The sequence below is a fragment of the Artemia franciscana genome, unplaced genomic scaffold (genome assembly GCF_032884065.1).
Source record: "Artemia franciscana unplaced genomic scaffold, ASM3288406v1 PGA_scaffold_74, whole genome shotgun sequence".
In the NCBI taxonomy this organism is placed as follows: domain Eukaryota; kingdom Metazoa; phylum Arthropoda; class Branchiopoda; order Anostraca; family Artemiidae; genus Artemia; species Artemia franciscana.
In genome coordinates, this window is record NW_027062709.1 from 459,147 (window position 1) to 531,235 (window position 72,089).

Below are 72,089 nucleotides of genomic sequence, written 5' to 3' on the forward strand. Positions count from 1 at the left end.
AAACTTCGAAAAAAATTTAAATAACAAAAAGTATCCACAATTGTAGCAAAGATACTTTTGTCTGAGCCATTACAGTTTGAAGATTGTGGCATTTTATTATTTCGCTCGCAACACTATCGATACTGCAATGCTGAAATAATCTCGAAACATAGAAATTTTAAAACTTCTGCATAGTGGGTTGTAAATACAATGGATATAGAATGAGTTGAAATACTTGCATGTAATTTTGAAACATACAAAATCTCCTCAAACTTCTAAATAATGTTACCAGGCAAGGTAAGACTAGTAGAACTCCAATACTGACTAAGGAAGTCCAATGCCTTAGACGACAAGTCCAATACTGACTTTGATGACAAGTTAGCTTCATTAAAAGTAAGCGCTGATTGGTCAAAAAGAGTCATAATTGATTTAGATTTAAAATAGCTGGACAAATTTTTCACAAAATAAATTTAGCCCATCACAGACCCTTGAAGGCTATTTTGAACCAAATTCATATGGGCAAATGTACTTTTTAGACCCCAATGGAGACGCTAAATAACACCTTTCGCATATTTCATATTAGCATGTTATATTAGCATTATTATATATTACCAAATTTTAGCATGGTATTTTACACCGAGGTAGTTCTACATTTATGGGTTACTATTTGAATCCAGAACCTAAGGAATAGGAAATCATCAACACTTAATAGGCATTTCATTAAGAAATAAGAGCCTTTGGAGCGATATTGGATTGGATTTTCAATCAAATGCTGCAAATACAATCTAAAACAGCTAAATTATTCCTGGAGTGGACCCCCTCTACCAACAAATGCCGTAAAAACGGCAATTGGAATAATTGGGTCCCGAATTTGAAAGAACGCCGTGCTGCCATGAAAATGAACAATTGGTTTTAAAATTTTGAAATGATATTAGAAATAACAAATATTGAAATGTTTGCTTCTGGAAAGAGATCATTTTTCAGGCTATGACCAAAAACAACAACTATGTCGTATCAGCAATAAGTCCGCAGAGAATAAATAGTTTAGCAATCTTGTTGAGAGAAAGTGAAAACACAAGAAAAATAAATTTGAAAACTGTTTTAGAAGCATTTGCGGAAAAAAATTTTTAAACTATCTACATTCATGTGCCCATATCCTCTGATGTAATTTTCAAAGGGCATTTTCAGCAATTTCATAATATTTAGGGACACAAACGTAAATTGACGTTAGAACAAAATAAGTACAGAAGAGAACAAAGAGGACAAAACCGTAAGCTCGAAATGAACAAACTGGACCATTATATGAGACAAAATCTAGAAAAGGACCTAAAATACTGAAATGTACAACGGGTGATAAAGAACAACCTAGACAATCAAAAGTGACCAGATCAATCCAAGCAACTAAAGCAAGAGGCACTGAAAAAATGTCTGAAGTAATGATAAACGAAAATAAAGATCAGAGAGGTATGTAGTTAAAATGTTAGCGAAACCGACAATTAGATTAAGTCAAAATAGAATTGAAGAACATAGAAATATGCAGTTAAAAGATAAGTGGCAGTGAAAATCACAACCACTCAAAAACGAAAGTGAAGAAAAAAACAATATGCGGTTATAAGACATGCGACACTGACAATCAAAACGAACCAAAATGATGAAGAACAGAGAAATGTGGGGTTAGAAGATAATCAGCAGTAGCAGTGAAGAATGAAGAACTGTGCTGTTAAAATAATTCATGCCATAAAAGGAGAAAAAATGAGGATAGCGCTAAGAGTGGAAAAAAAGAGAGGGAGAAAGAGAGAGAGAGAGAGAGAGAGAGAGAGAGAGAGAGAGAGAGAGAGAAAGAGAGAGAGAGAGAGAGTTATAGCACGGGGTATATATTGAGATTATTATAGATTGAACGAGCTTTAACATAAATGTGCTATTTTGCGTCTTACTAACATTAATTAGTTTAAATAATACAAAACATCAATTACTTTAACATAATTAATGAATCTATTGTAATTACTGAGGTATATTTAGCACATAAACACCATTAAAGAGCTAAATAAGTTAGCTTGATTGCAAGTCTTGGGGCATAACTACCAAAATAAATAACAACATGTTACAAGCTCTATGTAACTGTGCTGATGCGCGCACGCATGAGTCTTTTATTCGAGAGGTTCGATCTCAATGAATTGGGGGGAAGGGTATCGAATTAACTCATAAAAGTCAAGCTATATCATTGGTTTTTTAAGATTCAACATGTACATAATTTCTTTTTTGACCAGAATTTACTGTCCAAACATCAAAATTCCCTGATAACTAGATGTGTTAACCCGGTCCAAACTACTGATAGATAGATAGATAGATAGATAAGTGTATTTCAAAAACCCGTGGGCCATATACACACAAAATATAAATAAATAACAGACAAGCAAGGAAATTAACAACAGTACGAACACGCACAAAAAAAAAACAGAATTCAACGCAAAAAGTACCTAATCTAACTACAAAAGAAATTAATCATATAAAACTTTTTCTTCTTATTAAAGATTTTTCTATATATACTCCCACTCGAAATATTGTGGTTGGGTTACTATTTTGTAGAATACCCGGAAGCATCAAATTAATCCCATGCAAATAAATTTCCCGTAAATCCAAGAGCACCGGGCATTTCCGGAGAAAATGATCCAAGTCTTCATCATCATCTTTACAAAGAGGACAAAGATACCGCCTATCAGGACCAACTATCATTTTATTTTTGTCGAACGTTTTTTGCCTGTTCTGGATTGGAAGACAATTTGCCCTAAGCTGAATCCAACGACGTAGAATCATAGCCGGTAAATTAAGTTTAAAATAAACTTCCTCCCCAAAACTAGGTTTTGCCTGATAATAATGTTGTAGGGTTGTAGAATCAAGAACCAGCCCTTGCCAATGCTGAATTTCCTGACTCTCTAATATAAATCGTACCTGGCTTTCTAAATTTGCTGGTACATCGCGAGAGCAAAGACCATTATTCCATAAATAAGGCATTCCTACTTTTTCTAGTAATGATTAAATTTGGGATGGCCACGAGGTTTTTAAACCACATTTCAACATCTCTTCATATGCCACTCTTACTAGTCTATCTTCATTACTCTTAGTTAACTTCAACCAGAATCTAAGCATTAAAATATACCTACGTAGCTTTAAAGAAAACAGGCCCATATCACCTTTCAGAATCTGTGAATGAGTTGTCTGATGTAAACCAAACACTCTTTTATAATACTGGAGCTGAAGGGACTCCAGTTGCTGCACCGTTTCTCCACCCCATATCTCTGCTCCATATTCTATTACGGGTAAAATTTTTGTGTTAAATATTCTTTTATGCATTTTTAGGTTTTTGATCCCCATTATCGTCGGGTTTCTAAATATAGCTGACATGGCCACCCTACCTCTCTTAATTATTTCATCAACATGACTCCTTAGGCTTCCATTTTCCGATAAGATAAAGCCTAAATATTTTATTCTTTTACTTATAAATAGTTCCTTATTATTAAATTTAAACGTATATTTTTCATCGTCCCCAACCTTCCTTTTTTTAAAAATAACAACTTCGCTCTTTTCAGTATTCAGCCTTAACTTTTTTATATGCAAATATTCTTCTATGAGATTCAAAAGAGTCTGTAGATCTTGCGGTTTATTAGCCACCAAAGCAATATCATCTGCAAATAATAAGAGAGATAGTTTTTGAGTCCCTAGGCTAACTTTCGGAGCCCATCTATTCTCTAGAAAATTAACAACATCATTAATAAAAATATTAAACAACTTAGGTGAAAGGGTGCTGCCCTGTTTTACTCCCCGCTTAATATCAAAAAGCTTCGAAAACCTATTACCAACTTGAACGATTCCACTCACACAAGTATACATGCTCACTATCAATCTAACAAATGAATGGGGAAGGCCAATATTTAGCATGGCATCCTTCAATAACTCTCTGTCGACACTATCAAAAGCCTTATGGAGATCCAGAAATCCCACATAAAGACAAGTTTTACCCTTTCCATATTTATCTATTAATGCCTTTAAAATAAACACACTATCTGTTGTCCCATACCCTGTCCTGAAACCTCCTTGTTCCTCATGTATTAAATTATTTGTATTTAACCAATTGGAAAGCCTGGTATCTAATATTTTCTCCAAAACCTTACTTAAAGCAGGGACAAGTGCTATTAAACGATAATTTTCATGAGCCTTCGGGTTTCCTCTCTTAAAAAGTGGTATAAACAATGATGTCTTCCAAGCGCTTGGCCATTGCCCTGACCTTAACACCTTATTACAAAGAAGAACAATTATCGGTATCAAAATGGAAAGAAAATTCTTAAATAACAATATTGGTATACCATCAACACCCGCAGCAGTACCACCTTTTAACTTCTTAAATATTGACTTAATCTCTTGGCCATTCACATCACCCACTAAATCGTAATCATGTTCTCTCATGGGATAAATAACCATCTCTGGGGTTTTAAATGTTTCATTTCAGCATATCATATCTGTATGATATGCTGAAATGATTTAGAAACATAAAAAATGTTAAAACTTTTATATAATGGGTTGTATATACAATAGGTATAGAATGCGTTGAAATACTTGCATGCAATTCTGAAACATACAAAATATGCTCAAACTTCTAAGTAATGTAGCAGGCAAGGCAAGACCTAATGGAAGTCGAATACTGACTGAGGTGACAAGTTAGGAAAACAAATTCGCTCAGTATGATGATAGTGGGGTGGTCTCGAGGCAAAGACTGCCAATCCTTCTAAGAAACAGAATTTTGACAGGAGCGGCCGATCAGTTACTGAATTAGCGACAATAACTGTATAATAGCTACTAAACAATGAAACCAAATCTCGATTTCAAGTCTTGTCCAATTCGGCGAAAACCGGAGTCAAGTCATGACCCTAGACGCTCTAAACGCTCTCTCGCCGTCTCCAGTTTTTGTTTCACAAATCTATTATATCTCTATCAATTATAGTATAAAAGATTGGATATCTGTATTTTTAAATTAGTAACATGACCCAAGACGCTCTAAAGCAATGGCTCCCAGCTATTTCTTAGATTAACACTTCTTTGGATCTTATAACAAAATGTTGACTCTATTTCCCCTTAGGAATAGAATGTAAGATTTTCACTAAATATTCCTTTGCTCAAGAACTTATCATAAGACGCAACCATATGTAAATCGTTTCAAAATCATCAAAAATACTTTCAAACATAATCCTAATTATGAACGTCACAATCTAGAGCGCAGCCTTGAGTTCGAAGCTCGATTCAACCCGAACTCTTGACCAAGTTTGAGCCAAGTTTTATTTTTAAACCTTTAATACAATTTTAAGCATTATTAATTAGACAGATTTAAAATCAAGCTGTTTTTTTCAAATAATTACCAATAATACTACTCGTTTAGAGAACCCGGACAATAGAATTGCCAAGTTTTTAATGGTAATATAATTAAGCGTGCGATCTTAGCTGCTTATTAAATAAATTTCATTTATTTATTTCATCTATAAATGACTTATTAAATAAACTTAATAAGAAGTTACTCAAAAAATAAATTTTAAATGTATTTACTTTAATAACTTCAATAAGTCAAATATAATTAACATTTAAAGGAATACATATCAGCATGTGTATATTAAACTGACAACGCACATTCATTTCTTGTTGTTATTTTCCACTAAAGTGCAAATTTTGCTCTAGCCCTGGGAAAGTATAAAAGTTTCTAGCCCTACTTATGCTAATTTCTGGACAGAGGAGGTGACATGTCATATAATGCAGAGCTTTAATTAGATGAATTTTCGGGTGGGCGAAGGTGAATATTGTATACTCTCTGTTTTTTTTTCAGCCAGATTCAGCCAGATGTGGTAAAAATAAGCAGTAGTCTTAGACACGTGATTGGCAAAATTGGAACGGGTCTGTTCTGTTTGGGGAGTTTTTTAATTCTGAAAAATTAGAAAAAATGAGGTATCTTTAACTTACGAACGGGTGATCGGATGACACTGAAATTTGATATTTAGATGGATATCATGTCTCAAAGCTCTTATTTTATATCCCGACCAGATCTGGTGACATTGGGGGGAGTTTGGGGGATACCTAATATCTTGGAAAACGCTTGGAGTGGAGACATCGGAATGAAACTTGGTGGGAAAAATAAAACAGAAGTCCTAGATACGTGATTGACATAATTGGAACGGATCCACTGTATTTGGGGGAGTTGGGGGGGAGGGTCAATTCTGAAAAATTAGAAATAGTGGCGCATTTTTAACTTACGATGGAGTGATCGGATCTTCATGAAACTTCATATTTAGAAGGACCTCGTATCTCAGATCTCTTATTTTAGATCCCGACCAGATCCAGCGTCATTGGAGAGGGGAGGCAGTTGGGGGAGACTGGAAATCTTGGAAAATACTTAATGTGGAGAGATCAGGTTGAAACTGAGTAAGTGACTAAATAACCAGGTACGTGACTAAAATAACCGGACCGGATCTGCTCTCTTTGGTGGAGTTGGGGGGGGATAATTCGGAAAAACTAGAAATAAAATTTAAATTTAAATTTTAAATTCTGAACAGATCCTGAGACTTTGGAATTGAAATTTAAATGTTAAATTCTGACCAGATCCTGAGACTTTGGAATTGGAACTATCTTCCCCTGCCCCCAGATAACTTTCCTTTCCATAAAAATTTTCCATGTGGAAAACCCACCAGCAGAAAATTCATCGTACCCCCCCCCCCCCCAAAAAAAAAAAAAATGTACGCACTTTTCATTAACAAATACTATGCATAAACAATGAGTGAATCCTATAACTGAAAGACCTTTGCCCAAGGGCTTTGGGGGTCATGTAATTTTCTATGGCATAGTTATTGGCCTTTCAACTAATTTGAACAAAATGTAAAACTTTGAGTGAAAAAGGTGAGGGGGGGGGGCTAATTGCCCTCCAATTTTTTCGGTACTATAACCTTTAATTTTCCTTCAAATGCGTTCAAATTTTGTTCAACTTTCCTTTCCCAATATTGGATTGCATTTTCAATCAAATGTTGCAAATACAAATTAAAACAGCTAAATTATTCCTGGAGTGGACCCCCTCTCCATATGAAAAAGCTTTAGTCATATGAATAAAGCTAATATCCATATGAAATAGTATATGAAAGGGGCTTTTCCTCCTCAACGCCCCGCTCTTTACGCTAAAGTTTGCCTCTTTCTCTTAACTCTATTTTTAAAACAGTAAGAAACTTTAGCTTAAAGAGCGGGGCGTTGAGGAAGAAAAGCCCCTTTTATACACGAAGTAATTTCTGTTCTTTTTAAATTTTATTGTTGCTCCTTACTTTCATTGAAAACAACTTGTTTTTTTTTAAATTTAATTTCTGGACGTTTTTGAATTAATGCTTGTTTTGATCTTTGCTCTCCGCACATAAATAATTAAAACGAAATTTGCATATTAATTAATTGCAATTTTGAAAATTTTGAGAAAAAAGGAGCGAGGGAGGAGGCCTAGTTGCCCTCCAATTTCTTAATTACTTAAAAAAGCAACTAGAACTTTTAATTTTTTACAAACGTTTTCATTGGTAAAAAATATACGTAACTTACGAACTAACTTACGTAGTAGTTTACGTAAGTTTTTAATGGTAATATAATTAAGCGTGCGATCTTAGCTGCTTATTAAATAAATTTCATTTATTTATTTCATCTATAAATGACTTATTAAATAAATTTAATAAGAAGTTACTCAAAAAATAAATTTTAAATGTATTTACTTTAATAACTTCAATAAGTCAAATATAATTAACATTTAAAGGAATACATATCAGCATGTGTATATTAAACTGACAACGCACATTCATTTCTTGTTGTTATTTTCCACTAAAGTGCAAATTTTGCTCTAGCCCTGGGAAAGTATAAAAGTTTCTAGCCCTACTTATGCTAATTTCTGGACAGAGGAGGTGACATGTCATATAATGCAGAGCTTTAATTAGATGAATTTTTTTAGATTTAATTAGATGTCATTTTGAGTTTGACTCGGTTATTTATTGTAATTTCTGTTCGTTTAGGGTTTCATTTATTTATCAAAGCTGATTTGGGGTAGTTTTTCGCTTGGTATATCATTTTTTTTTCACATTTTTGGTCTAATGGAGTTCTTTACATTTCTTTGAAAAACTTGTTTTGCGGAAAAGTTTCTTTTAATTAATCATGTAATGGGGTTATCAGGGAGAGAGATTAGTGATGAGTACCAAGGGGGGAGGGGCATCAAATCAAGCTAATCAGAAAAAGAAGCGACTAAAATCAATTCGAATGATGTACTTTCGGTGCCTAAATACCTACTTTATTTGTCTTTATCTTAACATAACCATGATATCAAACAGTTCGTTTTAAGAAACTGTAAGTAAGGAGCGACACGGCTCAATAGTAACCGAAACTCTAAAAATAGAATTTTGATATGAATAGATATATCAAAGAAGCGACTTATTATGGTTATTACAAATATTTAAGATTCATTAAGCTTAATGTTACCCATCAAAACTACGCGCCTGAGAATATTTTTCTGATTCTCAAAAAGGAGGAAACACCTTTTAAGAGCCAAGGAATCTTAATAAAAATAACATTATGAGTTTCAGCGTATGGGAAAACCCTCTTGTAGAGGTTTTAAGCTCCCAACAAAGCTGATGGGAGGGGTTGTTGCCAGCCCATCAGTTTTGACTTTTAAAATTGCATAAAAACTTTTAATTAGCCATCGAATGAGCCAGGGAGTCCCTTCCAAAGATTATACGACCATATCTTCCATATGAAGTACCTCTGGGAAGAAATAGATAAAAAATATTATTACATTTGCTCTTTACTATAGGCAATTCTATAGGATGATAGGATTATTTCAATAGGTGAGTAAAACATTCATTTTTCCTTCTAATGCACATTAGGTATTATCCAAGGAGAGTATGTAGGTAGTAATTATCCGACAGGAATGTTCCGCAGGAAAGGGGACATTTTCCATGGGATATTTGGTACTTGCTCGTAAGATAGAAAACACCCAAGATGTGAAGTTAAGTTAATCCTAATGGCATAAATATTTTGATAATCATAATCGCCAAAATATTATGATAATATAGTACTTTAGAAACAAAAATATGGAAACTACAACAAAGAAAAATGGAAAGCTGGCACTTATTATATTAAATACCTAACATAATTTAACCTAGCCCCTAACCATCCCTAAACATTAAATATTTAATTAAAATATGTTTACATCGTTGTTTTTCACTCTCAAAATAAGCAAATCATAACCAATTCCAGAGAGTCAAACCGGTTTTTGTCAGATCTTAGTGTAATTCTTGAATATGTTCTGTTTAACAGAAAAGAACCAAATATTTTCCACAGGGGTGCTTTCCAAGGGCGTAGGGGGCAGAGGTAAACGTCGGTTCTCAGAAAACTCCTTACTGAAGGACTTCAGTCAATACAAGCTTACGATAATAATAAAGGTTTATTGGACTTTTTCTAATTGGCTTACCTTTAATTAATTATTCGCTAAAACTTGTTTATTTTGGTAAGAACTTGATGATAAACTTATTATCTTGATTTTAAAATACACTGCTGTCAATAAATTTTTATATCAAATGACATCAGCTGTTGTAATTGATTACACGCATCACTATTTCAATAAATTCTGTATCTGTGTACCTCGGGATATTATAGTGGTTACGTCTCTGCCGCTAGGATAATAGTAGAGGAAAAATACGGAAAAAAATGGTCGAACCAGGAAAAAATTGGTACAGAAATTATTTTTGCACCACTGTGTTCAGAAAAGAGAGCTCTACAACATATCAAAAATCTAAATCTCCATCCCGTTGCAAAATTCCCTTTTTTTCACGTTTTTTGCGCCTATTTTTTAGATATTTCCAGAATCCGAGAATGAGGAACCGTGAAAAGAAAAGTAGTTTATTGATGGTTTCCCTTTTAAGAAACGATTATTTTTGTGCTCTTTTATTAGACAGAAACATCACGTTTAATCATTTAATTCTTTTTTATGTTTTGTTTTTGTTTTTGTATGAAGTAAAAAAAAAAAAAAAAAAAAAAAAAATCAAGCGACACACGATCACGGGGTATTTTTCGAAGAGGAGCACGAATTTTTCGGTTCAGAATGAGGGTTTTCGTTGTAACATTCACCGACAGCTCACTTATTCCCAGTTCTCTTTTTTAGATGGCTGAGACCACAGGTTTATGTCCCCTTTGTGAACGTTCAACAGACACCTCAGAATCGTCGGTACTGGCAGAAAAAAGAGCTACGGCGATCAATGAAGCTAGCAAAACGAGAGGTACCAGTATATCTGTCGAGGCAGGGAACCAAGTCCATGTTGCTTGCAGAAAGACTTTCACAAACAAAATATACCTGTCGAAAATTGAGAATGAGAGACGACGAACCTTGCAAGAAAAGACGGAAGCAGAAAAAGTGGTACTCCGATCACGGACTCCAAGTTTCAACTTCCAAGAGTGTTGCTTTTTCTGCACTACAAGGATAAATCTCCATTCTACCCACAGAAAAGGACACGAGTGGTACAAGGTTTGGACTAAAGACTTTGAAGAGAGTATAAAGGCAGTGTGCAAAAGCCGTGATGATGATTGGTCAAATAATGTTTTCCACCGAATATGTGCAGTGTCAGACCTGCACGCAGTTGACGCCATTTATCACGCAGCCTGTTCTTCTATGTTTCGATTAAATAAGAGCCTTCCAGCCAGATTTGCGACGCAAAAACTTTTTGGAATACTCGAAGATACTGAGCCAGATAAAAAACGTCCAAAAAGGGGGAGGCCAGGTCACGATGAAAGATATCAGGCGTTTTTGAAGCTGGCTACTTTTTTCGAAGAAAATGACGAAGAACAGTATACAGTCAGTGAACTTGTTGTTAAAATGGGAGAGCTTTTGAATGGGACAGACCTTGAACCGTACTGTAACAAGTACTTGAAGAGCAAGCTTCTGGAATATTTCAGTGACCAGCTAGTATTTGCAACTATTGACGGTAAGGCTGACGTGGTGACATTAAAAGAAAAAGCAAAAGCGATACTCCAGAATTTTTATTACTTGGACAAAACCGATAACGAAGAGAGTGAGAAAATCAAGCTTATTAGAGCAGCAGCAAAGAATATCAAAAGTGATATCAAAGGACTGCCAGCACAGAAGGAATCGTATATGACTGCAAAGCAGATTTCTTCTGGAGAACAGCTGGAAGGCTCTCTACCTGATAGCCTAATGGTGTTCTTAGATGAAATATTTGTTGGAACCGATATTTCCTTCAAAGTGCTTGCCATTGGCAATTCCATCGTTCAAGCAGCTCGCCCGCGTGCCCTCATTTGTCCACTGCAACTAGGCTTAGCAGTGCAACTGGATCACCATTTCAAGTCCAGATTTCTTATTGACACTTTACACAGCCATGGATTCTGCTCCTCCTATGCTGAAGTCCAGAAATTTAAACGCTGCGCATCAGTCCATGATGAATCTAGCCTTGCAGGAGTTACCTCCGCACATGCTGTGCAGCATGTAGCTGATAATGCAGATCACGATGTTTGCACGATGGACGGAAGAAACACTTTCCATGGGATGGCTCTGCTAGCAACAGTCACGCCTCCTCTCATTAACAGCCGATCGCCCATTCCGAGAGTTGAAGTTTCATTAGATGAAGTAGCCCAAAAAGGAAAAATTCCCATCTACCCTTACCGCTTAAGTGAGACAGTGCTTTCAAAGGTGCAATATGAGAAGATCCCTGGCAAAAATGTCAACGACCCGTATGCCTCACTCGATCAGCTCTGGTTAGCTACCGGGTTCCTGAATGTCCCAAGGCCGAGCTGGAATGGATTCATGCAGTCAGTTTTCTCTAACCAAATACATCATGAAACGGGAAACCTTCGCAGCAAGGCAAGCGTCTTGTTTTTGCCCATGATTGACCTCCCGTCTAGCAACGAATCCTGCCTTTACTCAACCTTGCGCTTTGTAGCTTCGCAAGGCAGAACCTACGGATTCACACCCGTTCTCACATTTGACCAGCCGCTCTGGTGGAAGTCTATGAAGATCCTCAAGTCCGACACGACGAATGAGCTGAGTAGTATTGTTCTCAAGTTAGGTGGTTTTCATTTGATGATGAGTTTCGTCGGATGCATAGGACACCTCATGGAAGGTTCTGGTCTGAAAGAGGTTCTGGAATTGGTATACGCGACTGGTGCAGTGCCGCACATTCTTTCTGGAAAAGCGATTTCTAGAGCTGTTCGAGCTCACATTCTCGTGAGCTCGGCCATATATGCTCATCTCCTCGAAGAAGAGCAAGCGACGTTGACGTCTCTAGACATGTCTACTGTCTTCGCTAACGTACTGGATGGATACCTCCCACCCGAAGATCTCAGTCATGATCCCCAGCTCAAGCAACTTGAAAACTTTCTCAAGCAGAGACGCCAAGACCTGCTGACTCAGAGAACTGCGAAGCTCTGGTTTCAGTATCTTGACATGGTTGGGATACTGCTTAAGTTCATACTTGCCGAGAGACTAGGCCTGTGGGATTTGCACCTACAATCTGCAGTAGAGATGCTTCCGTTTCTAGCAGCATCTGGACATAACCTCTATGTCAAGTCGGTCTGGATATACCAGCAAGAGATGGCTAAGCTTCAAACTAGTCACCCACCAATCTTCGAAGCATTTGAACTGGGAGGTCACACCATTAGAAGATCAGAGCGACGCTGGGCTGGGCTCTCGGCAGATCTTGTCATCGAGCAGGAGTATATGAGAAGTCTGAAAACATCGGGCGGTCTTACAACTGGAGGTGGGATGACAGAACAGCATAGAGCCATTTGGGTTCTGTCAAGACCAGCATGCCTGGAGATCAACCTTTTGATGCAAAATTTGACAAAAAATTGGTTACTCGACAAGTGAGCAGCACCGCGACATGAGTTCCAGTAGAAAGGAGCGTGACTTCGACGATACCCAGAAGCTCGTCGGATACTTCAGAGAATCTTCTCCGTTCAGAGGTGACAATCAGCTTAGAAACATTGCCAACGGCATAACTTCTTCCCAAGATGTTAATGTTGACGAGACCGATGTGGCTGGAAAGTTGATTCTAAGTAAGATGACGGGAAAAACCTTGAAGGAGCAAGTCTTCAAGAAAAAAGACCAAGTGACCCTAATGAATGCCAAAAAGGCGGGGTCCTCTGTGGTAGCGCACATAGATCCGGCGCTCCTTTTCCAGCGGTTTATAATAGTAGCCCAACGAACTGACCTCCGAGAAGAATACTTCAAGTACGAACTTTGTACGATTCCTCCTTCTCTTTTCGAAAGCGATGGCCTTATGAGAAAAGCAAATAAGCCAGAGCTTGCAAAAGCGATCTTTCTGGCTTGCGGGATTGAGACTCAGTCACCCTCAAGACCTGCTTCTGCGTGTAACATCGTCTTGGATGGTGGTTCTCTTCTACATCGAGTTCCATGGAAGGTAGGGTCAACCTTCAAGGTCATCTTTGCTTCATACGTCCATTACGTACAAGCAAGGTACCCTAGTGCGATCGTTGTGTTTGACGGATATGAAGGTGGTCCAGCAATCAAAGATGCTACCCATTTACGTCGAGCAAGGATGGTTGGCCGCCAAGTCTTTTTCACCGAAGAGATGACCCTATTCATGAAGAAAGAAGAGTTTCTTTCATGTAAGACAAACAAAGGACGTTTCCTGAAGCTGCTCGGCAACCATTTGGAAGCCGTTGGTTTCCGAATTTTCCACTCGGAAGGAGACGCCGACGTTCTGATTGTAGAAAAAGCCGTAGAAGCTGCTAGTCTTACAGACACAATCGTGGTTGCTGATGATACTGACATCTTGGTTCTTCTGATCAGTCGATCAGATTCGCGTTCCGGGCGTTTATATTTCTCACCTGAAGCTAAGTTTGGCGGTACTAGTTCAGCTTGGGATATTAGTGAGATGAAGCAGAAGCTAGGAACAGATGTCAGCAATCTGATACCGTTCTGTCATGCCGTTCTGGGTTGTGACACAACCTCTCACCTTTACGGAATAGGAAAGGGCAAAGCCGTTCAGCTGCTACTTTCCAACAAGAGTTTCAGGGACAGCGCTGCTATATTTGGCGACAAGCTCGCATTGCTTGACGATATTGTGGCAGCAGGAGAGCGAGCATTGTTGATACTGTACGGTTGCCCTGATGTTTCGAACCTGGACACTGCCAGAAAGCTAATCTTTCACAGAAAAGTGAGCACTGCCACCACTTTCATGCCTCCACAAGAACTGCCACCGACTCAGGCAGCAGCGAAGTACCACTCGCTACGTGTCTACTGCCAAGTTCAAATCTGGCTCGGGAACCCAGTAGACCCTTTACGCCTGGGATGGAAACTGCAGGATAACGAAGTTTTTGCGCCAAAAAAAACAGATCTCCCTGCCGCTCCGTCTCAGCTGCTGAAAATTATCATGCTCGTGTCGTATTGACGGCTGTGATAGTGAAAAGTGTACCTGTAAGAAAAACGGACTTGAGTGTACTATAGCCTGTCGTACCTGTAAGGGAAGCTCGTGCAACAATTCGAAGTTTCAAGAAGAAGAACTTAGTGAAGAAGAATAACAGTTAACTGTGATGATGAAAAATCTAGTTCCTATATTTTGATGATGTGCAATTTTTATATATTTGAAAAATAAGATAAAAGCTTTTCTCTGAACACATTAAGTTAGAACCTACCTCGTCTTATGGTGTTTGGCGCTGAGGTGTTTCGTCATTCCTGTTTATTGTTGTTTAGTCTTTTTTTTTCTAAGCCTTTCGTTTACATAGCCAAATAGACTACAACGCTGGTAAGAGTTTTTTTCCCCAAAGACACAGTTTTTTTCCCAATTTTTTTTTTTTTTTTGCTGATAAATATTTTTCTTTTGGTCAGGTAACGAAATGAGTATCAGAAATGAATTCAGAGCCAAAAGCTGATCTAAAAAGATGTGTAAAACATTATAGTTTACGTTTTTTAATTTTTTTTCCCGGTTTTTGAGAAAATAAATAAAAAAACATTAAAAAAAAACAATTTCGCATCGAGCTAGAGATTTAGATTTTTGATATGTTGTTAAGCATTTTTTTCCGGTCCGGATGGTGAAGAAACCATTTCTGTACCAATTTTTTCCTGGTCAAAACTTATTTTTCTCCTACTATAACAGTATTCAGGTTAGTGCCCTGCTATCGCGAGGAATTTGTTATTATGATTCAATGGTAATTTTTTGTTTTATTTTTGCAACAAACTTTCTTAAACTTGAAAGAGCAATTTTAAGTAACAATCATACGATATTGTTAGGAAGTACTCTTGCAAGAATTGAGTGATTTCTTCTTTGAAAATTTGTAAAATTGCAGCCATACATTTTTTGGCTGCAAACTGAGCCTTAATAACAATGAACGTATCAAAGAATCAAATATTTATGATTATGTAAAATATATATATATATATACTAGCTGGGTCCCAGCATGGCACATATATATGTATTCCTTGCCAACATGCCAACTTGGCAGCATATATATATATATATATATATATATATATATATATATATATATATATATATATATATATATATATATATATATATATATATATATATATACTAGCTGGGTCCCGGTGGCTTCGCTGCCTGGCCCTATATATGGATTCTCATTATTCCTTGTGTTTTAACTGAAGAGAGTGCTGGGTCCTGGCGGCTTCGCCGTCGGTCCCCAGCATGGCACGCGGCAGGCTTCTATACATTGATTCTCATTGTCCCTTGTGTTCTAACCGCAGACGGTGCTGGGCCCCGGCGGCCTCACAGCCAAGCCCCAGCATAGCACTTGGCAGGCTTCTATATATGGATTCTCATAGTCCCTTGTGTTCCGGGTCCTGGCAACGCTATGTCAGTTTTGGATCGAATTGATGACGTAAATTGGACATTCCTAATCCGGCCCTTTCTCTTTGAGCCGCAAGCCTGGTTTTGCGTTGCTCTGCTGTTTCCTCCTGGTGTTCCCTTTTTGGTGACATTGTAGGATAATTATACACGCATCGCTTTTTGTAATACATGGACACACCTTTTTTAATATCTCTATTAGCCGCAAGCCTGGTTTCGCGTTGCGAAAATGACGTCATTTATAGATTTTTATCTTTTGTTACAGTTTTTTCCTTTTTTAGTTCTTTTTAATTTTTATTTTCATTTTAATTAATTTTAGTTCTTTTTAATTTTTTTTCGAAGTTCCAGTTTGGTTTTTTAAAAGAAAGATCGACAGAAGATGCCGTCACCGCAACACATATTTTCATTAATGATGTTTTAGATGGTGATTGTTTAGCAGCTACATTGTTTTTTGATATTAAGAAAGCTTCCGACACTTTAAATCACGAAATTATATTTAAAAACTTGAAAATACGGGAATAAGAGGAGTACCTTTAAAATTAATCAAATCATATTTGCACAATCGAAGGTTTGTGGTAGATATTGATGGTGAATATTCGTCTGGGACATCGAATAATAATATCGGTGTACTGCAAGGTTCAATTTTAGGACCACTATTATTTTTAATGTATATAAATGATCTTCCTAAATCTACTCCTGAAAATGCATTAACAATTATGTTTGCGGATGATACTACAGCAAGTTTAAAAGCACCAACATTAGATGCACTGAATGAAAAACTGATTGAAGTTGCAAAATCCATCACAAATTGGTTCCAAATTAACAAACTTGTCCCTATTTTTGTTAAAAAAGAATTTATTATTTATGGAAGATCAAATCAAAAGTTGAAAAATATTTCTCTGAATAAAATTACCATTGATACTATTCATGATATCAAAAGAGTATACACAACAAAATATTTAGGTATCGTTTTTAACCCTACCATAAATTTTAAAACACATATTTCGTTGTTGAGACTAAAATTATCAAGAAATATAGGTTTGCTCCACCGACTAAAATTTTTATTCTCATATAAGGTTCTAAGTATCCTATATTTTTACCTAATTGATTCACACATCCAGTATTGCTCAGCTATATTTTTGCTGACTTTTAAATCACATATTAAACCACTACAAACCCTGCAAAGCAAAGCTATTCGAATTCTAGATAAGTTTTTACAACACCCGAGGAGTACAGACATCCACTCTGAAACACGTACCTCTTATCTGTTTCTAGACATAATGACTCTTGCACAGAAATCTCATCTGCTATTATCTAGTTGTTTTTTTTAAGATTCAACATGTACATAAATTCTTTTTTGACCAGAATTTACTGTCCAAACATCAAAATTCCCTGATAACTAGATGTGTTAACCCGTCCAAACTACATCTGGTGAAAAATGAAAGATCCCGTTTCAACCTCCGGTATATGATCCCATCAATAGCCAACAAATACTCATTAAATAAATTTGTTGAGTTACCAAAAGGATCATTCAAGAGACGATTAAAAAGTTATATAATGGAATCTGCTTGCAGGAACGGTTGGTAAAAAATTTTTATTTTACATTTTATTTTGGCCTCACTCCAGTTACTCCACCTGAAATACTCTCATTGAAGATACTGTTTTTTTTATTTTATTGATGAAATAATGTTTCATTTTTTGTTTTCTGTATCAATGAGGATTGTTAAATTTTGTTTATATGTCTTGCCCAGTAGTCGAGCTTATCTCTCCATTTGGGCAAGTTGAAGATTTTGAGGAACATTAATTTTTGAATAAATGAATCTGAATCTATATAACACTTACGGAAATTTTGTGAGTAAATAACAAAATTTTGAGTCGAGGGATTCTGAAAGACGCACGGACGTACGTATGCACGCATGTACATACATTGGTGACGTACGCTTATTTATGTCAAGAAAAAGACATTAAGAAATGAGATTTTTTCTGGAAACAAAACATAAGAGGATGAGTTTGGTTTTAGATATTCTAAATAAATTATCAAGACTTATTAAAGATCTTCATTTTGCTGTTGTTCATTTACTGTTGATAATCCCACTCTAACGCGATTTTTCACTTTTCATTTTTTAATCCCCTTTCTGGTGGCCGGTTTAACAATGATTCACCTTTTATTCCTTCATCAAAGAGGTTCTAATAATCCTCTTGGAATTAACGCCAACTTAGATAAATTACCATTCCACCCTTATTTTACTTTTAAGGATACCGTGGGATTTATAGTCCTTATCTTTTTTCTTGTAACTCTCTCCCTAACTAGACCTTATCTTCTAGGAGATCTGGACAATTTCATTCCTGCTAACCCATTAGTTACCCCAGCTCATATCCAACCGGAATGATATTTTCTATTTGCATATGCTATTTTACGATCTATTCCTAATAAGCTAGGAGGGGTAGTCGCTCTTGTTTCTTCTATCCTTATTCTTGTGTCCCTTCCCTTCACATTTAAGCCTAAGTTTCGAGGTCTTGAGTTCTTTTCTATTGCTCAACCTTTGTTTAGGTCCTGAGTGTCGGTGTTCTTACTTCTTACATGGATTAGGGCACGACCTGTAGAAGACCCCTATATTTTTCTGGGACAGATTCTTACATGTGCGTACTTCTCATATTTTATATTTACTCCAATTATTATTAATATAAATGACAAAATTGTCTAGTAAGACCCCTTGGCCAATTAAAGCATCTGTTTTGAAAGCAGAATAAAGTTAGCTTAAAGGAATATCTAATCGGAAGAGCACATCTGATCCCTTTACTAACTTTAATTCTCTTCTACTAGTAGTAGTTTTTAGTACTAGTACTAGTAGTTTTTGCCTTTTTTTTATTTTTTTCAGTTTTTTTTTAGTTATTAGATTTTTACCTTTTTTTAGTTTTTTTTAGTTTTTTAGCTTTTTTAGTTTTTTTTCTTTTTAGTTTTTTTTTGTAGTTTTTACCTTTTTTAGTTTTTTTCTTCTTTTGTATTACTGTGAAATAATTCAGACGTCATATGCGGACAAACATGACGTCACCTGATCCATCCACAGATCCACACACAGACAACTTATTTTTATATATATAGATTAGGATTCATCTCATCTATGGTTCTGTTAATCATATCTTCAGACGGATTAAGACTAATGCTAGGTTGAGACGGGTTAGGGATTACTTCATACTTATTAATCATATTTTATAAAAAATATACTTCTTCTTCTAGAGGAATAATTACTATCTTAAGAAACCGAGTAGGGGATGTATTAATTTTATGATCACTGGGGTTAATATTTTACTCTAGGAATTGAGACTACATATTAAGTGGTGACGTTAGAAAGTTGGCCTACGGCAAAAAAAAATCAACTCTTGAACTAAGACTGATATAATTTTTTTTTTTCGACGGCAATCAATAGTTCTTGATGATCTGATCAAAGTATATCTTATTCATTTTTTGGTACAAGAATTCCTTCATGAGATATACTAGTTTGAAAGTTTCAAGGGGTTGACAACAGTATCAATGGGAATTTTATTCAGAGAAATATTTTTCAACTTTTGATTTGATCTTCCATAAATAATAAATTCTTTTTTAACAAAATTAGGGACAAGTTTGTTAATTTGGAAGCAATTTGTGATGGATTTTGCAACTTCAATCAGTTTTTCATTCAGTGCATCTAATGTTGGTGCTTTTAAACTTGCTGCAGTATCATCCGCAAACATAATTGTTAATGCATTTTCAGGAGTAGATTTAGGAAGATCATTTATATATATTAAAATAATAGTGGTCCTAAAATTGAAACTTGCGGTACACCGATATTATAATTCGATGTCCCAGACGAATATTCACTATCAATATCTACCACAAACCTTCGATTGTGCAAATATGATTTGATTAATTTTAAAGGTACTCCTCTTATTCCCGTATTTTCAAGCTTTTAAATAGAATTTCGTGATTTAAAGTGTCGAAAGCTTTCTTAATATCAAAAACAATGTAGCTGCTAAACAATCATCATCTAAAGCATCATTAATGAAAATATGTGTTGGGGCGACGGCATCTTCTGTCGATCTATCTTTTAAAAAACCAAACTGGAACTTCGAAAAAAAATTTATCTTTTCCAGAAATGATGTAAGTCTATACTTCATTATTTTTTCAAAAACTTTAGCCAGTGGGGAAAGGAGTGCAATAGGACGTTAATTATTGGGATCTTGAGCCTCATCTTTTTTAAATATAGGGATTATTTTAGCCTTTTTCAGAAGATCAGGGAAGACACCATTTCTTATGCTCGTATTTATAACATGTGCAAGAGGCTCATATATTACTTCTGATATTTTCTTTAAAAGATTTGTCGATACATCACCTACTGAAGCCGAATTTCCTTTCTTTAAATCACTAATAGCTTTTTGGTATTCATCAAATGATACTGGTAGCATATACAATGATTTATCTTCGTTTTGGGGCAAAAATCGTGTATAATCTGATGACTCATCCAGAAGATCTCTAACCAATTCTTCACCAATTTTACTGAAATGCTTAGCAAATAATTCTGCGATATCCTTTTTTTCGTTGATTCATTAGCGTCATTTCCATTATTAAGAAAAGTCGGTATTGCTCTTGGTTTATTTTTATTTAATTTATCACGCAAGATTTCCCACATTTTCTGCTGGGACGCAGCTGAAGATATTTCCTTCTCATAATAATTTCTTTTTCTTTCTCTCAAAGTTCTAGTCAGAGTATTTTTGTACAATTTGAATTTCTGGTTTGCTTTCATCAGACGGATAGTTGCATTTAATTTTGTATAGTCTATTTTTTTCATTAATACATTTTAACAGTCTCGGGGATATCCATGGTTTTTGTGGCATTGACTTGGGTGTTTCCCTTTTAACTTTCGGACATATATCATTATAAACATGATTAAAAGATTTATAAAACATTTCCAATGCCTCGTTTGCATCCTTAGTACTGACTACTTCCTTCCAATCTATATCTCTTAGCTTAATAATTAAAAGCGCAATTGATTCATCATTTATTATACGACCTGTTTTTTCATTACGTTTATTTTTTTTTTAGATCTGGCCAAATTAAATTCTGAAATTATCACACCGTGATCTGAAATATCGTTTAACCTGACAAAAAGTGAAAAACAAATACTATTAGAAAAAATATTATCAATTAATGTTGCTCCATTATCATCTATTCGAGTTAGAATCAGACATGATGGGAGCAGTCCTTGACAAAGCATTAGTTCTAAAAATTCTCTTACCTTCGAATCATTTAGCTTTGCTTGAATTTGCATTAGGTCTAGGTTGAAATCACCAAAAATAAATATTTGCTTATTCATTTGTGATATTTTATTTAATAGAATTTCAAATTGCATCAAAAATTGATCTATGCTTCCGGAAGGTGGGCGATATAAAGATATCATAATTGTTGATTTCTTATTAACTTCACATTTCAGAATACACGTTTCAAAAATCATTTCTACATTCCAAATCATTAGGTCTCGTCTTATTTTCGATTTTAACTCTTTTCTTATGATAAATCCTAATCCACCATGCTGATGGTGTTTTCTACTCTCATGAACAAAATCATAATCAAAAAACTTTACATCATTAATATTCCTATCATTTAAGAAAGTTTCGTTTACCGCTAAAGCTTCAATTTTATTTTTTTTTAATCATGTCATTTATGAATTCAATGCTATTAAGTAAACCTCTGCAGTTAAAACTAGAAAAACGTACATTACTGCATGTGGGGATAGAATCATCCATAAATGAATATTTGTTTTTCGGGCTATCTTCCAAAATTACTGCTTCATCATCCTTCACATCCCTCATGCATTCCAGTATATCAAAAGGATTTTCCTCTAACAGTTTAGTTCTGCTTGCAAGATCAGGTAAATTATGTAAACTTAATATCATAAATCAACAAAAAAGCCTCACTCCAGTTAATCAACAATTTAACAAAAGACCACTCAAAAAAGAAAACTAAGCTAAGCACATATAACAACCGCATACGTAGGAAAAGTCCATTGCGTTTCAGTGGAATTATGTTGATTCTTTCTCATTCAATAGAGAGCACGCACATTTTGGCAATAATGTGCTCACACCAACACATATTTGCGCAATTATATAATGACTATTATGAACAAATCCTAATAAATCACTAATAATGACAAAAAAAAATAAAAAAATAACACAATTTATTCGACTGGTGGGACGTTATACCACTTCTTTTTTGTTTCACTCCGTCTTGGTCTATGTAGCATAATGTGGGTGGTACCGTGGGTGGGATCCATGGAACAAAACCTTTATCCTTCATTTCTTTCTTTTTTTGATTCAGCGTAGCGCGAATCTCCCTGCAGGTTTTACTAACATCATCACTGAAGAAAACTCCATTGTAATCAAATTTTGTTGCTTTATCAAGGTCTTTTTTCCAAGACTGGTCACGTAATTGTTTATTCGCTTGAAGTACCGAGAATTTGTCATCCGAGTTCATGAGTCGTATTTTCACAAATTTGTCATGTACTTCTTTAACTTCAAAATTAATTTTTAGTTGTAAGAAGTTTACCAGCAAATGTTCCATTTTCGTCGAGGCCTCCTTCACTCAGGCAGCCTTTAAATTCCACGCAATAATGTTGTCTTTCTTTTCCAAATTCTCTAACATGAGGACCTTATCAGTGAGAGGGCCTAATTCATGGGTTTCTTTCTGTCTTATATCTTTTAATTCTGCCTGAATCTTTGTTATTGTATCCGAGTGGGTTGCAGTTATGATTTCAATATCATTCACTTTGGAGGTTAGACCACTAATGTCTGAACGGATTTCGGATAATTAAGATCTCAAACCTTGTATCTCTTCCCGGGTTGCTTTAACTGTTTCTAAAATCTGATGGACCGAACTAGCCAGCGCATCAATCGAATCACGTATTGTCCCTTGGGCTGTTGAATCTTGCACAGATAATCGTGTGGATTCCATATCATTACGTCTCTTTTTCCTGGACATAATAACTATTCAGAGGTGTTCACAAGATTAGCATAAAATAAGTCAAAATGCGCGCTCTCCGATACTGAGATGTTAACTCGAGGAGAGCATTGAATGAACTGATATAGCTTGACCTTTATGAGTTAATTCGATACCCTCCCCTCCCCCATTCACTGAGATCAAACTTCTCGAATAAAAGACTCATGCGTGCGCGCATCAGCACAGTTACATAGAGCTTGTAACATGTTGTTATTTATTTTTGTAGTTATCCCCCAAGACTTGCAATCAAGCTAACTTATTTGGCTCTTTAATGGTGTTTATGTGCTAGATACACCTCAGTAATTACAATAGATTCATTAATTATATTAAAGTAATTGATGATTTTGTATTATTTAAACTAATTAATATTAGTAAGACGCAAAATAGCACATTTATGTTAAAGCTCGTTCAATCTATAATAATCTCAATATATACCCCGTGCTTCAACTCTCTCTCTCTCTCTCTCTCTCTCTCTCTCTCTCTTTCTCTCTCTCTCCCTCTCTTTTTTTCCACTCTTAGCGCTATCCTCATTTTTTCTCCTTTTATGGCATGAATTATTTTAACAGCACAGTTCTTCATGCTTCACTGCTCTTGCTGACTATCTGCTACTGCTGATTATCTTCTAACTGCATATTTCTTTGTTATCGTGGTGGTATATCTTCTAACCCCACATTTCTCTGTTCTTCATCATTTTGATTCGTTTTGATTGTCAGTGTCGCATGTCTTGTAACCGTATATTGTTTTTTTCTTCACTTTCGTTTTTGAGTGGTTGTGATTCTCACTGCAACTTATCTTTTAACTGCATATTTCTATTTTCTTCAATTCTATTTTAACTTAATCTAATTGTCGGTTTCGCTAACATTTTAACTACATACCTCTCTGATCTTTATTTTCGTTTAACATTACTTCAGACATTTTTTTCAGTGCCTCTTGCTTTAGTTGCTTGGATGGATCTGGTTACTTTTGATGGTCTAGGTTGTTCTTTATCACCCGTTGTACATTTCAATATTTTAGGTCCTTTTCTAGATTTTGTCTCATTTGATGGTCCAGTTTGTTCATTTCGAGCTTACGGTTTTGTCCTCTTTGTTCTCTTCTGTACTTATTTTGTGCTAACGTCAATTTACATTTGTGTCCATAAATATGATGAAACTGCTGAAAATGCCCTTTGAAAATTACATCAGAGGATATGGGCACATGAATTTAGATATTTTTAAATTTTTGTTCTGCAAATGCTTCTAAAACAGTTTTCAAATCTATTTTCCTTGTGTTTTCACTTTCTCTCAACAAGATTGCTAAACTATTTAGTCTCTGTGGACTTATTGCTGATACGACATAGTTGTTGTTTTTGGTCATAGCCTGAAAAATAATCTCTTTCCAGAAGCAAACATTTCAATATTTTGTTATTTCTAATATCATTTTCAAAATTTTTAAAAACGATAACTGACCTATATAAGACCTATATATCATATATACATATATGACCTATATAAGATGACCTATGTAATTGGATGGATGAGTAGGGTTAAGGCCTCATTCAAATACTGATCTGCATTAATTACTAAAGTAGGAAAACAGTCTTGCTTTCTCCTTCTATCTTTCTTTTTTGTTTATATGGTTAATTTTTTGGTTTGTGTTTATTTCTGTGTTTGTGCTGTTGCATTGGTGATTTGTTTTTCATTATATATATTAATATTCATATATATATATATATATATATATATATATATATATATATATATATATATATATATATATATATGTATATATATTATATTATATATATATATATATATATATATATAATATATATATATATATATATGTATGTATATATATATATATATATATATATATATATATATATATATATATATATATATATATATATATATATATATATATATATATATATATAAATTGTATATTCATGTGACCCTTAGCATAGCTGTTTGTGTCTCACAATATTTCTTCCTTGACAGAAATCTGTTGGGTTATGACTGATCTAATAATTTCAAATATGTGAAAGGTGTTTTTTTAACGTCTACATTGGGGTCTAAAAGATACATTGGGGCATATGAATATGGTTCAAAATTGCTTTCAAAGGTCTGTAATGGGCTAAATTGATTATTTAATAAATTTGTCCAGCTATTTTAAAGCTGAAAAAATTATGAGTATTTTTGATCAATCAACGCTTACGTTCATTGAAGCCACAGCAAAACATGAATTACAGCTCTGTATTTGTTTGTGAAACTCTTGAAAAAGCAGGTGATGTCCAATCCTTTTTTACACGCTCTCACCTCGAAAAAAACTATTGAGTTTTAAAACTTAAGTAGTCCTCAACCACTTGTAGAAGCTATCCATGGTGAATCAACTTAACACATTTGGTCATGAAACGTCACTATGAATAGGATGTACTCCCTATCCCCCCCCCGAAAAAAGATATAAAAAAAAACAGAGCAACTTGGACTCAGTAGTTACGTGGCTAATAACAATAATTCTACCTATTTCATAATTTTTTTTTTGTCTTGAAGGTGATTTAACAAACGAAGAAGAGGTTTTCGATTGGTTATTACATCAAAGAAACCCCGATACAATTGAAGAAGCTACCGATGAGCTCCTGGACGATATAATTGAAAAATATGAATACGTTGTTGTTTATTTTAGTAAGCAAAATTACTACCTAGTGCACATTAACAATCTGCAAAAACAATCTGGAAAAATAGAAAAACAGATGGGGCACAAAAAAAAGCACAAGACACTAATTCATTTGACAAAAACAAAACAATCAGAAACAGATGCCGACTACTGCTGTAAAACTTTGGCCCACGAATGGGTCTTGACAGATGAATTATGTCGCTCAATTTGTGAGTTTGTAACACCCATATGAGTCCAACCCTTCTTCAGGGTTGGTAACACTGTACTGGCCCGTAACATACCTATTTCTTGTCCACGATGGTAAATGCAGCAAAAACTTTGCATACTTGTAGTACAGTGAGAGTAATTTCAGTTTATCAGTAGCCTTAAAAAACATAACAAGTCAAACAATTTCATTTGGAGATCGTTGATGCAGGAATGCAATTCGACCAAGCAGGCAGCAGTCCCCAAGTAAATCATCTTTGTTGGCTAATTTTCTTGTGGAATAATGGAGGATTCCATAGTGAATATATACAGAGTTGAAGTGTCCCAATGACTTACAAAAAACACTTGTGTAGTTTCTGGCATCTTTACTGGTTTTTACTGGGTTTTATGCCACAATTTGTTGACATAGAAAAATTGTGTTGGTTCTGCTCTTTTAACATCATGTTTTTTGGTACTTGTTTACATAATGGTACACACTCGAGAAGTGAAGTTAGCTAATCTTAATAAAATATACCAAAATAGGATGAAAATATAATAATTAAAAAAACAACTTTTGGTTTTATATTTGCAGATTAGGTGGGGGGGTGTAAAGTATAGTGGGTCTCTAGGCAAAATTTCTTAGCAAAAATTGTTCTGCATATTATGACGTAAAACTATTTTCTAACTTCACGTTTTTACTTTTGATTGTCAATGTTGCATGTATTGTAGCCGCATATTTTTTTTTCTTCTTTGTCGTTTTTGACTCGTTGTGTTTCTCACTGTCACTTATCTTTTAACTGTATATTTCTATTGTTCTTCAATTCTGTTTTGACTTAATCTAATCGTCAGTTTTGTTAATATTTTAACTACATACCTCTCTGATCTTTATTTTCGTTTATCTTTGCATCAGAAATTTTTTCAGTGCCTCTTGCTTTAGTTGCTTGGATTGTCTTGTTACTTTTGATGGTCTAGGTTGTTCTTTATCAAACGTCATACATTTACATTTTTTAGGTCGTTCTTTAAATCTTGTCTCATTTGATGGTTCAGTTTGTTCAATTCGAGCTTACGGTTTTGTCCCCGTTTGTTCTCTTTTTTACTCATTTTGTGCAAACGTTAACTTCACGTTTTTACTTTACTTGTTATTTCTTTGTTATCGTGGTTGTATATCTTTTAACCACACATTTGTCTGTTTTTTATTTTCATTTTGATTCCTTTTGATTGTCAATATTGCATATATTGTAGCCGCATAATTTTTTTTTTCTTCTTTGTCGTTTTTGACTCGTTGTGATTCTCACTGTCGCTTATCTTTTAACTGTATATTTCTATTGTTCTTCACTTCTGTTTTGACTTAATCTAATCGTCAGTTTCGCTAATATTTTAACTACATACCTCTCTGATCTTTATTTTTGTTTATCATTGCATCAGACATTTTTTCAGTGCCTCTTGCTTTAGTTACTTGGATTGTCTTGTCACTTTTTATGGTCTAGGTTGTTCTTTATCAACCGTCATACATTTACATTTTTATAGGTCGTTCTTTAAATCTTGTCTCATTTGATAGTCCAATTTGTTCATTTTGAGCTTACGGTTTTGTCCTCGTTTGTTCTCTTTTTTACTCATTTTGTGCAAACGTTAATTCATGTTTGTGTCCCCTGGATATTATAAAACTACTGGAAATGCCTTTTGAAAATTACATCACAGAATATGGGCACACGAATTTAGATATTTTTAAATTTTTGTTCGGCAAATGCTTCTAAAACGGTTTTAAATCTATTCTCTTTGTGTTTTGATCTCTTTCCAGAAGCAAACATATCAATATTTTGTTATTTTTACTAAAATTTTAATTTTTTAAAAACCAATTGTTCATTTTGATGGCAGCACGGGGTCCATTCAAACTCGGGGCAAAATCGGGCCCAATTGTTCCAATTGCCCTTTTTCCAGCCTTTGGTGGTAGAGGGGGGCTCAATCCAGGAATAATTTAGTTGTTTTTAATTTGTTTAGTTGTTTAATTAAACCTATTCCTTACCTCCAGATTCACATATTAACCCTTAAATTTAGAAGTGTCTCGGTGTAAAATACCATGCAGACTTCTTGCTATTCTCGTTTTTCTAAATATTTATTTTAACAAGCTCCAAAAAGACATATATGTTCCCAGAATTTTGACTGAAATTCAATTCGATACATTTCGCATTTCATCACAATTACATCACAATTAGTCGCATTAACATCACAATTACATCACAATTAGTCGCATCAATTCATCACAATGAGTCGCATTTCAGACAACGACAGCGCTACTTAAAGGACATCTATTTTTAAATCAGCATGCTGTACGAAATGTATGTTGAAAATAGAATGAAGTGAATTTAAACAAACTATGAATAATTAAATCAGAATTTAGAAATTTCTTGTACACATATAAGCGGTACCAAACCATTCTCTTTTTCTTTTGTTTTCAGTTTTATCATGCAGCATTATAAGACCCAGCTTTGCTTCTAGAGGGAATTATAAACATAAAAATTATATTCAGTGTACCCCCCCCCCTTCCTAATATGAACACTCCCAATACCCTGATTTATACATGAGAAAATTTGGAATAATTCTTATGGAATTCACTTTTTTTAAACAAAGACACAAAGGAGAAGGTAATTTCAAAACTCTAATAGTCAATTCTAGGGTTTCTGGCGCGATGATGCCAAGGGGGAAGTGGAGACGGGACATGTACTGCAGCATTAATGACGAATCTGACTGAAAAAAGCGGAGACTATACAACATTCACCTTCGCCCACCCGAAAGCTTGTTTATGCTATACTACTGAAGTCCTACTGACTTTATACTGCAAAATACTCGCTTGGCTTCAGAGCTTAAGAGCTTAAGATTAGTATTGGCTAGGAGTTTGCAACACAAAGTGATTTATGGGTGGATAAGGGGTTCCACCTCCCTGAAACTCTTGAATTTCTGGGTAATCCCTTTCAAATTCTCAAACAGAATTTGCTTTATCAATATTATCCCATCCAAAAATATACATTGTTCACCCTCCCCCAAGGAAAAAAATCCATGGTTGCGTGTGGGAGGTAGATAAGTTCATCCCCAAATGTAGAATACATGGATATGGTTAAAGCAATGGATTAATTTGACTATAGCCTTAAATTTGACTATAGCCTTAATTTTTAGCCTTAAGTAGAAGCCATCGCGAGAAAGCCGTTTTTAAACACTGAAAAAAAGTTTCAACAATTACTTTCAAAAGATTCAATACCATTGTATTTAGTAGTTCTCAGACATTCCTGCAAATAAACGAAGGTATATAAATGTATATAACCTAGTCTCTATTGGTAGAGAATTCAGTGGTTGAAGGATGTGGCTTATACGGCTAAAATCTCTGGGGGGGGGACAAACCCGTCAAAAAAGCTTGAAATGAACGTTATAAGCCAATACACACTCAATTTTTACTAAACAATATTAATAAACTATTTTTAACACGCTACAAAACGACAAAACACAAGGGGGAATGATGGAAAAAAAAAGAAACAACAAGCAAAAAGAGAAAAAACAGCATTACCATCTAAAGCAGTATTCGATATTTCGAATGACGCTGAAATATCCGTATCACCGTATTCACTAACAATTAAATAAACACCGAAATCACGCTGAAATATCCGTATTCACTAACAATTAAATAAAAACCAAGTTTTTTCAACTGAAAGTAAAGAATAATATCAAAGCTTAAGACTAAAATAAAATATTGCTTATATAAGGGGGCTGCTTTCGCCTAAATACTTCGCTCTTTACGCTAAGTTTTTTTTTGAACATTCAAAAAAGCTTTTTATTCACACGTTTCAAGAGTCGTTCATAACGAATTTGGACAAAAATAAAAATTTAAGGTAAAGAGCAGGGTATTGAGGAGAGGGTGGCCCCCTTATGTGTATATTAATTTTTGTTCGTTTTTAAGTTTTGATGTTACTCCTTCTTTCAGTTGAATCTGAACTCTGACTCTCCGTCACTGGAAATTCCTTCTCCCCTTGACAATCCCGCCATGAAAATTAATTCTCATGTAAAATACTCTCCCCCTGTCACCAGGAAAATTCCTCTCAAACAGTTCCATTTTAACTGAAAATTGCCCCGAAAAATTTCCTACAGCCGGTTTCCAGGTGAATTTTTGTCTTAGCGCACTCTATTTAAAAAAAAAATCATTTAAAAAGATCATTTATAATCATGTCAGAAACATCTGCCTCCGTGGAAAATTTTTCCCGCAAATAACCCACCCCCCAGTAGAAAGTTGCCCCAACAGAAAATTATCTTAGGAAATCCCAAAGTATGATTGTATGGAAGTATGATTGTCATTAGATTGTCCATAAAATTGTCTAAGCTTATTTTGATACATGCAGTCGAATCATATTTCCATGATCAGTTATTTATAAATCAATATTTCTACAGGACAATTCTTTTACTTAACGCTAATTCTGAGTGATATTTCACATATTATTTTTATGCTCAACAGATATACCGAGATTTAAAATTTGAATTGAATATGTAGAAATCTAAAGATTAAAAAGAATTAATTAGAAATCTACCACACCTTGAAACCCTGAAGATTTAAATCCCCAATATATACCTATCAAACACAAAAATAACAGAAACATAATTATTTGTTTTTTAAGGAGTATTTCGACTCATATACTTAGTTTGAAGCAAATGTCGACATGCATCTTTATTAGAGTTAATGTTTTTCTGACAATATTAGTCTTTATTTGAATATTTTAGGATGAGTAGAAGAGAAAATACTAACAAAGAGCTCTAAACTCACAGGACTCTATATTGACAGGAATAGCCATTATAAACATTCACCAAAATATTGAGGTAGACATCGACCGAGTAATAAATAGATATGGCGGTTGTGGAAACACAGAAATAGACTTTTCTTATAAAATTGTGAATTCTGTAACTTAAGCGAAATATATAAAGCTTTAAAAAGTGGAAAGATACACTACGTTGTCATGAAACGTAAAATTTTCATTAGTTAATTTTTGAGACTCCTTCAGAGTTGACACTGTTTATTAAAATACTATTTTTAAACAGAAGCAGTGATTAGTTGATACTTTGTTGCCTACACTTAAAACCCTTGTTTTAAATTCTCCTATGCATTTCTATCTCTTCGTTTTGTTTTTCTTTTGACACCGCCAAAAGAACTAGAATTCTATGTTTCTTGTGACACCCCCAAAAGAACTAGTATTCCATGTTTCTTGTGACACCCCCAAAAGAACTCGTATTCTATGTCACAAAGAGCGCATGAACCTAAAAACTGGTTCAAGACCAATCTTATTTGACAACAAAAAGCTTAGCTCGCTCACTATAGCGGTCAGAAGTGCAAAGGCAAAAAATTATGCTGAAAATATTAATTATTACTTTTTGTAGATGGTAAACTGCGTTTTATCTTCTTCTTTTTTTATAGCGGGGCGGCTTTTATAACTTACTATTTTTGTATAAACATTTTTATATCATTTTAATTCGACAGATTTATTAGAACTTTAGAAAAAAAAGAAGAAACAAAAAAAAAGAAAAACTAAAAAAGAAAAAAAACTAAAAAAGAAACAAACTGAAATATGACGACAAAAAATATAAAAATCAAAAAATGAAAAGAACTAAAAAGGAAAAAACTGTAATAAAAGATAAAAATCTATAAATGACGTCAAGTTCGCAACGCGAAACCAGGCCTGCGGCTAATAGGGATATTAAAAAAAGGCTTGTCGCTGTATTATAAAAGCGATGCATGTATAATTATCCTACAATATCATCAACAAGGGAACACCAGGAGGAAACACCAGAGCAACGCGAGACCAGCCTTGCGGCTCCAAGAGAAAGGGCCAGATTAGGAATGTCCAATTTACGTCATCAGTTCGATCCAAAAATGACATAGCGTTGCCGGGACCCGGAACAAAAGGTACAATGAGAATCCATATATAGAAGCCTGCCACGTGCCATGCTAGGGCTCGGCAGGGAAGCTGCCGGGGCCCAGCACTGTCTACGGTCAGAACACAAGGGACGATGATAATCCGTATATAGAAGCCTGCCGCGTGTCATTCTGGGACCCAGCACTGCCTGCTGGGTCAATCAAGCACTGCCTGTGGTTAGAACATAAGAGACAATGAGAATACATGTATAAAAACCTGCCGCGTGCCATGCTGGGGCCCGACGGCGAAACCACCAGGACCCAGCACTGTCTGCGGTTAGAATACAAGAGATAATGAGAATCCATATATAGAAGCCTGCCGAGTGCAATAATGGGATCCGCCGGGACTACTATATCAAAGTTTTTATTTGAATTTTCAATTTGTTGCTGTTTAGCCGCCAGACGGCTTTGGACCATAGTACAAAACATCCCCAGAAATCAAGAGGGATTAGATATACACCTTTATACTCTTCGAGGCTTCTGCTCCCCACATCTACAAAATGAGTCAAATTTTTCACCTTGATTAAGTCATTCAATTGGAAACTTCACTGAAGACAGCGCTTGAGAAAAAAATAAGCACATCAGGGTCGCAAGCTCTTTTTTTCTAATCCCTGAAAAAGTGATATAGTACATGAACTTTACCGTACATGCTAAGCTACGTTCATTAGGGGATTTCAATTACAAATGGTAGAAAAGAAGCCTAACAAATTTTGTGTTAGAAGAGAAAGCCGTAACGCTTATAGACTAATGTATTTTTTCAGCTATAAGAATCTAGCTATAAGCAATGTTGTGTTTAGTCATAAAATAGCCCTTAAGTTAACATGTTATTCAAATGATTGTAAGACAGCTAACCTTGTTGATTATCTATATATATAAAAATAAGTTGTCTGTGGATCTGTGGATCGTGGATCAGGTGACGTCATGTTTCGGCTGACGTCATGAAATTAGTTGCCATCATTTTTGCTTTGAAGGTGACGTCATTCAAGTTATATAAGACATATGTTCGCGTAGAATTCTATTAATGTTTAAGTTTACAATGACTGATGAAGATGCTCAAAGAGTCTATGCCAAAAAACTTGCTGCTGATAGAGAAAGTCAGAAAAGAAAGCGTGCCGAGGAACTACCAGAGCAACGCGAAAGCAGACTTGCTGCTAAAAGAGAAAGTGAAAAAAGAAGGCGTGCCGAGGAATCACAAGAACAGCAAGAAAACAGGCTTGCGGCTAAAGAACGCAAAACCGCGCAGTTAGATGAAAATCCACCTGGAAAGCGAGAGTCAAAACATATCAAAACTGAAAATGATAGCGATAATGATTGGGTTTGGGATTTTGACTTGGATAAGGTCATCAATGCCTACCAGATTTAAGTTAAAAAACAAAGGTTCGGCGATATGTACTTCATAGTGACGCTGAAAAATAAAGAAGAAAAAAAACTGAAAAAATGTAAAAAACTAAAAAAAACTAAAAAGAAAAAACACTCAAAGATAAATTACAGACCTGGACACAAATGACGACCGACACAGAGGGAATATAAATGACGACCGGGACACAGGGACACAACTACAACGGGGACACCGGGGGCACAGGCAGGATATATAATTGACGACTGAGACACAGGGATTGTTTGAATAGAAATTACAGACCGGGACACCGGGACACAAATGACGACCGGGACACTGGGACACAGGGAATATAAATGACGACCGGGACACTCAAAGAGAAATTACAAACTGGGACACCAGGACACAAATGACGACCGGGACACAGGGAATATAAATGCTATTTATATGCACAGACAATGGGACAGCGAAGAATGTTGTATATTCGCATGTTTTACATAGTTAAAAATATATATTTACTAGCTTTTGGGGTGGCGCTTCGCGCCACCCCAACACCTAGTTGGTGGGGGCGCTTCGCGCCCCCCCAAGCCCCCCCGCGCGCGTAAGTCGTTACGCACCATAATAGTTACGCGCCATTGTAGTTGTGTCCCTATGTCCCACTTGTGAATATAGATATATATATATATATATATATATATATATATATATATATATATATATATATATATATATATATATATATATATATATATATGGTTTTAACTACGTAAAACTTGCGAATATACAACATTCTTTGCTGTCCCATTGTCTTTGCATATAAATAGATTGTCAGGTTTACCGACTCTTGAACATGCAACATATAATGGTCCATGGGAAAACAATCTGTATTCAGATCTATACCTCATGATTCTAATGATTGCCCTTGAGCTTTGTTGATGGTGATTGCTAATCGACCATTCCCTGTCCCGGTGTCCCGGTCGTCATTTACATCCCCCTGTTTCCCCCGGTGTCCCCGTTGTAGTTGTGTCCCTGTGTCCCGGTCGTCATTTATATTCCCTGTGTCCCGGTCGTCATTTGTATCCCGGTGTCCCGGTCTGTATATACATTCGTTTTTTAGTTTTGTTTTTCTCCTTTATTTTTTTCCTTTTTTTTTCTTTTTTAGCTTATTTAGATTTTTAGATTTTTTAGTTTTTTTATTAGTTTTTAGTTTTTTTTCTTTTTAGTTTTTTTGTCCCGGTCGTCATTTATATCCCCCTGTTTCCCCCGGTGTCCCCGTTGTAGTTGTGTCCCTGTGTCCCGGTCGTCATTTATATTCCCTGTGTCCCGGTCGTCATTTGTATCCCGGTGTACCGGTCTGTATATACATTCGTTTTTTAGTTTTGTTTTTCTCCTTTATTTTTTTCCTTTTTTTTTCTTTTTTAGTTTATTTAGATTTTTAGATTTTTTAGTTTTTTTATTAGTTTTTAGTTTTTTTTTCTTTTTAGTTTTTTTGTAGTTTTTACCTTCTTTTTAGTTTTGTTAATTTTTTTTTTTACTTATGTCCTGGTCGTCATTTATACTCCCTGTGTCCCGGTGCTTTGTTGATTGCTAATCGAACATTCCTTTTTTCCTGGTCGCTTTCTCTTTGAGTGTCGTCATTTATTTTTTTCTTTTTTAGTTCTTTTAGTTTTTACCTTTTTTAGTTTTTTTTTAGTTTTTTAGATGAAAATTTTTTTTAGTTTTTTCCTTTTTTTCGTTTTAGTTTTTTATTGGTTTTTACCTTTATGTTAGCTTATTTTTCAGTTTTTTCCTTTTTTTTTAGTTTTTTTTTTTATTTTTTATTTTTTTTAGTTTTTTACCTTTTTTTAGTTTTTTTAGTTTTTTTAGTTTTTTTAGTTTTTTAGCTTTTTTACTTTTTTTATTAGTTTTTAGTTTTTTTGTAGTTTTTGCCTTTTTTTTTAGTTTTTTCAGTTTTTTTTTAGTTTTTTATTGGTTTTTACCTTTATTTTAGCTTATTTTTCAGTTTTTTTCTTTTTTTTTAGTTTTTTTTAGTTTTTAGTTTTTTTAGTTTTTTACCTTTTTTAGTTTTTTTAGTTTTTTTAGTTTTTTAGCTTTTTTATTTTTTTTATTAGTTTTTAGTTTTTTTTGTAGTTTTTGCCTTTTTTTTAGTTTTTTTAGTTTTTTAGCTTTTTTATTAGTTTTTAGTTTTTTTTGTAGTTTCTGCCTTTTTTTAGTTTTTTTAGTTTTTTAGCTTTTTTATTTTTTTTATTAGTTTTTAGTTTTTTTTGTAGTTTTTGCCTTTTTTTAGTTTTTTCAGTTTTGACGTCACCTGATCCAGTTTTTTCAGGTGACGTCACCTGATCCACGATCCACAGATCCACAGACAACTTATTTTTATATATATAGATAGTTTTTTTTTTTACTTATGTCCTGGTCGTCATTTATACTCCCTGTGTCCCGGTGCTTTGTTGATTGCTAATCGAACATTCCTTTTGTCCTGGTCGCTTTCTCTTTGAGTTTCGTCATTTATTTTTTTCTTTTTTAGTTCTTTTAGTTTTTACCTTTTTTAGTTTTTTTTAGTTTTTTAGATGAAAATTTTTTTTAGTTTTTTCCTTTTTTTCTTTTTAGTTTTTTATTGGTTTTTACCTTTATTTTAGCTTATTTTTCAGTTTTTTCTTTTTTTTTAGTTTTTTTTTATTTTTTTTTAGTTTTACCTTTTTTTAGTTTTTTTAGTTTTTCTAGTTTTTTAGCTTTTTTACTTTTTTTATTAGTTTTTAGTTTTTTTTGTAGTTTTTGCCTTTTTTTAGTTTTTTCAGTTTTTTTTTAGTTTTTTATTGGTTTTTACCTTTATTTTAGCTTATTTTTCAGTTTTTTCCTTTTTTTTTAGTTTTTTTTAGTTTTTAGTTTTTTTAGTTTTTTACCTTTTTTTAGTTTTTTTAGTTTTTTTAGTTTTTTAGCTTTTTTATTTTTTTTATTAGTTTTTAGTTTTTTTTGTAGTTTTTGCCTTTTTTTAGTTTTTTTAGTTTTTTAGCTTTTTTATTAGTTTTTAGTTTTTTTTGTAGTTTTTGCCTTTTTTTAGTTTTTTTAGTATTTTAGCTTTTTTATTTTTTTTATTAGTTTTTAGTTTTTTTTGTAGTTTTTGCCTTTTTTTAGTTTTTTCAGTTTTGACGTCACCTGATCCAGTTTTTTCAGGTGACGTCACCTGATCCATCCACAGACAGACAGACAACTTATTTTTATATATATAGAAGATATCTATCTCTATTCACAGGTGGGACACAGGGACACAGCTACAATGGCGCGTAACTAATATGGCGCGTAACGACTTACGCGCGCGGGGGGCTTGGGGGGGGCGCGAAGCGCCCCACCAACTAGGTGTTGGGGTGGCGCGAAGCGCCACCCCAACAGCTAGTTTTATTATAAATGCAAGACTAGTAGGCAAGATAAATGTGACATTCTACGGAGCATAGGAATGATGTTACTGGTATTTCACGAACTGTTTAGAACACCCCTTTGACTGACCGTGTCTCAAACAGTAATCTGATCAAAAAAGAGTTCAATTCGGCTTTCTAAAGTCAGAATGAAAAAAAGGCAAATTTTAAAGATGGCTATGATGAGTTTTGTGTATTAAGGATGACAGATTGTGAGAGATTGCCTTTTTCGGCCAACCACCCAGAGCTAAACAAAAAACAAATCGTCCTCAAATCAATTGGGGTAAATTTCATACGTGCTTTTTTATTTCGTCACTGTTCATTCAATTTACGGGTACAGGGTTGAAACAAAAGTGACTCGTGGCAAAATGTAAGGGAATATAAAATTTTGGCTATATGCATGCACGATAGGGGGCTTAAGGCTAGAATATAGTGGAACTGCAGTCAAAATGTCTTAATAACAATAAGTTTCGATGAAGTAAGAATTGTTTTCATAGCATTTTCCCCTGTCAACAGCGTCAATCCTTGGATTATAACCAAACGCATGCTTCTATGGCCAGAAAATATAAACCTACTTAGTTTAAAATCGTGACAATTTAAATGTAGTTAGTTAACTTGGTAACAGCATTACAAAAGTTAAAGACAGATTCTTTTGCATAAAATAGATTGATGTGAAGATTAAAGCATGAAATAAAAGAATGCATCTGTGAAAAACCAGGTTAAACGAGTTTGAATGGAAGAGCTTTTTTTCTTTTTGATCAGACTTATAATGAACTAGTCTGATTGGAGTTCTTGTGAAGCAAACATTAGGTGGAGAGCATCCCCATTATTTAGTAGGTTGCATTTATATCGATTTCTGGATTAAATTTTATAACAAGGGAGAAATAATGAACGGAAAAATAGCAGCGCCTTCTCCATTAAAAATTTTGGGTACTTCTATGGCATAGCGCCTATAGAAACAAATTTGGACTATATATTTGCACATTAGGGAGGGGGATGGGGGGGGGGGGGGTAAAGTATAGGGGATGTGCACGCAAAGTTTTTTAGATACAATTATTCTGCATATTGTAAAGTAAGAATTGTTTTCTAAATTCACAGAGCACAAATGTTTTAGCCCGCCCTGTGCAAATATATAGCCCATATTATATATTTCCCATCTATTCTGTCACTTGTCTTTGTTTTCTGCGCTAAGCTGAAAGAAACGAACAAAGAAACCGGTTTTACAGTGCGTCAATGGATGAAGAATTGGTAAATACGAATAAAGTGAACTTACAACTAGATGCCGTTTCTTATGCTCTTTCTGAACATAATCGCTTTTCTTGCAAACTCAATTTTAAGCCCTTTTAGGACCCTTGAAAATAACAATATCATTATATATTTTTTCTTGTAAAAATGGGTTATAACAATTGTTTCAAGCTTACTATTAATTGTAAAATTATGCGTTGTGAATCGTAACATGGATTTGTCAAGATTAAGTTGAATAATGAACAAAAAAATAAAAACAAACCTTCCATGTTTACTTCTTATTCTGTTGGGTCGCTTATCAACTGTCGTTTCACCAATATGTCAAAAATGTCAAAGCCGACAGACGAAACATGGCGGATAGAAAAATGAATTTTTGTTTGAATTTTGTATTGTACTTATCATGATAAATCAATGCTCGTGGTTTATTTAACTTTAAAAATGGATTTATTTTCAAAAAGTAAATTTGGAACCAACGTTTTAAGCCTTCTCTACGCCCAAAAACTAAAAATTTTTGGGTCAATTTTAAGGGCCCAATAAGGGCTTTAATTTGAATTTGGGAGAGAAGCGATTAGTATATTTTTAAAGAACATAAACGAGGCGTGAAGTGGTATGTTCATTTAATTCGTAAGTCATTTATCCTGTAATTATTTTTGCTGGGGAAGGACAGGTTTTTCTTTTCACGGGTGTACTAACAGTTTAAAATGCACTTAGAAGGGGGTGCTTTGAAATACATCCTTTTTTTCCTCAAAATTACCCTTTAGTTAGAATAAGTAAAGACTTGGCAATAAATAATTGAAACAGGACAAGTAACATGAACTTATCCTGTAATATGAACATCGAAATATTTACCAAAGAACTGAACATAGGCATTTAATTCGTGTCATTTATCCTGTAATTTTTTTCCGCTGGGGAAGGGCAGGGTTTTTTTTCAAGGGGGTACAAAAAAAACAGTTTAAAGTGCACTTTAAAAGGGGTGTCTTGAAATACACCCTTCGTTACCACAAACTGGTTGATTATTGCATGATCCTGCTCAAAGAAAGCACTATGGCACTTTCGCTTGTAATAGATGTGAAGGTTTGTTCAAGGTATTGATAGAATAGAAGAGAATCGGTTTTATTTGCACAATCTCTCGTAACTAGATATAACAGGGTTTTTCAGAGTATTGACCAGATATAACAGGTTTTTATGGCACTTGGTATTAACCTCGAAAAAAAGGCAAGCCTATTAATTCGGAAAAAAAGAAAAAATTAAGTATTTTTAACTTACGAACGGTTGATCAGATCTTAATGAAATATTATGTTTGGAAGGATACCGTGTCTCAGAGCTTTTATTTTAAATCTCGACCGGATCTGGCAATATTGGGGGGAGTTGGGAGGGAGAAACCTAAAATCTTGGAAAACACTTAGAGTGGAGGGATCGGGATTAAACTAGGTGGGAAAAATAAGCACAAGTCCTAGATACATAATTGACATAACCGGAACAGATCCGCTCTCTTTGAGGTAGTTGGGGGGGGGGGGGGTAGTTCTGCAAAATTAGAAAAAATGACGTATTTTTAACTTACGAAGGAGTGATCGGATCTTCATGAAACTTCCTATCTAGAAGGACCTCGTAACTCAGATCTCTAATTTTAAATCTCAACCGGATGCAGCGTCACTGGAGGGACTGGGACCAGAAATCTTAGAAAATACTTAAAGCGGAGAGATCAGGATGAAACTGGATGGGAAGAATAAAAACCTGTCTAAGACACGTGACTGACATTGCTGGACCAGATCCGTTCTCTCTGGTAAAGTTGGGGGGAGGGGGTAATTCGGAAAAATGAGGTATTTGTAACTTACGAACGGGTGATCAGATCTTAATGAAATTTCATATTTAGAAGGATCTTGTGCTTTAAAGCTCTTTTTTATAAATTCTGACCAGATCCTGTGACATTGGGGAGAGTTGGAGGGGGAAACCAGAATTCTTGGAAAACGTGAAAATTGGGGTGTTTTTATCTTACGAATAGGTTATCGGATCTTAATGAAACTTGATATATAGAAGGATCTTATGTCTTAGATGCTCCAATTTCGACTCGAATTGAATCCGGGGACATAGGGGGCTGGAGGAGGGAAACAGAAATCTTGGAATACGCTTAGAGTGGAGAGATCGGGATAAAACTTGATGGGAAGAATAAGCATAAGTTCTAGATACGTGATTGACATAATTGGAACGGATCTGATCTCATTGGAGGAGCTGGGAGGCATCAATTTGGAAAAAATAGAAAAATTGAGGTATTTTTAACTTAAGAATGGGTGACCGGATCTTAATGAAATATGATATTTAGCAGAAATTCATATTTCAGAGCTCAAATTTCAAATCCCGACTAGATCTGTTGAAATTGGGGGGAGTTGGAGGGGGAAATCGGAAATCTTGGAAAACGCTTAGAGTGGAGGAATCGGGATGAAGCTTGGTAGATACAATAAGTAAATGTCGTAGATACGCGATTGACGTAACCATACTGGATTTGCTCTCTTTCGGGGAGTTGGGGGAGTGGTTCAGTGCTTTGGCGAGTTTGGTGCTTCTGGACATGCTAGGACGATGAAAATTGGTAGGCGTGTCAGGGAGCTGCTCAAATTTACTTGATAAAGTCGTTTTCCCAGATTTGACCATCTGGGTGCTAAAGGGGGAGGAAAAATTAGAAAAAATGAGGTATATATAACTTATGAGTGGGTGATCGGATCTTAATGAATTTTGATATTTAGAAGGACATCGGGACTCAGAGCTCTTATTTTAAATCCCGACCGGCATTAAGCCTCTGATTTTCCTTTTAAATCAATCTATTGATTCTTATAATTTTGTTAGAGCTCATACCAGACGAGCTCTCTGGCTCTTAGCTCTTCTGGCCTCGTCACAAGTGCCATATGAGCTCTTATCTCTTGTTTTCAAGGTATTGACTAAATATAACAAGTTTTTTCAAGTATTGACTAGATATAAGTTTTTTTTCTAGGTATTGACTACATATAATTGGTTTTTTCAAGGTATTAATTAAATATAACAGTTTTTTTTATAATATTGACTATTTCTAAGATTCTTATATTTATTGTTTCTTCTTTTTCATTAAAATCACTCTACACCAGCTTTGCTTTTCAATGTTTTTGCTTATCAACCTATCCATGAAAGGTTGTCTAACAGTTCGTGGTAACGAACTGTAGTAAGTAGCGACCCGGCTCAATAGTAACCAAAACTCTAAAAAACAGAATTATGATACCAATAGCTACATCAAAAGAATTGCATTTTAATGCTGATTTTGAATATATAAGTTATTCAGCGTAGTCAAAAAACCTTATAACTATGCCTTATGGGACGATTTACTCCCCCACAGTCCCCGTGGGAGGGGCCACAAGTTACAAACTTTGACCAGTGCTTACATATAGTAATGGTTATTTGGAAGTGTACAGAAGTTTTCTGAGGGATTTTTAGGTAGGGGGGGGGGGGTGAGAAGAGGGAAATATTTTGGGAGAACTTTCCTTGTAGTAATTTCTCATGGGGGAAGAAAAGTTTCATGAAGGGAGCGCAGGATTTTCTAGCATTATTAAAAAAAACAAAGAAAAAATAAATATGAAAAAGTTCTGTTATAAAATAACAGAAATTATTACGCAAAGGATGGGCTCACCTCCTCCTAATACTTCGCTCTTTACGCTAAAGCATTTTTAGTAATTTCAGCTATTTATTCTACGGCTTTTGTGATTCAGGGGTCATTCTTAAAAAGTTGGGACAAAATTTAAGCTTTAGTGTAAAGAGCGAGGTACTGACGAGGGGTTGAGTCCCTTCATATATGTAATAAAAACATGAGAATACAGAAGTTTACGCTTAAAAAAATTTTATGCTTCAGACTTTTTTTTATAGATTGTTTTGAATTCAATGCATCGATATCACCTTCGTGTACAACTGGTCAAGCTGAAACTCGGTCAGACGCATCCCCCAAAAGCATTTGAAGGCGAAGACTATCGAGCCTACCTTTTTCCCGAGACAACTTTTACCGATGTCACTGCCTATCAGAACCAGCTTGTAAGTTTTTATCGTAATACTACAACAAACAACATACCGCAACACCAAGTTCTCTGAAACCAACACTACTGCATATACTTCTCCGTCCAATCTGTTCAAATTTTCACTCTTTTTTCCGCTCCTATGACGTTTTAACTTTCTTTGAATCATTTCTCAGGACTTTTATCTACTGGGACTAGCTGCTTTTCATTGGGTCTCAGACGTATGACCAAAAGGAATTTTTTTTTTTTAATTCTGCCATCCTTCATTTTTAAAAGTCGGCTTAGCTATCCCTTTACTTTCATTTTAGCCCAAGAAAGTGGGCTCAAGCTCCGTTTTCGTACCCTAGTGCTTATTTTGCTATATTACTTATAGAAAAGGCAGCTAGTTGTCTTGCTTTAAAAAATACTGCCTTTTCGAAAAGACTACCAAACTTACCTTTGTCCTGAAGCAACTGATGCAGCTGTTATTGTCACTCAGAGCTAGCTTGTTAGTTTTTACCATATACAATTTATATGGTAAAAGTTATGTATAAAATGGTAAATATATGGTAAAATTTAGGATATGGTAAAAAGTTTTTACCATATGCAATATATAATTATATATGCAAATAATGTAGCGTGTCTTTCTTAAAAATAACTTGCTTACCGTAGGCGTAACACTAAAATAGCACTTTTTGGTGATACAATACAGTTTGTCAAATTCGGTTTTTGCCCATTCAGTGTGCGCAAACAATTCCATATAGGTAAGCTGACATTCCTAGCTGCCTGCCTTGCTACCCTTTTATAGGCTAAGTTACCATCTCAAGTCTTCCCGACTCGTAAGAGAATTGTTAGATACCTACTCTGCTTTGTATTGGCTTAAAGGTTTGGTAAAAACGTAGCAAAGCAATTAAAATAATTAAGTAAGCCAAAGGGGGTTATTTTCAGCTGTTGGAAAAAATGGAAAAGACAAAGGGGATGTTTTGGCTAAGACGATTCCCTTAAAGATAGAACCCATTTATTACTATTTTTACTATCACTATTTATCAAACAGTTCGTGGTAACGAACTGTAGTAAGGAGCGACCCGGCTCAATAGTAACCAAAACTCTAAAAAAATGAATTTTGATATCAATAGCTACATCAAAAGAATCGCATTTTAATGCTGATTTTAAATATATAAGTTTCATCAAGTTTAGTTTTACCCATCAAAAGTTACAAGCCTGAGAAAATTCGCCTTATTTAAGAAAATAGGGGGAAACAAACCCCTAAAAGACGTAGAATCTTAACGAAAATGACACCATCAAATTCAGCGTATCAGAGAACCCTACTGTAGAAGTTTCATACTCCTATCTACAAAAATGTGGAATTTCGTATTTTTTGCCAGAAGACAAATCACGGGTGGGTGTTTTTTTTTTTTTTTTTTTTTTTTTTTTTTTTTTTTTTTTTTTCCCAGGGGTCATCGTATCGACCAAGTGGTCCTAGAATGTCGCAAGAGCGCTCATTCTAACGGAAATGAAAAGTTATAGTGCCCTTTTTAAACGACCAAAAAAATTGGAGGGCATCTAGGCCCCCTTCCACGCTCATTTTTTCCCAAAACCAACGAATCAAAATTTTGAGATAGCCATTTTGTTCAGCATAGTCGAAAATCATAATAACTATGTCTATGGAGATGACTTACTCCCCCACAATCCCTGGAGGAGGGGCTGCAAGTTACAAACTTTGACCAGTGTTTACATATAGTAATGGTTATTGGGAAGTGTACAGACGTTTTCAGGGGGATTTTATTTTGTTTGGGGGTGGGGCTGAGGGGAGGGGGCTATGTTGGAGGATCTTTCCTTGGAGGAATCTGTCATGGGGGAAGAAAAATTCAATGAAAAGGGCGCAGGATTTTCTAGCATTACTATAAGAAAACAATAAAAAATAAATATGAAAACGTTTTTTCAAATGAAAGGAAGGGGTAGCATTGAAACTTAAAACGAACAGAGATTATTACGCAAATGAGGGGTTCTAAAAATACTTTAGCATAAAGAGCGAGGTATTTAGGAGGAGATAAATACCTCGCTCTTTATGCTAAAGTATTTTTAGTAATTTAAACTATTTATTCTACGGCCTTTCTGATTCAGGGGTCATTATTAAAGAATTGGGACAAAACCTACGATTTATTGTAAAGAGCGAGGTATTAACGAGGGTACAAACCCCCTCGTATACATAATAAAAATATAAGATTATGAAAGTTTGTTACGTAAGTTAATTCTTAAATTACGTATATTTTTTACTAATAAAAACATTCGTTAAAAATTTAAAGTTCTGGTTGCATTCTTAAGTAACCGAAAAATTGGAGGGCAACTAGACTTCCTTTTCCACCCTTTATTTCTCAAAATCGTCTGATCAAAACTAAGAGAAAGCCATTTAGCCAAAAAAAGAATTAATATACAAATTTCATTTTAATAATTTATGTGAGGAGAGCCAAAACCAAACATGCATTAATTCAAAAACGTTCAGAAATTAAATAAAAAAAAACTAATTTTTTTAGCTGAAAGTAAGGAGCGACATTAAAACTTAAAACGAACAGAAATTACTCCGTATATGAAATGGGTTGTCCCCTCCGCAATCCCTCGCTCTTTACGCTAAAGCTTTTAATTGTTTTAAAAAATAGAATTGTGGCAAAGAGTCAAACTTTAGCGTAAAGAGTGAGGGATTGTGGAGGGGACAACCCATTTCATATACGGAGTAATTTCTGTTCGTTTTAAGTTTTAATGCCGCTCCTTACTTTCAGCTAAAAAAATTAGTTTTTTTTATTTAATTACTATAGGAGCTATTTATATATAACTTTTCCCCCTCCTTTTCAAGAGCTGAAGATGCCTTGGTGGAGGGTCTTTACTAAAATAACTGGTTTTTCTTTTCCTTTTTACTTACTGAAAATCACCCTCGTTTTCTTTTTAATTTGGTTTTGTTTTCTTCACTTTTGTCGAAAGTCTTGTATAGCTAGTGTGATCTCAGGAAGCTTTTGCTGGAAGGCGTAGGGATGATTTGAGAGTTATCATCGTCTCTAAAGGTTTTTTAATCCTGGATTGTGTGCTGATTTTTAGCTGATATACGTAAAAAGCTTTACCTTATATAAAAAAAAAAAAACAGCCGCTCTCCAATGATACATCTATATTTATAAGAATTGTTATTCCACGATTTTTTTTCGGGATGAGGGGTATTTACAAAAAAACTTAAAACACATCTAAAATTTATTTTATACACATTTTTGTTAGTTCTTACGATTCTTTTTTTTTGGGGGGGGGGTCAAAGTCCCTCCACCCCCTGGATGCAACCTAGAGCCATGACAAGGACAGTACTCGGTCTAGAGTGCAAGTCAGGTATAGATTTTTATGTTTTGAGTTCGATGCGTAATTTCTAGTTGCAACACATGGGTAGCGTCCGAATTTCATTTCTAACTTATGATACGACTTGTCAGAGAGCTTTGCTTTTATTTAAGGACAGCCAATCGTTCGTTAGGTTTTTAACCGTTTAATAGTTTAATTGCCATTTTGCAATTCACGTATTCGAAAATAACTTTCTGAATATTTTTTTTCAAATATCAGAAGCCAATTATACAAGTATATTACTAGTATGTGACTCATCTAATGTTATTAACACGATCTATCCTGATGTTCATTATTGAATTAAGAAATAGCTTTGGGTTTCAATTTATTTCCTTTCATCATCAAATACCAACAAAAAATGGCATAAAACAAGTAGGTTCATACAAGCGATATTTACCTTTTTATTCCACTATTTTATTTATTATATCATTACTGTTTATTTGTTTATGCGTAAAATACGAGAAACCAATTTCATCAGGTATATTATATGAACTCTCTAATGTAATTAACATAACTCATCCTGATGTTCATAACTGTATTTAAATATAGTTTTGATTTTAAATCCTATCATCATCATAAAAAAAAAAAAAATCATGGCGAGATACAGTTTGATATATGAGCTATTTACCTTACTTTTGTGTCACATTCGTGACTTCTAATATACATCATTCTGTTATGTTTCTTGCCCATAAATTAGGACGGGCAATATATTTGGCATATTGTCATAGGACGGTCAATGTCAATGAATAAAATAATTCATACATTGAAGCACTGCTAAGAAGGTGCTTTGCCTGCTAAGGATTCATTTGCTGATATAATTAAAGAAGAAAAATAAAAGGTTTCTACTAATAAAAGGTTTTTTCTGTTTGTAGTTTTTACCATGGTTCATGACGACATATATGAAAATAAACATGAAGAAACTTCAGAAGAAGAAAATCGAATTATATGTGACGTCAATCTCGCTTGTCCATCACCAATTTTAGAAAATGAAGGTATATAAAATAAGATCAGATTTATTCTTCATGAAATATGCATACAGTATTATTATTCATATATTGCCCGTCCAATATTTATGCCCGTCCTAATTTACTATATGTAAATATTAAAAAATTGTAAATAAATAGATATGTACATGTTTATTAAAATTATTGATTATTGTTATTGTATAGTCAATAAATTATTGATTATTAAATTATTATGGTTTCTCACTAGTAATCATGGATACAGATGTTTAACAATGGGTACCGGCGGGGGTGGAGGATTTTGGATAATGTCAAATTTGTATGGATGGCGTTGTATCTTTTTCAGCCAGTCTAAAAAGTCAAAATGAGCGTTATTAGGCCCCAATTTTTTAAGATTGAGAAGTCTTTTAAATAAAAATGGGAGAAGGGGTAGCTAGTCTCCTAAGTTGGTAGCCTTAATTCGCGTGGTTGTAATCAGAATTTTTTTAAGGAGGGGTGAAGAAAAAAAACATGTTTTCAGGGGTCATTCTTAAAGAATTGGGACAAAACTTAAGATTTAGTGTAAAAAGCGAGGTATTGACGAGGGGACAAACCCCCTCACATACATAATAAAAAAATAAGAATATAAAAGTTTGTTAGGTAAGTTAATTCTTAAGTTACGTATATTTTTTACTAACAAAAACGTTCGTTAAAAATTAAAAGTTCTAGTTGCCTTTTTAAGTAGCCGAAAAATTGGGGGGCAACTATGCCTCCTTCCCCACCTCTTATTTCTCAAAATCGTCTGATCAAAACTAAGAGAAAGCCATTTAGCCAAAAAAAAGAATTAATATGCAAATTTCATTTTAATAATTTATGTGCGGAGAGACAAAATCAAACATGCATTAATTCAAAAACGTTCAGAAATTAAATAAAAAAAACTAGTTTTTTTTAACTGAAAGTAAGGAGTGACATTTAAACTTAAAACGAAAAGAAATTACTCCGTATGTGAAATGGGTTGTTCCCTCCGGAATTCCTCGCTTTTTACGCTAAAGTTTGACTCTTTGCCACAATTCTACTATTTAAAACAATTAAAAACTTTAGTGTAAAGAGCGAGGGATTGCGGAGAGGACAACTCATTTCATATACGGAGTAATTTCTGTTCGTTTTAAGTTTAAATGTTGCTCCTTACTTTCAGTTAAAAAAAACTAATTGTTTTTATTTAATTTCATAAATGAATTAATGTTCCCAAAAATTACTCTAGTAAGTTTTATCTGCAAATTAAATAAAAAAACAAGTTTTTTTTTAACTAAAGTAAGGAGCGACATTAAAACTTAAAACGAACAGAAATTACTGTATATGAAAAGGGCTTTTCCTCCTCAACGCCCCGCTCTTTACGCTTAAGTTTGACTCTTTCTCTTAACTCTACTTTTTTAAATAGTAAAAAACTATGAGGGGGTTCACCCCCTCGTCAATACCTCGCTCTTTACACTAAAGCTTAAATTTTGTCCCAATTTCTTAAGAATGACCACTGAATCACAAAGGCCGTAGAATAAATAGTTGAAGTTACTTAAAATATTTTAGCTTAAAGAACGTGGTATTACGAGGAGTTAAACCCCTCATATGCGTAATAATTTCTGTTCATTTTAAGTTTTAATGATGCTCCTTACTTTCAGTAGAAAAAACTTTTCATATTTATTTTTTCATTGTTTTTTTAAAATGATAGAAAATCCTTCATTGAAATTATTTTCCTCCATGAAATATTCCTTCACGGAAAGATCCACCCACGTAACCTCCCCCCATCAAATTCTCTCCCCCTCCCCCCAAACCAAAAAAAAAATACCCTGAAAACGTCTTTACACTTCCCAATAGCCATTACTACATGTAAACACAGGTCAAAGTTTGTAACTTTCAGCCCCTCCCACGGGGACTGTGGGGGAGTAAGTCGTCCCCAAAGACATAGTTATTAGGTTTTTCGACTATGCTGAATAGAATGGCTATCTCAGAATGTTGATATGTTGACTTTGGGGAAAACATGAGTGTGGGAATCATAAATATTCTGTTATATTCTAAAATATAGAAAAGCTATGTGTACTACCAAAGGGTACTCAACATATTCTAAGAAATTTTCAGGCATCCCTTCGATTGGCTAATATATCCCAAAAGAGGCCCAGATATTTTTTTTCTGTTGGCCTTGAAATTTATATCCTAAATTTGTTGGCCAAAGGGATCCCAGAGTAAAAACAATTATAATAGTTATTCATTTAACTGAAAATTGGGTCCACAAAGCATAGCAGCCAAAAAGTACTAGTAGGGAAAATCCAAAAAAAAGTGGAGCTGCTACGCATGACGTCCCAGCTCCGCGTATGACGAGTAAGGTACGGACGTATGACGATCAGGGACGTAAGACGTATTATTAAGAATTATACTGACTGGTGACGAGTAAATATACAAGCTATTCAAGGATTAACCAAACTTCCATTCTTATAATTAATTTTCATGTATATATAGTGTTAATGGTTTCACAACCAAGAACTAACTTTTACATACAAATTCCAAAAAAAGCAGCAGTAGAAAAACTAAAATTAATAATAAAAGTGCAAATATTTTGGCTTCACAACTTGAAACCATTAACAATGGGAGAAAAATCACTATGCAAAAAGACAAAACAAAATCCAAAGAAAGGTCACTTTTAAATGTGACTTTACTCATTGATTCGCCTGTTTTATAATTTCTAATTGTTTTTGCTTTGTTTGTTATTATGTAGGTTTCGTCTAAGTATGAGATCAATTTCATTGTTTTTTTCTCTTTTAGCAGTTGTTAGTTAAGTTCGGATTAGTGTGCTCCCTTTGTTTCCTCATGTTTTATCCAAGCTAGGCTCTTTAACCCCTCGATAAAGGCTTCCAGATTGGAAGACGAAACATTCGGACTTATATCGTTGCTTTTTTGCATCGAGTAGTCTTTCATTTTTTACTATGTTAAATATTTTATACTGATTATTTAAACATACGTAATCAATCTAGGATCTTTAGCTACATGAATTGTTTCATCAAACTTTTATGAATTTTAGGCTCCATATTCACTCTATACTTACATTAGAAATGCAAAAAAACGATACATTTACCAAAAACTGATCTTACTTAACCTAAAATTTGCTGATTTTATGACGGGTAAAACACTATTTAGAGCTTTTAAAATTACTTTTATTATTTTCGATATGTTACTTATTTTCTCCTTCTATTCATGTTTTGTTGGGTTTTCAATAAAGAGCTTTTTTTAGACTTAAATTTCTATTTTGTTTCCTCTCTTTTTAACCCCTCAATAAAGGATTCCAGATCTGAAGCCAAATACATTTGGACTTTGTTTTGTTATTTTTCGCATCACTTTTATTGTCTTCTATTTTATTTCTCACTATTCCAATTTTATATCTTTGGCTACATTAATTGTTTCATCCAATTTTTATCTATTTCAGGTTTCATAATCGCTCTTTACTTTAATCAAAAACGCCAAAAAAATACTAAACCTTTACCAAAAATATCTTACTTAGCTAAAATTGTATACTAAAATTTACTGATTTTATGACAGTTGAAAGACTATATAGACCCTCAATATGAATTAATGTGAATATGAATAATTTTATTCATATTAATATGAATCATTTTCAATAAATTACTTATTTTCTCCTCCCAATTTTTGTTGCGTTTTCAGTAAGCACTTGTTTTTTAGATTTCTACAAGTATTGTGAATTATATTAGGTGTTTTTGAGTTATTGTGAATAGGTATTGTGATATCTACTGTAATAAATTTAAATTATTGCCATGTTTCTTCACACTTCCTGTGAGTTGCTTTTGATTGTAATTTTAAGATTCGACGTATAAATATTCCTTCTTCTGGACTAACCACTATTTATTTTAGATTTTTAACATTTTATCAATTTAGCTTTACAAAATTTTTATTCGATTGTAAATTTTTGAAGTAAATTTCAGCTTAACTTCATCCAATCCCCCCCCCCTTTCCCCCAACCCTTTCTTTGGATATAGCTTTAGGCTATATGCTAAAGTTTGCTGTGTTATTTTTCAAATTGGCACAGTTAAAGATAAATAAGCACACACAATAATGTAAACCAACGAGATGAGTAACCTCCTATTGTCCTAGGACTATATCCAGGCATAAGTGGGAGAAGAGGCTAGGATGTAGCCCACTACCACACCTCCGTCAAAGGTTTTTTATTTGTCCGCCTCATCTCGCTCGGGCCTTTGGACCCTTTAACTGTGACCTGACTTCACATCAATCTGTTCAGATCAGTAATTCAGACTGCTCAGATCAATAATTCATTAGCTAGAGTTTTTCAGGTTTCAAGGTTTTATTTCCTTTTTGTTTCAGGTAATTTGAGCCGCACCCCACTCATGATCTATTAATTGCTTGTATCACGTGATTAGAGTTATAGATGTCGCTACTTAAACACAATCACTGGATATAGCAATATAGATTGCTTGGAACTTAAATCAGGAACCTTTTCATAGATGGATAGAAACAGATTTGAAATGCTACAAATTAAAATCAACCTTAGTGTTTGCTTCACAAGAACAAGAATCAGTTCAGTCTACTTTTTGTAGATATTTTTGAAAATAAATCTGTTGTAAGTTTGTTTGAGTCTTCTCTAAAAGTAGAGCCATTCATTAGCAAGACTACAAATCACACAGTTTAATTTTATATCCAAAATACAGTACAATCCACCCTCCCCTCTCCCAGGAACATTTACAAACTAAAATTATTTGGGTCTTAGACTTACAGTTTCTCATATTAGAAGTAGTACAGTCTCACAGTTCTGGAAGTATATATCACGCCTTAGGCAAGAAAGTGAATTCTAACCAAAATAGTTATGTTTAAAAAAATACCCGGGGCGTCAAACTCTCTTGGAAGTCAATCAAATCCTGACTGCGAGAAGTATACAAGGGCTTACCGCCCTACTCTGTTCAAAGTTTCACCCTTTCTCCCTCTTTGATCATTTATAATTGCAACTTCCGGCCCACTCGTAGCGGCCGATTACTTCAATTAGCACTATAATGAAAGTTGAAAAGCAAGCTTTTCAGCCCCCCCTCCCCCAGCTGAAACTTAGGGACTTCGTAAATCTCGTCAAAACCTACATAATTAAAGCATCCCTGGATATAGATCAGATGTCTTTAGTATACCTTTGCCTTTACGGTGCTATATGGCTCATTTTCACTGATCTTGGGAGATTGAATCCAACGTTGGATCCGATCCAACGTTGAATTTTTTTAATTGCTTAAAAAAATAGTCGAGAATATTGCAGAAAAAAAGCCCTCAAATATTTTTATTACCAACTATTAAAAAATAACGCAAAAACTGCGTTAAAGTTACCCCCCCCCCCTAAAAAAAGATTAAGGAGCACCGTACACACTTTACGAAAGAATTAATAGAACTGTGTTAAGTTACCATCTAGTGTGTCTCTTTAACTCAAAGAAAACGCTTGTACAAAAAAAGAGAAAAAAAATACAGTTATCATTAATATTTTTATATTAAAAATTTTTATATACAGTTAACTTCGTTCAAATATTACAAGTATGTCTATCACAACACAGAAATTTAAAATAATCACATTCGCGAGTGAACATAAAAGTCGAATTAAAAATGAACATATATAAAAGATGTGCATATAGTCAAACAGTATAGCCTAGTATATAGCATATAGCCTTAGCATATAGCCTAGAGCAATATCCAGAGAAAGTGTTGAAATAGATCTGCATATTCTAGCAAATGATTTTGTCTATGGAAAAGTTTTTTTTCGAAGTTGGATTAATATCAGAGATTATATCAGATTTAATCTGGATTATATAAGAGATTAAAGGTTGAATGTTGAGGGCTCTAAAATTTTACTCTTTCTCTCAAAGCTACTTTTTAAAACAGTAAGAAACTTTAGCGTAAAGAGTGGGGCGTTGAGGAGGGAACAGCCTCTTTCATATACGGAGTAATTTCTGTCCGTTTTAAGTTTTAATATTGCTCCTTACTTTCAGGCAAAAAAACTTTTTCTATTTTTTATTTACCCTACTTTTTTTTAGTTACTAGTTACCCTCCAATTTTTTGATTATTTAAAAAGGCAACTAGAACTTTTATTTTTTTTTTTACTAGCGTTTTTATTAGTAAAAATGTACTTAACTTACGAATTAACTTACGTAACGAAATTCTATATTCGTGTGTTTTTACTACATGTATGAGAGAATTCACCCCTTCGTTAGTACCTCGCTCTTTACACTAAAGCTTAAATTTTGTTCCAATTCCTTAAGAATGACCCCTGAATCACAAAGGCCAAAGAATAAATAGTTGAAATTAATAAAATTACTTTGGCGTAAAGATCCGATATTAGGAGGAGGTAAACCCCTCATACGCGTAATAATTTCTGTTCGTTTTAAGTTTTAATGCTGCTCCTTACTTTCAGTTGAAAAAAATTCACATTTATTTTTCATTGTTCTTTAAAAAATGCCAAAAAATCTTGCACCCCCTTCATGGAAATTTTCTTCCAAATTCCTCCGTGGAAATCTCCCCCCGCATAACCCACTCCCCTCAAACCCTCCCCCAACCAAAAAACCTCCTGAAAGCGTCTGTACACTTCCTAATAATCGTTACTATATGTAAACACTGGTCAAAGTTTGTACCTTGCTACCCCTTGTAAAGACAAAGTTATTAGGTTTTTCGACTGTGCTTAATAATATGGCTATCTCAGAATTTTGATCCCGTGACTTAGGGGAAAAATGAGCGTGGGAGGGGGCCTAGGTGCCTTCCAATCTTTTGGTCGCTGAAAAAGAGTACTAGAACTTTTAATTTCCGTTAGAATGAGCCCTCTTACGACATTCTAGGACCACTGGGTCGATATGATCACACCTGGGAAAAAAAAACAACAAAAAACAAACAAATAAACATGTATTCGTGATCTGTCTTGTGTCAAAAATGGAAAATTCCACTTTTTTATGGCACTCGGTATTAACCAAGTGGCATATAGCAATTGCAAATTCTGTCGGTCTGTCTGTCGGTCCCGAATTTTCCACTTTAGGTATTTCCAGGTAAGTTATAACGATGAAATTTGGCAGGCGTATCAGAGACCAGACCAGATTAAATTAGAAATAGTCGTTTTCCCGATTTGACCATCTGGGGGGGGGGGGAGTGGGGGGCCCGTTAATTAAAATGAAGTATTTTTAACTTGCGAACGGTTGATCAGATCTTAATGAAATTCGATGTTTGGAAGGATATCGTGGCTCAGAGATGTTATTTTAAACCCCGACCGGATCTGGTGAAATTGGGAGGGGGGTTGGGAGGGGGAAACCTAAGATCCTGGAAAAAACTTACAGTGGAGGGATCGGGATGAAACTTGGTGGGAAAAATAAGCACGAGTCCTAGATACATGATTGACATAACCAGAGCTGATCCGCTCACTTTGGAGTAGTTGGAGGGGGGGGGGGTAATTCTGAAAATTAGAAAAAATGAGGTATTTTTAACTTACGAACGAGTGATCGGATCTCAATGAAATTTAATATTTAGAAGGGTATCGTGTCTCAGAGCTCTTCTTTTAAATCCCGACCGGATATGGTGACATTGGGAGGAGTTTGGGGTAGGGGAACCTAAATTCCTGGAAAACGCTTAGATTAAAGGGATTGGGATGAAACTTGGTGGGAAAAATAAGCAGAAATTTTAGATACATGATTTACATAATTGGAGCGGATCCGCTCCATTGGGGGGGGGAGGGTTAATTCTGAAAAATTAGAAAAAATGCCGAAAAAGGAGTGATTGGATCTTCACGAAACTTCAAATTTTGAAGGATCTCGTAACTCAGATCTCTTATTTTAAATCTCAACCGGATCCAGCATAATTGGGGGGGGGGACCGGAAATCTTAGAAAATACTTAAAGCGGAAAGATCAGGATGAAATTGGATGGGAAGAATAAAAAATTGTCTAAGATAAGTGACTGACATAGACGATCAGATCTTTTCTCTTTGGTGGAGATGGGGGGGGGGGAGGGTAATTTGGAAAAATGAGGAATTTGTAACTTACGAAAGGGTGACCAGATCTTAATGAATTTGATATTTCGAAGGATATTGTGCTTTAAAGCTCTAATCCTAAATTCCGACCAGATCCTGTGATATTGGGGGGATTTGGAGGGGGAAACCGGAATTCTTGGAAAACGTGGAAATTCATGGTATTTTTATCTTACGAATAGGTGATCAGATCTTTATGAAATTTGATATTTAGAAGGAATTCATGCCTCAGAGCTCTTATTTCAAATCCCGACCATATCTTTTGACATTGGGGGGATTTGGAAGGGAAAATCTTGGAAAACACATTGAGTGGAGGAATCGGGATGAAGCTTGGTGGATAGAATAAGCAAATATCCTTGATATATGATTGAAGTAACCGTACCGGATTCACTCCCTTTGGGGGAGTTGGGGGGAGGGGTTCAGTGATTTGGCAAATTTGGTGCTTCTCGACGCGCTAGGACGATGAAAATTGGTAGGCGTGTCAGGGAGCTGCACAAATTTACTTGATAAAGTCAATATTATTTTAATCCTGACCGGCATTAAGCCTCCGGTTTTTCCTTTTAAATCAATCTATTGATTCTTAGAATTTTGTTAGAGCTCATACCATATGAACTCCTGGCTCTTCTTGCCTCGTCGCAAGTGCCATATGAGCTCTTAGCTCTTGCTGTTGCTAGGAGCCTGAAACTTCTACTGTAGGGTTTTCTGATATGCTGAATCTGATGGTGTGATTTTTGTTAAGATTCTATGACTTTTAAGGGGTATATCCTCCTATTTTCTAAAATAAGGCTAATTTTCTCAGGCTCGTAACTATTGATGGGTAAATCTAAGCTTAATAAAACGTATATATTCAGAACCAGCATTAAAATCCCATTCTTTTGACGTAAGTGTTGTTATAAAAATTCTGTTTTTTAGAGTTTCAGTTACTGTTGAGCTGGGTCACTCTTTACTACAGCTCGTTACCACGATCTGTTTGGAAATCATAATATGTCATTTACCTGACTTTAAGTTAAATCAGCACCATCTGTTGTAAACTTTAAGCACCACCTGTTGTAAACATCTGTTGTAAATTTAGGAAATCACTTGATAATGATTTTAAAAATTTACAGGATGCCTGGCTATTAAGCAAATCAAATGTTTATTTTCGTTTAGTGGGGTAAACAATGATGTTACAGTGATTTTCATTAAATACCGAAATTAAAGAAACGTAGCTATGGTACTACTTTACGTTAACTAACGTGAAGTTAATTTCCTTTCTTTTCATTCTTTCTTGTGCAAATTAATTATTTCGCTTGAGTTTGACCTTAAAAAAAAACTTATTCTATGACATTGGACGCTAGGGCTAGTTGTAATTTTGTCTCTCTTTGTGAAATAAAAAAAAAATTGATGAATTTTTCAATCAACCATCTCAGTTAAATTTTACAATTTCAATTCAACCAATCAAAGCATTCGATCCAATTTATTGAATTTATTATGAGCTGATATCTCTGCAAGACCAAGCGACGATCAGAACAAACAACTACTGAAAAGGTCATTTTAAACAAATGAAGGATAATTACTACAACTACTAGTAAAACCTCACCGCAGCACCAAGCCACCTGACGCCCAAACAGCTACGCACGCTCCTCCTCCATCCCAATCTATTCAAGGCTTCCCTCTTTACACCCACCCAGGAAGTTCACATTTTCCTCAAATCTTTGTTTATGACATCCTTCCACCACAACTGCGGACGATCTGCTTTCCCGTTAGTTACACTACAGAAAAACAGAATTTACTTAAAAAACTTTTCAGTCATATTTTTCACTTTTTTATAGCCTATATCTGTTCTCATAGTTCCAAATAATTCTGATTTTTACAGATTCACAGATTTTCACGTTTTTAACTTATTTACCCATGTGGAACAAATACACACATATAAAAAAGACAATTGGTTTTATATACAGAAACAGTTGTAAACTAAATAAAATTGCAAAAAATAAAACTATTATTCCCAAAGGGAAATAGGAACGACGACAACTAACCCCCAACGATCAAAGGAGTTGATATCCCATAAAATTCCATGCCAGATATTCTATGCTCGTACATCGCTAAAAAGAAAAGAAATTTATTTAGCTGTAGAGTCCATTCCATTACCTATAATAACTAACGCTGCTCAAAAAGGTACTATCATTTTATGGCTCGCTCGAATGAACCTTCTGGGAATAGTCCAGCACCACGAATTAAGCGCGGAGTGGGAGTTGTGCTGACCTCGAATCAGTGTCGGATTCAATTTTCTTTATTGCGTTCAGCGCTTTTCGCTGCTTGTACTACTTATCTCTGCTTAATCAGATTGTCCTACACCAGTGCTGGGCTCCCCTGGAGTCCCCCCATGAGAGAATTCTCCCTGGAAAATTCCCGCTTTTCCACCCATTAGAGCTTTTTGTTTTCAGTTATATGGTTTTTTGGTTTTTGCAGGGTATTAAGAGTTCACGGGTAAGAAATTTGGGCGTTAAGTAAAATAAAAAGAATACAGTAATTTTAACCCTTAAGTCTTATTTGGGCCAACCCGAAGAAACTTTCTAGTCGACGGACTTTTTTGGCCATATGCGGGAAGTGGCAAAAAAAAATTGTATGTTAAAAAACCTTTAATTTTATAACTTGGTTCTGTTTAATAATACACTTATATAACTCTAAAACTTATTCAGTGGCAATTTCCCGTCATTTCAGAGCATTGATTCTTATGTAATTCCGAGTTCGAAGTTTATTTATTATTATTTTTTTTTAATTTAAGGCTTTTGACGCTAGAATCTACTGAAGAAGTATGAGTATCCAAACTGACTTCTGAAGTGCTCATTAGGAAAAACTTCATTTTGAAGGGCTTCAAGTAACTAAACAATCAGCAAGATAGGGAATTATTTAAAAATAGTTGAGTTTTCATATTTCTTCACGCTGGGCAGGACTTTTACGGATCTTGGTTCGTGTCAGGAATGTTAAAATGCCCCGTTAAGAAAGGCAATAAGATTAGCTTCAGTGAAAACACGCTTGAGAAAAAAAACACATCAAAAAACACAAGAAAACACATCAAAAAACACAAAAAACACATCAAAAAACACAAAAAAAAACACATCAAAAAACAACACACTTGAGAAAAAAACACATCAGGGTTGCTAGCCCGTTTTTAAAAACCTTGAAAAGTAACTCAGTACATGAACTTTACCGTCCGTGTTATGCTACGTTCATTAGAGGATTTTAATGTCAAAATTGGTAGAGATGGGGATACAGAGTATCCCCAAATATTGTGTTAGAAGATAAAGCCGTAACTCTTATAGACTAATGACATTTTTTAGCTATAAGAATCTAGCTATAAGCAATATTATGTTTAGTAATAAAATAGCCCACAATTTAACATGTTATTCAAATGATTACAAGACAGCTAACCTTATTGATTATTTTATTATAAATACAAGAGTGGCAGGCAAGATAAATATTACATTCTACGGAGTATAGGAATGATGTTACTGGTATTATACGAATTGCTTAGGACACCCCCCTGACTGACCATGTCTCAAACAGTAATCTGATCAAAATAAAGCTCTATTCGGCTTTCTAAGGCTAGAATGAGAGAAAGGCCAATTTTAAATTGGCCAATTGAGATGACTATGATGCGTTTTATAGATAAAGGATGACAGATTTTTTGCATAAAATAGATCACTGTGAAGATTAAAGCATGAAATAAAAATGAGTCTGTGAAAAACCAGGTTAAGAGTTTGAATGGAAGAGCTTTTTTTCGTTTTGTTCAGACTTATTATGTACTAGTCTGATTCGAGTTCTTGTGAAGCAAACATTAGGCAGAGAGCATCCCTATTATTTAGTAAGTTGCATTTATATCGATTTCTGGATTAAACTTTATAACAGGGGAGACATAATATACGAAAAAAATAACAGTGTCTTCTCCATTAAATTTTCTGGTACTTGTATGTTATAACGCCTTTGTTAAGTTCTTTATCTAAGTAGGATCTGCATCTCTTACTAATATTAATGAAATTTCACAAAATAGGACGGAAATATATAGAAACAAATTTGGACTATATATTTGCACATTAGGTAGGGGGATGAATTATAGAGGGTGTACACGCAAAGTTTGTTAGGTACAATTATTCTGCATATTATGAAGTAAGAATTGTTTCCTAAACTCACAGAGCACAAATAATTTATCCCACCCCACCCTAATGTGCAAATATATAGCCCACATTATATATTTCCCATCTATTCTGTCACTTGTCTTTGTTTTTCTACGCTAAGCTGAAAGAAACTGACGAAGAAACCGGTTTTACAGTGGGTCAATGGATGAAAAACTGGTAAATACGAAGAAAGTGAACATACAACTAGATGTAATTTCTTGTGCTCTTTCTGAATGTAATCGCTTTTCTTGCAAATTCAGTTTTAAGCCCTTTTAGGACCCTTGAAAATAACAATATCATTCTATATTTTTTTAGTATAAAAATGGGTTATAACAATTGTTTGAAGCATACTATTAATTGTAAATTTATGGATTGTGAATTGTAACACTGATTTCTCAATATTAAGTTGGATAACAAACAAAAAAAAACCTACCATTTTTTCTTCTTATTTTGTTACATCGCTTATCAACTGCCGTTTCACCAATGTGACGACAGACAAAAAATGGCGGATAGAAAAATGATTTTTTTTTTAATTTTGTATTGAACTTAATAATAATAAATCAATGCTCGTGGATTATTTAACTTTAAAAATGGATTTATTTTCAAAAAATAAGTTTAGAACCAACGTTTTAAGCATTTTCTATACCCAAAAACTAGAAATTTTGGGTCGTTTTTAAGGGCCCAAAAAGGGCTTAAATTTGAGTTTGCGAGAGAAGCAATTATTATATTTTTAAATAATATAAAAGAAACGTGAAGTGGTATGTTCATTTAATTCGTAAGTCATTTATCCTGTATTTTTTTTTTCGTTGGGGAAGGGCAGGGTTTTTTTCATGGGTGTACAAAAAAACAGTTTAAAATGCACTTTAAAAGGGGTGCCTTGAAATACGCCCTTTTTTTCTCAAAAGAATCCTTTATTTAGAACAAATAAAGACTTGACAACAAATAAATAAAACAGGACAAGTAATATGAACTTATCCTGTAATATGGAAATTGAAATATTTACCAAAGAACTGAACATAGGCGCTATAACATAAAAGTACCAATTTATTTGCAAATATATTTGTTACAGCTGGTAAAGCACTTGCTATTACAAACCGTCTGTATTTGGCAAATTTACTATTTATTTCAGCATTGCACTTGCAAAATTTTAGCACCAAGAGCAAAGAATTGGGGGATTTTGGTGCAACCCCTGCATGGAGGCTTATTTAGTTTGATTTAACTTATTGCGGTTTAGTTTGGTCTGCTACGTAACTTGCGCCAAAGAGGCCACAACCTGGGATCATAATTTTTTCACCGTCCCACCTTCTACCACTTTTCCACAAACAGACTTTAGGGTGTTTATCATACAAGTACCCATTTTACTATTGAAGTTATTGAAAACATTTATTACCAATCCTGGATCAGCTACAAGCAGTAATTTTTCTCCACCAGCCAGTTTCTTTTCTTTTAGAAACACATTTTAAACTTTTAGTTACTAAGGACTTTTTTTTAGCCATTTAAGGGCTTACAATAAAATTACCCCCATAATCGATTATTGAAGAACACAGAAAAGGTATCAAGTGATGTTTGCCGGTTTTGTACAGAACCAGAACTAATGAGCTTCTAGGTAAAAATAAAAAGGTGACGAATAAGGCAATTGATCCTTAAAGTCCAAACCGGTGATACTGATCTCTATTACAAGGCCCCTCGGCCCTTAAGTTCAATGGGGGATGAGGCCTGCAATTCTGTGTTTTCCCACATTCCTCACGCTTAACTTCCCCGGATTTCTCCAGGTGCTCATTTAGAGCTGGAATAAGCTACTAACTTGCTTTTGAATGGCTTTACCCTGTGAAACCAGCAAATGCTATTGTAGGTCTAGGTATAGATATAAAAGAGCATCACCCAGGGTACAAAAACTTGACTATACTGAAGATACTACAGATGTTTTCACAAAATTTTTTGACAATAAATCAATCGCTCAATTTGCTGGCAAAGAAGAAAAAACAAACTTGTCGTCAAAATTTCATATGAAAATAACAAAAATATCACGAAAAGGGATTTTAATTCGAGTAATGTCCACTAAATTCCCGTCGGTATGATTGATAACTAAAATTTGAATGACCTAAATTACTAAATTAGATACAATTTAGTCATCATAAATTGTAAATTTTAAGCAAAAATTTACTACAATCGTAAAAGATAAGCCTGCCACTTTACCCTAACCCAAATCTATCAAAACTGTTTTATGTGAATTTGATTGATTTTAAAAAACCACAAAGGGCAAGCAGTATTTATATGTGAAGCCTTAAGGCAAGCAAGTCTTTCTCATCGTAAACATTGTAAACAGTTAGAAGATATCATTAGAAGGGTTCTAATGTTCCATGGAGTTTGTTAGGGCAACATGTTTTGCTTTGTATCCGGGGATCAAGTTAAAAATTTTATGAACCTTTTGAAGAGAGAGGGTAAGAGAATTTTGTGTATGGACGTCCTATCATCATCCATAAAAAGTCGTGCTAAAACATTTTGCTTATGATAAACAAAAGAAAAACACCAAACAATCATGAAGTTTTCGTTTGTCCATAAAAACAGAGAAAAGAGACGTATCCCCCTCACATACACTGAGAGATTCAGGGGGTGAGATGACCCCCCCCCCCAAAAAAAAAAAATCTGGTGCCCTCTTTCCCTTTTTTCACTCTTGTTTTTCGTATAAATTTGTCAATTCGATCAATTACCGGCACCTTTGTCAGATTGCCCCCTCCTCCAAGATTTTCCTCATTGGTCCCCTTGTCACATTGAGCCTCTCCCAAGATTTTGCTTTAGATCCGCCCCTGCCTACACAGTGGACTCTAATTCCACAACGAAGGGAAATGGGGCTGAAAGATTCTGTCCTTCACAATCGACCGTCCTTTGAAGTATTAAATAAAAAAACAAGTTTTTTCAACTGAAAGCAAGGAGCAAAATTAAAACCTAAAACGAACAGAAATTTTTACATATATGACGGGGTTCGTCCCTCGTAAATATCTTGCTGTTTACGCTATACTTCGAAATTTGTTCCAATTATTTAAGAATGACCCTTGAAATCACAATGGGTTTAATTAGAGTAAATAGCTCTTTTGAAAGTACCAAAAACTTCCTGAAACCTCTACAGTAGAGTTTTCTGATACGCTGAATCTAATGGTGTGATTTTTATTAGGTTTCTAACACTTTTAGGGGGTGTTTCCCCCTTTTTGAAAATAAGGAAGATATTCTCAGGCTCTTAACTTTTGATGGGTATGACTAAACTTGATGAGACTTATATATTTAAAATCAGCATTAAAATCTAATTCTTTTGATGCATCTACTGGTATCAATTGCATTTTTTATTGTTTTGGTTACTATTGAGCCAAGTCACTCCTTAAAGTTCGTTACCACGAACTGTTTGATAAAAAGGATCTTGTCTCAATGAACCAACAGGAAGAATTATATAGTGGCTAAGAACATTTCAATTTATTAAGCTTAATCGTACCACAAAAAAGCTAATAGCAAACGTAAATCTAGACAGTTTGACTAAAAAATGAAATATCCTGCAAAAAAATATAATCTTAACAAAAACCACACCGTTAACGTCTGCATGTCCAAGAGATCACCCAGCGGATTTTCCGTCTCCTAAGTACAGAAATACACAATTTTATATTTTTATGGCATGATTTTATTTTATTTATATTTTATTGATTTTTGTTGTTGTTTTTTTACTAAGTGTTAGTTGCATCAAACCACCCTTCAAATATTTTCTTAAGTAGTTTCATTCAAGTGAAAATAGTAAGTTCTGGTGTCACAAGTAAGAATCAAAAATAATTAGAGAGTGGCCCCTCTTATGCGTGTTATTTTTCACCCCACGTCCTTGTAAGAAAAAATAAAGATGCGTCAAAATGTTCAGATACCTTGATTTTCGTTAAAATGGTGAAGATTTACGCATCAAAACAATCTTTATGTGCATTACAACCAACAGAAAAATTATATAAAATTTTGTTTTTCTAGTAAGAATAGACCGATGATGGAGCCAGGGGGCGAACAAAATCTTCATTTTGGTGTCCTTGGTACCTTAAAAATTGTATATTCTCAGAGCCATTCCAAGGGCTGGTGGCACCCGGGGAAAAATTAATTAGGACGTCCCTGCCGACTCAAATATAAGCAAAAAATGCCGAACCGTGTGACAAATTTGACCGAAGTGGGCAGCCCTCCAACTGTGGCTCCCCAACCACAGAGACCAGGGCAGCTTGCCTCATCCTCTCTTTAACCGGCTCTGTGGACCCTATAGATCTACTTTATTTAGTTTCGTATGATAACTGAATACTTAACTCACTAAAAGTAAAGCTACTCGGAGTTTACTTTTTCGTATTTTCTCGGAGTAATTTAGAAACTTCATTAGCTGATTTAATTATCGTAGGCCCGTACCAGGAATGTTGAAGCATCTCTTTCAGAGGTGATAAGATCAGCTTCACCGAAGACAGAGCTATTCTCCTCATATATCTTAGAAATCGTTCAAATAGCCCAATTATAACCGACGGGAAAGATGTAATGCCAGAAGTTAAAATAGTTCTTAATCACATGAAAGTTTTTTATAACTTGGCAACTTAATAGTTGTCAGGAATTGACAACTACAGGAATTTTACCGGTCATGAAAATTTCACTAATTTTGCCTTATTTTTAAATTGAAAAAAAAAAACAAGAAAAGCCAAACGCTTGATGGCGTTGGTGTTTTTCTTTCTCCACCGCCAGTTTTAACGCTTGCAAGTTGATACCACCTTTGACCTATACCACTATGAAAGTGAAAGTTAAATTCCATACATTTTTCGGTTGAAATGAGGGAAAAGCTGAATTTTCGGCTATTTGCCATAACCGTGCTTTGAAGAAATTTTACCTTTTTTATTACTATTATAAAATTTTCCTGGACCACACCTTTAATGGGGTGCTCAGTAGGTTGCTAGTCCTTTGTGATTTAAACGTCTGTTGAATCTTTACTTGAAGGAATCAACAGATGGCATCGAAGGAATAAATCTCTAGGAGATAGTTTCAGTTAAATAGGTAGTGCAGAACAGATAAGGCTATTTCAAAGCTGAGGAAACTCTATCCTAAGTGTTTTCTCCTTCGGGTAATGTGAGTGAGCTGATCATTGATAGCTTTAGAATGGTGAAAGTTTAAGAAAAATATGCCCTATAGATCCAATCTGTTTATAGTTTCGGAAGTTAACTTAGTTTAGAAAGTTAGTTTTTCAAGTAGTTTCTCGAAGTTTACTCTTAGTATTTTAGAAAGTTTAAAGAAATTTAGAAAGTTTACAAATAAAATTATTCCAGGCCCATGCCAGGGATATCGAAAGGTGCCATGATGCGATGTTTAGAGGTGATAAGATAAACTTCACTGAAGATAGAGCAGTTTCTTCATGTAGCTCTTAGAAACCGTTCGAACAGCCCAATTCATATCGACGGGAAAGATGTTATGCCAGATGTCAACGGAGTTTTAAATCACATGAAGGAGTTTTTAAACCAAGCTATTCATGGCCAATGGGTTGGCTACACATCAAAACGAATAACTGATGTTGTTAATGTCGGAATTGGAGGATCAGACCTGGTAAGTGGTGTTTACAGATATTAGTTATATGACTTGAGGTGGAGTCGGGAACTTTTGGTTATTGATTTATCGAACCTGCAGATACTATTTACTACTCACTGTAGCACCAAGACGTTTGAGGCCAACAGCTACGCACACTCCTCCTATATCCTAATAAATCGGAATTTTGACCCTTTTCACCCTTCAAGGTCAAGCCTCGACTTGCCATCAAATTCTTATTTCTTTATATTCTTTCTTAGCCTACAAAAAAAAACAATTCTTTTTTAAATCAATATTGCGAAACCCAATTTCAGACCTTTTGTACCGTAAAGTCATATTCTTGACTGGAACTGGAATACATCTATGTTCAGGTTTCTGTATGTAGACTTAGTGGAATTATTGTGTCTTGGTAAGGCAGGTTCTTTAGTCAAGTCTCATAAGGGATAACAGCGAGATGTGGGGACCGCCAAACAGGATCACAAAATGTATTATATATTTTTACAATTTGTATTAATGTTTTTATGGTTATACCATCTAACATCTCTTGAAGTATGTTGCATTATCAATAACAATTCATATTGACTGCTCCTTTATCCGAGGGGTGGAGCTCGATTCCTGGTGTGGCAGTCTATTTGGTTTGGGACGGGGGTCAGTAGTGTGACAGTAAGCTCGGTCGGAGTATGGCTGGCCCAGCCCTCCACTTCACTTCTTGGCTGAAAGGCCTTGAAACGTAGATCAGTACTGCGAGTTTGGACTTTGAAGGTCATGGGCCGTATCCTTTACTCTTTTTTATATTGAGTGCTGTTTTTTATATCGATGCTATTGAATGTGTATATTTATTTCAAAAACTAATTCTGATAAAAATATGCTTCATATCAAATGACGATATGTTTGTCACGATCAACAAAAATAAAGCATTTAAGAACATATTTCTGGACTATCGTTTCCATATATTTTTTTGCATTGTTACGTGTTTTATCCAGCATTCACATAATCCTTCTCCTGCCCTTAAGCATGCTAGAGTGAGGTCGAAGGTGTGCATAGAATATGCGAACAAGAGCAAGCACAAGTTTGGCTTGACGCAGTATCAATACAACACAGCACGTGTCCTAGACAGTAAAGAAAATCTGTTTTTATGGCACTTGGTATTTACCAAGTGACATATAGCGATTGCAATTTCTGTCGGTCTGATGGTCCCGGTTTTGTTAGTTTGGGCACTTCCAGATAAGCTAGGACGATGAAATTTGGCAGGCGTATCAGGGACCAGACCAGATTAAATTAGGTATATTATAGATTTCCACGATTTGACCATAAGGGGGGGGGAGAGGGGTGACGTAAGCACAAGTTCGCCTTGAGTTATCGCAGTATCAATACAACACAGCATAAGTACTAGACAGTAAAGACAATTTGTTATAGAAATGGGACTCATCCATGGGCACCCATAAAGGGGAACAGGGACGAACCATCCCCCCCTGCCTGAATGTTGCTGCCTTATATGCTCGTTTTGAGATTTCTATTATATAGCATTGGAAGTGACAATTAGACCAGGTAAGTCCCCTCCTAAAATTCAGCTTATTGGTGCTCATAGACTCATCCCAGCACACAAAGGGACACATCTCAGCGCTCAATGGTACATGAATATTAATTAATTCCGCTATTGCACATGCGAAGATGGAGTCATGAAGAGATTTCCCAGAAATTTTTAATGTAGAATATAGAAATTTCCTTTCTGTATAGTACATATACTGTGTAGTAAAGTACCGTTAAAAGCTACGCTGAAGTCTTTACGCTTAATAAATTAAATAAGCAAATAATTTTATATATATTTTTCACATTTTAGTTTTGCTTTACACCTATTGATCTGAACATAAGACTTGCCAAACACCGCAATGAATACGCTACTGTGAAGTGTTTCTCCAGGCTGATTCTCTGCTCTCTAACCTGCCCTATTTTGTAGTCAAGAAGAGTAAAGAAAAATGTATCTACTTTAGTGATTTAAATTTAAATCTAAAAAAAAACTACCTTTAATTTGATAAGGGGCCTTAGGGGTCCTAATTCACGAAAGTGTAAAGGGAGAGCTAAGATTTTTTTTTTGAATCTTCTAATAGTCAAAATTGAATATAGAACAAAATGGCACAAAGACGCTGTGGGACGCCCCCCCCCACCCCTTATCGATTTATGCCACTGAACCAACCAATGGATTTGGTTTAGCTCAACGAGGGTGCTGCATATTCAGTTTAATCACAAGTGTCACTTAATATCTTTTGAATTTGTACAGATCCTGGTATCGATGATGACAGAATATACGTGTGTTGCTGAGAAAATCTATTGTTAACCAAAACAGATCTTTTTTTATAAGTAGTTTTAACGATGCAAGCAATTAACGTTAAAGTAATTAAACAGTATAAAATCATTATCTAATTTATTTGTATCTTAGTATTGGAGTTTAAGATGAATGCAATAGTGTATGTAATAATAGCTAAGGAGTCTTTCCACTATGCCTTAAACAATTAAGTTTAAAAAATATGTTTTTTTATGCAACGGTTTAAATATATTAGGTGCCATATGTATTTGCTGGAGATAAAGATATTCAGATTTCAAGTTCAGGAAAGAGTAGTCCAAAAAAATATTCTTGCACACCTGCTTGGAAAAAATTAAAAGTCAGTCTAAAGAAAGTGTTATTGAATAATTTGAACGCTTTGGAACTAATAGTTTTGATGTAAAAGCTTCCGAACACAGGATGCATATTATTTATGGTGTATATATGTTACCATGAATTTCCGAAATCTGGGTAATGTCGACATTCACTGGTGAATGTCCGAAATTCCTTTTTCTCTGCTTCGATTCAATTAGCTCTGTGAATCAGCTTTTTCAGTCTTATGCAAGCTATGATGGTAAAAGTTAAAGTAAGATTATACTAGTTTATGTTGGTTTAGGTTAAATTTGGTTATAAATATTGGAAATAAGTTAAAAATATGTTAGCCTAACCAAACCTAATCTAACCTAATCTGTCATCATCAAACCTTGTATTAAGCTAAAAAAAAAAGTTGCCTGGCAACTCTGACTAAATCCAAGGAGCCAAAAAAATATTTCGGACATTCACAGGTGAATGTCGACATTCATCAATTTCGGGACATTCACATAACGTATACATTGAACAAACAGTTCTTTTAAAAATCAGCCTTCAAAATCATACGAAAAAATTGAATGAATGAGGGGTTGGCAACATCTCCAGAGCTTTTACGAACAAGGTAAAAAGTAGAAAGTAGTTCTGAAATGGAATTAGTAGTACGACAGGGTCGAAGTATCGTGAGTGGCCCAAGTGATGGATATGTAACATCATGGTAACAAACGTGAAAATTGTGTACCTAACTGCAGCTGTAATAATTAAAAGGATGACATATGCGGTTTTTGGTCGAAAATTAGTTAAGTATATGTTGTGGGTAAACTCATCAGGAGGAATTGAATAGTGGAGTCAGAATTTCCCTATCTTGTGCAGTTATGAAGACAGAAATATACATGCGCCAATTTTGACAAAAGAGAAGGAATAACGTAGGGACCTGAAATAGGTTTCCTTTTTTTTGTCAAGGAACAAGAAGACACGCCATAAATGGATTAATTTTCAATTTGCTTAGAATACTTTTTTCCTTTTTTGGCACGAAAAATGGAGATATACGTCATAAAATGAAGTTGTTTGGAATTCGCTCGGAATACTTGAATTTAATGTATATCTATGAAAAGACCATAAAACGTTGGTTTAGAAAATCCATTTATCTTTATCTCCCTTTATCTCCATTAGTCCATTCATCACTCTTAGTCTCTTTATACCCCTTTATCTCCATTAGTCCTCTCATCTCCCTTAGTCTGTTTGTATCCCTTTATCTCCATTAGTCTCGTCCTTCAGAGGGATTACTGTCGACAAAATTTTTCTGTTCTTTGACTCTCCTAAAAATTCATCATAGCATATCATCATAGCATATCAATTCATCATAATCATAGCATATGTCGTCCTTTTAAATATCACTGCCGATTGGGGTGAAGGGTCAAACTTTCGGGTTAGTTGATCAAGTTACCTTTTAGCTAGCTTGAATTGAATATCAAGAATTTCTTCAATAACAGAAAAGATTATATTCAAGTACATTTAAGACGCCCAGAAACTTAATAATAATAGCAATAATAATTGATTGTAAATCCACTTATAGAGAAAATAATAAAAAAAACTTTGGACCGAAGGAAAAAATTAAACACATGAACAAGGTCATTAAAAGACACAGCTATTTAAATCTAAGAGGAATTTCGACGGCACGTCCAAAAACAAGATTTGGTCCTTTTCAATCGACCCTTTTTCTAAATCAGGGATAAACAAAACTGGATATATGTGTAAAGACGATTGGTCCTATTCAATCGAGCCTTTTTCTAAATCATGGAAAAAAAACAAAAACAGAATATATATGTAAAGACGATTTGGTCCTTTTCAATCGACCCTTTTTCTAAATCAGGGACAAACAAAACAGGATATATGTGTAAAGACGATTTGGTCCTATTCAATCGAGCCTTTTTCTAAATCAGGGACAAACAAAACAGAATATATGTGTAAAGATGATTTGGTCCTTTTCAATCGACCCGTTGATTTTTGAATTAAAATGGAATAGTTATGGGCATCAAATCATGGTTAATTGTAGAAAAAGCTAAGACAGATAGTTCATTGAATGAGAAAAAAAGTCTTGCATAAAATTCCCCCCCCCCTTTACTAGGATTGTACAAAAAGGAGGTTAGTTCATTTGTTAATAGATACATCAGCAAGACCAGGTACTTGCTGAAGCAGCCAACCTCCGACAACTACAGTGACATGATCTGACACTGGCACGTGGTGAATTGAGCCCATTTTCGCTTCTTTCCATATTGCTTTCGCTAGTACAGTTTTTTATTCAACGATATTGCCTTCGAAAGTGCAAATTTTACCTATAGTAGCTATATTTTTATACTGTGATCATTGCCAAGTGGTTATTTTCTTTATGTTTAGTAATTCAAATCGTTGTAAGAAATGTCTGTGATACAAGAAAGTAAAAGTTTGATACTTAAGCGAGTTACTTTGTCCATAGGCCTACTTATTAGCCATTAGCAGCTGGCTCAGGAGTCAGGCCTCCCTTCCCCTTTTCCGTTATTTCCTCCTGTTTTGTTTGGTTTTCATGGTTCTCGTTTTTCCCCATCATTTTAGGTGTCAGTTTCGTGATCAGCAGATAGGAAAACCCCAAAAAACACCTTTCAAACTGATTTCCTCCCCTGACTTCAATTGTCCCTTTTCTTCCCCTCTTTTCCCCCATTATGATGGGGCTCATGTTCTTTATTTCATTTTAGATGTCAGTTTCGGGATTAGCAGATAGAAAAACCCCAGAAAACATATTTAAAAGTGCTTTCTAACCCTACCCTGTATTTTTACATATTTCCCCTCTTTTTTCCCCCGTTTTCCATAGTACTTTTATTCTATACTGAATTTTAAATGTCATTTTCGTGATCAGCGTATGGGAAAGCCCCAGAAAACTCACTTTGAACTACTTTCTGGGCATGTTCGGCAGTTTTCCCAATTTCCCCCTTTTCCTCTGTTTTTCGGGTACTCGCCCCACTTGGATTTATGGGGACTTTTAGTATGTTGTACAGAATTTTTTTTTGATTATTTTGGTACGATTTTCGTTTATATTGTAATTTTATCCGGGTTCGACCCTTTTTTTAGCTAAAAGTCCTGGAATATGTGTGAACAACAAGGCAATGAAAATTGCCAATTCCTACGATTGACGAAATTGCCTATCACAGCAACTTCTTGTGTGTGAACCTAAGGTTAAAAAAATGAAAGCAGGTCAAACAAAACTTAAACAAACGCGTTTTCCTTGTTTTAAATTATCGTTTCGTTAACTTTTTGAACTGTTTGAGACATTTAAGATCCCCTGTTAATTTTTTTACGTCTCTTCGGAAGTTCACTGTAGTGCAGAGAACATTTGTTAGTGGGCCTTTGTCATAGACTGTCAGCCGACACTAAGAATCTCAACATGATTTTAGGATAAAGAATCCCCTTAACGTGGTACTTAAGAAAACCAAATGTCTTTGGTAGATTGCCATAATAGGGAAATTTAGTAAAAAGTATTTAGAACGACTCAAATCTTCCCATTTTTTTTTTAGATTCTTGTGATTCAATTTAGGATCCATATTTCGGAGGAAGAATGCTTCAATGCATATTTCATTTATATTTATTTATTTTATTTTGAAAAACAATGCTTCGATGCATAAAATTTCTATTTTTTTTCTTTTTTAGGGTCCCTTAATGGTAACAGAAGCACTTAAAGCATATGCTGTTGGTCCCCAGGTCCATTTTGTATCAAATATTGACGGCACTCATTTAGCAACGACCCTGGCTAAAGTTAATCCGGAAACTACTCTGTTTATCATTGCATCTAAAACCTTCACCACTCAAGAAACTACCACCAATGCCAATTCCGCAAAAGCTTGGTTTCTGGAAAAGGCGAAGGACGTAAGTTGTCTATATTTTGATTTGCAAATGTTGTTATATAAATGTTTTACTAATGTGGTGTCTAGAGAAATATTTTACTGACGCATGCACCCCATTTTTTATATTATTTTTTTTGGTGCGGGTCAATAGAAAAAATTAATTTGTTCTTCTGAGTAAGGAGTCCCTAGAAATTTAGGATTTTTTGTGTGGGGCGCGAGCGGCTGGGGCTCAAATCATCTCTCCGAGTACATTCCTGTTGATTTGTACTTATATTTGGTAATTAAGTGATAATTAATTTGCTATGAAGTAGCAGATACTGGTCTAGTGAACATTCGTCTGAGACTAGTATTACAGAAAATAGGAAACTACCGGGTATAATTTGAATTAAAAGGGAACAGTTGTGGGCATCAAGTCATGGGTAATTGTAGAAAAAGCCAAGACATAGTCAAATTGAGTGAGAGGCAATTCTGGCGTCAACTCCCTCTTATTAGGATTGTATGAAAATGATATTAGTTCATTTGTTAATAGATATGTCTTATCTATTATCCGTCCATGCGTCATTCCTAGGGCTTGACCTGACTTTCCTTCAAATCTTGTTTTTGTAAAGGGATGTCAAATTGAACAAGGGATTTGCAAGTAGTTTTACCGGTTTCATTAAAACATTCTTGATTGGAAAAAAAATCATGGTCTGTATTTGGATTTATCTGTTTTGGTTCGTCGATTGGTTTAAGACAGGTTGGTCCAAATAATTGGTCAAATAAGTCAGGATTGGTTCATATAATTGTTTTAGAATTCGACTAAAAAAAATTGAAAAAAAATTTCCGGAACTTTTTTTTCAATATAATAGTGATTGAAGATAACCTTAATCAGAAGCTTCAAAAGTCAAACTGAAAAATATAAAAGCTAGTCAAATTGATAGTCAAATTTGACTAATTAATTAGTCAAACTATTGGTTTGACTAGTCAATTTGACTAATTAGTCAAACTAATTTATAAAAGTCACTCTTTTACATTATAGCATTTTTTTATTTGTCTAAGTTTTTATTAGTTGTTTAATTACAGTTTTTATGGCTTCATAGCCTCTCCATACCCCCTTATTAAAGTCCCTACCAAACACAATGCTTGAAATTTATGATTTTAGAAGAAAAATCTTCTTCATTTTTGTCAATTCCAATGGCCAAAAACTAATATATTTTTATAGCTTGAATAACTTACAGACAAAGGTATGGGTAGTAGCGCCATTATTTTTTTGGCAGGGGAGGGGAAGTGGTTAGAGTAAAAGTTTGCTTGCTAGATATTTTCTCCACTCAAAATGTCTAAGAATACTTTTCTTGGTTCTGTATTTTCATTGAAAAACCTGAAAACAATACAGCAAAAAAAAAACTTTTGCAGCTTAAATTTTATTTCTCGTCGAATCTTAAATGATATTAAATAAAAAAACAGGGTTTTTTTTAACTGAAAGTAAGGAGCGACATTTAAACTTAAAAAGAGCAGAAATTACTCTGTACATGAAAGGGGCTTCCCCCCCCCAACGCCTCGCTCTTTATGCTAAAGTTTTTTACTGTTTTAAAAAGTAGACTAGTGAGAAAGAGTCAAACTTTAGCGTAAAGAGCGAGACGTTGAGGAGGGAAAAGCTCCTTTCATATACAGAGTAATTTCTGTTTGTTTTAAGTTTAAATGTCGCTCCTTACTTTCAGTTAAAAAAACTTGTTTTTTTTTACTAATAAAAAATAACCTTATCTGATAACCTTAATCAGAAGTGGGAGCTTACAAAGTATGCGTTGTCAAAAAACTGAATTCACATTTTTACATTATAGCATTTTTTATTTGTCTAATTA

At 34.6% G+C, this 72,089-nt stretch overlaps 1 long non-coding RNA gene and 1 pseudogene across 1 annotated transcript; both read left to right on the top strand.

Annotated features, from left to right (window-relative positions):
• The first annotated feature begins 37,093 nt into the window (after window positions 1-37,093).
• Window positions 37,094-50,628, top strand: LOC136042198 (uncharacterized). Its single transcript, XR_010621198.1, has 4 exons — window positions 37,094-37,254; window positions 41,549-41,710; window positions 45,915-46,034; window positions 50,364-50,628. It is a non-coding gene; the product is annotated as an uncharacterized LOC136042198 (long non-coding RNA).
• Window positions 50,629-60,236: 9,608 nt separating this feature from the next.
• The window catches only part of LOC136042168 (glucose-6-phosphate isomerase-like), a 15,962-nt pseudogene continuing 4,109 nt past the window's right edge, over window positions 60,237-72,089 (top strand).